Source organism: Solanum lycopersicum, chromosome 3 (genome assembly GCF_036512215.1).
Source record: "Solanum lycopersicum chromosome 3, SLM_r2.1".
Lineage (NCBI taxonomy): Eukaryota > Viridiplantae > Streptophyta > Magnoliopsida > Solanales > Solanaceae > Solanum > Solanum lycopersicum.
In genome coordinates, this window is record NC_090802.1 from 27985482 (window position 1) to 28057570 (window position 72089).

The window sequence follows — 72089 nt, forward strand, 5'->3', positions numbered from 1 at the left end:
ATTATGTTTTATTTCAGCTTTACTCTATCATACATGCTCAGTACCTTCCAAGTACCGACGCATACGTGAGCTACATCTTCTCGTGATGTAGGTTCAGGTTCTCAGCATCCAGATCACGCTTAGATCGATTCCCAATATCCAGTTCAGCAAAATCAGTGGTGAGTCCTCATTCTCAAAAGGCAATAGTCAGGAGTTTATTTAGTATTTCTAATCTTTTAGTTTTAGATTTTTTCTAGACTTAGCAGGGGCCTGTCACAGCATTTCTAGTCACTTAGAGGCTATTTTCAGGCATAGCTAGATTTAGCTTGGTATTGATTTAATATATTCTTGTATCAAACTCATCATTGTTTTCATTTATTTCAAATATAGCATATGGGTATTCCCATCTTTTCATTATAATTATGATTTTGTTTTCACGCCAGTTTATTATCTTTAGTATGCTCATGATCATGACAGCAGGGTTAGCTTGGCATCACTTCTGGTCCTAGATCTTGTGTCTTTGTCTCGAAGGTAACTCGGGTTGTGACAAACTTAGTATCAGAGCACTAGGTTTAAGTGTCCTAGGATGTCTAAAAGGTTTCACTAAGTAGAGTCCTTTTCATAGGTGTGAAGTTCACCACACCTAATAAGAAGGAGGCTATAAAGTGTTTTAGGAAAAACATCACTTTCTTGTTATTCCTATCATGCATAAGGTATGATCTAATTCAATTCTAACTCGACATTCTACATTTCAAATCATGCCTCCTCGTGGAGCTAACTCTAGGAATGTGAATGCCAGGAATGCAAACGCAGCTCCCCATTCATAGGTTATGAAGTCTCCAATGTTTAAAATTCAAGGAATGCCATTCAAATGTTGGCTTAGAGTGTCGCCAACCAGAAAAATCAGTGGGTTCAAGCTCATGTGAATACTAATGGTAGATCAGCAGTAGCAAAGGTTCGTGACTTTGTTAGGATGAATCCGCCAGAGTTATTAGGATCACAGACTAGTGAGAATTCCCAGAATTTCTTAGATGAGATCACAAAGATCTTTGAGGTGATGGAGGTCTATGTGAATGATCACCTGAGTTGGAATCATACTAGTTGAAAAATGTGGCTCATATCTAGTACACTTAGTAGAAGAAAAATAGGGGTACAGATGAAGCTCCTATTACTTGAGACTACTTTAGTGAGACCTTTTTGGACAGGTTTTTTCCAATAGAGTTGAGAGAAGCAAAGGCTCAGGAATTCATGAATTTAAGGCAGTGAAACATGACGGTCCAAGAGAATGGGATCAAGTTTAACAAACTCTCCAGGTATGCTCCTCAGCTGGTTGCTGACTCCAGGGCTCAGATGAATAAGTTCTTGTATGGAGTGTTAGATTGGGTGAAAACTGAGTGCAAAAATGCTATATTACTGGGAGATATGAACATCTCTAGTCTAATGACTCGTGCTCACCAGGTTGAGGGTGATAAGCTTAGGGAACTAGCTAAGGAGAATAAGAAGGCTAGCACTGGGAACTATGACTATTCTCAATATAAATCGGGTGGTGGAAATCGCTCGTAGAGTCAGCAAAAGTTTTTAACCCCAGCCCCTTCGTCAGCTAGTGTTCCATCCTCTAGTAGGTATGACTAGAAGGTTAGACCACCAGGCTCTAAGTCTTATGAAAGTGTTTCAGGCACCAAGACTTACTCACTTGCCCTAAGTGTAGTAAGAACCCTCTAGGCGAGTGCCTCTCAAGAAAAGAAGGATGCTTTGGGTGCGATAAGTATGGTCACAGGTTGAGGGATTGTCCTTCTAGACAGGGTCAAGAAGGTGGTAATGGAAGATCTCAGTCTACAATTTCAACAGCACCAGCAAGTCGCTCGACTCAGCAAGGTTACCCATCTGCTATTGGTGGAGATGAATGCCAGAACAGGTTGTATGCTCTTCAGGCTCACCAGGGTCACAAAGGTTCTCGTGATGTAGTCACTGGTACATATGAGTCTTTGACCTTAATTTTTATGCACTTTTAGATACAGGGGTTACTCTTTCCTTTATAACTCCTTACATAGAAGTCTAATTTAGTATTAGACCAAAAACTCTCTCAGAACCTTTGAGTCTCTACTCCAGTCGGTGACATAGTTATAGAAAGACGGGTATATAGAAATTGACCTGTCACAGTTTCTCAGAAAGTCACCTCAGAGGATCTTGTAGAGTTACAAAAGGTAGACTTTTATGTCATTATAGGCATGGATTGGTTACGTTCCTAATATGCCTCAGTCTATTGTAGAACTAGGATTGTTCATTTTTCAGTTTCCAGATGAATCAATCTTAGAATGGAAGGGTAGTAGTTTAGCACCTATGGGTCGATTCATTTCTTACCTTAAGGTCTGAAAGATGATCTCCAAGTGTTATATCTATCATCTATATTGGGTTAAGGATTATATCTCTGAAACCCCAACTCTTGAGTCAGTTCCAATAGTTAGTGACTTTCCAGAAATATTTCCTGAAGATATTCCTTGAGTCCCTCCTAAAAAGGAAATCGACTTTGGAATTTATCGCCTTCCAAATACCCAATCTATTTATTTTCCTCCTTACAGAATGGTTCCAGTAGAGCTTAAGGAATTGAAATATCAGTTGAAAGACCCTCTAGATATTGGCTTCTCAGACCTAGTATTTCTCCATTGGGTGCACCAGTGTTGTTTGTAAAGAAGAAAGATGGTTCTTTCTGAATGTGCAACGACTATAGACAGTTGAACAAGGTCACAATCAAGAATAAGTATCCCATCCCCCAAATTGATGACTTATTTTACCAACTTCAGGGTGCTAGACAATTTGATAGACCTCACACCAGTTTATCATCAGCTTATAGTCATGGATGGTGATATTCCATAGACAGCCTTTTAGACTCAGTATGGTCATTATGAATTTGTAGTTATATCATTTACACTAACCAATGCTCCTACAACTTTCACTGATTTGATGAACAAAGTGTTGAAACAATACTTGGACTTGTTCGTCATCATCTTTGTTGATGATATCCTCATTTACTTTAGGAATGAGGAAGAATATTTGAATAATTTGAGAGTTCTTATGCATACTCTCAAGGATCACCATTTATTCGCTAAGTTTAGCAAATGTGAGTTATAGTTGGAATTCGTCGCTTTCCTTGGTCACATTGTATATAGTGATGGGATTTGAGTGGATTCATAGAATATAGAAGCAGTGAAACAATGGCCCAAACCAACCTCTGCTATAGATATCAGAAGTTTCTTCGATTTAGCAGGTTATTATAAAAGGTTTCTGGAAGGATTTTCATTCATAGCCTCACCATTGACTAGGTTGACTCAGACAAAGGTCAAGTTTCAATACTGAGATGATTGTGAGAAAAGATTTCTGGAATTGAAAACTAGATTGACTACAACTTCTGTCTTGACTCTACCATAGGGTTCAAATGGTTATGCGATCTATTTTGATGCATCCAGAGTTGGCCTATGTTGTGTGTTGATGCAGCAAGATAAGGTTATAGCCTATGCTTCCAGACAGCTTAAGGTTCATGAGAAGAACTATCTAACTCATGGTCTCGAGCTTGCAAGAATGGTGTTTGCAATCAAGATATGGAGACACTACTTGTACAGTTTTCATGTAGATGTGTTCACTAACCATAATAGCCTTCAATATGTGTTCACCTAGAAAGAGTTGAATCTTCGCCAGAGGACATGGCTTGAGTTCCTTAAGGATTATGATATAAGTGTGCATTACCATGCTGGTAAAGAAAAAGTAGTAGCAGATGCTCTTAGTAGATTTTTTATGGGTAGTGTAGCCTATGTTGAAGAAGAAAGGAAGGAGCTAGAGAAGGATGTTCACAGGATTTCTCGCTTGGGAGTTCACCTTATGAGCATATCAGACATTGGGGTAACTGTTATGAATGGGGAAGAATCTTCGTTGGTAGTGGAGGTTAAGGAAAAGCAAAAGAGTGATCCAATCTTTCTTGCACTTAAGGGTGCAGTCCATAATCAGAGAGTGGATGGAGATTTTCTCCCAAGGAGGAGATGGTGTACTTCTCTACAAGGGTAGATTGTGTGTTCATGGTGTGGGCAAATTGAGACAGCATATTCTTGCATAAGCTCATAACTCTAGATATTCTATTCATCCAGGTGCACTAAAATGTACCGCGACCTACGGAGTGTCTATTGGTGGAATGGCATGAAGAGGGATATAGCGGAGTTTTTGAGTAATTGCCCCAATTGCCAGCATGTTAACGTAGAACATCAAAAACCATGGGGGTATGGCTCAAGAGATTGACATTCCTACTTGGAAGTGGGAAGTGATCAATATGGATTTCATCACACGGTTACCTCATACTCGCAGACAACTTACTTCATTTAGGTGATAGTTGATAGGATGACTAAGTATCCTCACTTTTTGGAGGTTCAAGACCACAGATTCGGCATAGGATTATGCCAAGCTCTACATTAATGAGATAGTAAGGTTGCATTGGTTTCCTTTGTCTATCATCTCAGATAGAGGTCCTCAGTTTACCTCACATTTGTAGAACTCATTTTAGAAGGGTCTTGGTACTCAGGTTAACCTTAGCACATTATTTCATCCGCACACGGATGGATAGGCAGATCGTACCATTCATACCATAGAGAATATGTTGAGAGCTTGTGTGATTGATTTCAAGGGGAGTTTGGATGACCACCTTCCTCTTATTGAGTTTGCCTACAACAATAGCTACCATTTCGGCATTCAGATGGCCCCTTTTGAGGAACTGTGTGGGCGTAGATGTAGATCTCCAGTTGGATAGTTTGAAGTAGGTGACGCATTTTTGATAGGACAATATTCAGTCCTTTATGTTATGGAGAAACTTCAACTTATTAGATAGACTTAAGACAGCTCAGAGTCGTCCAAAATCATATGCAGACATAAGGAAAAAGAGAACTAGAGTTCCAAGTTGATGATTGGGCTTTTCTGTAAGTGTCACCTATGAAAGGGGTGATGAGTTTTGACAAGAAAGAAAGGCTCAGTCCTAGATATGTAGTCCCTTACAAGATCTTGAAAGGGGTTGTCAAGATGGCATATGAGTTAGAGTTACCATCAGAACTAGAAGCAATGCGTCTAGTCTTCCACATCTTGCTCTTGAAGAAGTGTATTGATGACCCAGCCTCGATAGTGCCATATAGAGTATGGCTATGAAAGATAGTCTTTCTTATGAGGATGTACTAGTTGGGATTCTTGATTGTCGGGTTAGAAGGTTGAGGAACAAAGTAGTCGCTTCAGTCAAGGTTTTGTGGAGGAGTCAGGCTGTAAAGGGAGCTACTTGGGAAGAAGAAGCAACCATGAAGGTCAAGTATCCTCACCTCTTTCCGTTTGATTCCACTCCATATTGAGGTAATAGTTCCTCTTTAGTTTTTTAGTCATTCGTATATGAATTCAGCCTTAAAATCATGTTTCCTCAGTCTGTATTTGCATTTTCAGCATATTTGCATGTTGTCAGAACTCAATTCAATCAGAAACTCAGTCCTCAATATTTAGTAGTAGGGGTTGCATCTCTCTCCCTCTATTTAAGTTGATTTAGTCTCCATTCGAGGATGAATATTCTAAAGGGGGAGATAATGTAATGCCTCGTATTAAAAATAGACCAAAAATCAGATTTTTTCAAAAATCTGCAGATGCAATCAACGGTAACTATCGACTGACCGTAGTCTGATCTATGGCCCGTACTGTGCATCCGTCGTTAGCCACCAAAATCTCCTAAAAACTCAGCATAGTAAATTGACTAAGTGTCAATCCACGGACAGATCCACAGTCCTTAAATTAGACTATGGTCCGTGATCTATGTCAGTGGATTAAGACTCAAGTTACCAACTCTCTGGCATGAACTACGGATGACAAGCACAGACCGTCTTTCGATCTACGATACGTAGGACTAACCGTAGGTGAAAGTTAACACTCATTAAGGGGGAAATGTTGTTAGGTCAACTTCAAATAGTCATAACTCTTATCACAAAATAAATTCTGTGCCCATGACCTATGAAATGATAGATAGTTGAATTATCTTTCCATAGCCACAAAGTTTGATAAAATTCAACCTTTGAGTAAAAGGTTATGCCTGCTTTAGAAAAGGAATGTCGAGTAGACCCAAATGATGGACCTTCAATTGAACGATAGCCTATCAGTCTAGGTCATTGTTTGGTCTAGAAACATAATTTCCAAGGGTCTTTTGGTCATTTTCTAGTTCGTTTAACGCCTAAGATACTTCATATAAGCCCTAAATCATCAGATTTTAGTCAGTTTAAGACTAGAAACATAACAAGAACTTACCTAAATAAAAATCATAAATCAAAACTTAGAAAATTAGATGCAAGAAATGATAAAAAGATAAAGAATCCTATTTCAAGAACGCATCAAGATTCCATCAATTCCAGCCCTTATATACAAATACTTCTCCGTGTATTTCATCATTGGGTATATGGGATTACACTAGTGGGTTTCTTTCAATCATTAGATCCCTAGTTTTTATTCAGTTCTTGTTTTTTTTATCATGATTAAACCTAGGGTTTCTACAATTACATCATATCATCACGAATCAGTTAGATATATGTTCCAAATCAGCTTGTAAAGTTAATATTCAGTTTATCACATGAATTTAAAAATCCTAGCTATGTATTTCTTTATTTCTTGAATTATACATGCTAGGTCAGATACTTTGATTACTTCAGATATGCATGCCTCAATTATTAATATATAATTATCAGGTTAATTTTAGCATTCCTGGTTTTCATGTTCAATTTTGAGTGATCTAGTATTTACAAAAATTCTGTCACGATGTCTTAGTCACTTTATTCATTGAGAGTAGCATAATACCGAGTTGGACTAGGTTTTAACGTACCCAAATATTCCAAGAACTACTAGCCAAGTAGGTTGTAAGTCCCATCTTTGGGCATCAGTTTAGTGATCACGCCAGCATGTTTTATACCTGTGGCAGGGTATATTGGGTCCTCTCGATGGGGCATATACATCGGACTCCATATTTATCTCATGTGTTTTATTATCGGTTGTTAGTAGCTCCTACAATTCAGACAGACTATAATGCATTGACCATATTTACAATTATGTTAGTATTCAGTCTCAGTATGTTATAAACTTGGTCATTGCATCAAATTAGGTTAGAATTCGTACATCATGTTCATAATTCTAGACTTGCTTTTGTGCTTGTTCAGTTATGTTTTGTTTCAGCTTTAGTCTATCCTACATGCTCGATACCTTCCAAGTACCAAAGCATATATGCGCTATATCTTCTCGTGATGTAGGTTCAGGTTCTCATCATCCAGATTACGCTTAGATCAATTCCTAATCTCCAGCTCAACAAAATCAGTGGTGATTCCTCATTCTCCAAAGACAATATTCAGGAGTTCATTTTAGTATTTCTAGTCTTTTAGTTTAAGATTTTTCTAGACTTAGTTGGGGCCTGTCACAGCATTTCTAGTTAGTTAGATTCTATGTTCAGACATACTTAGATTCATCTTGAATTGAGTTAATATATTCTTGTATCAAACTCATCAGTGTTTTCATTTACCTCAAATATAGCATATGGTATTCCTATAATTTTCATTCTAATTATGATTTAGCTTCAATTTCAGTTTATTATTTTTAGTCTGCTCATTATCATGCTAGCGGGGCTAGCTTGGAATCATTTATGGTCCTAGGTCCCATTTCTGCGTATCCAATGTAGCTCGGGTTATGACAAACTTAGTATCAGAGTACTAGGTTTAAGTGTCCAAATATGTCTAAAAAGCCGCACTAATTAGAGTCCTTTTCACAGGTGTGAAGTTCACCACATCTAATGAGAGGGAGGCTATAAAGTGTTCTATGAAAAACTTCACTTTCTTGTTACTCTTATCATACATAAGGCATAATCTAATTTAATTTAACTCGACATTCTACGTTTCAGATCATGCCTCCTCATAGAGCTAATGCTAGAACTGCGAATGTCAGGAATGCAAACGCAGCTCCTCCAATCAAAGATCAGGAAGTCTCCAATACTGAAATGAGGAATGTCATTCAGATGTTGGCTCAAAGTGTTTCCAACCAGAACAACCAACGGTCTCAAGCATATATGAATACTAATGGCAGATTAGCAGCAGCAAGGGTTCGTGACTTTGTTAGGATGAAACCGCCTGAGATCTTAGAATCCTGAACTAGTGAGGATACGCAGAATTATTTAGATGATATCACAAAGATCTGAGGTGTGCAGGTCACTGTGAATGATAAAGTTGAGTTGGCATCATACCAGCTGAAAGATGTGGTGCATATCCGGTACACTCAGTTGAAGATAAATAGGGGTAGAGATGCAGGGCCTATTACTTGGGAGTGCTTTAGTGAGCCCTTTTTTGACAAGTTTTTCCCAATAGAGTTAAGAGAAGCAAAGGCTTAGGAATTCATGAATTTAAGGGAAGAAAACATGAAGGCCCAAGCTATCGTCTCAAGTTTAACCAACTCTCCAGGTATGCTCCTCACATGGTTGTTGACTCCAGGGCTCAGATGAATAAGTCTTGTATGGAGTGTGATATTGGTGAAAATTGAGTGCATATTTTCTATGTTATTGGGAGATATGAACATCTTTAGGGTTATGAATCAAGCTCAATAGGTTTAGGGTGATAAGCTTAGGGAACAGGATGAGGAGAATAAGAAGGCTAGCACTGGGAACTATTACTATTCTCAGCAGAAATCGTGTGGTGGAAATCGCTCGTAGAGTCAGCAAAATTTTTCAGCCCAACCTAGGGCGGTTCAAAACCGAACTGAAATCGATAAGCCGAACCGATAAAAAAGTTATTGGTTTATAGAATTGGGTTATTGGTTTAGCGGTTTTGATGACTGTTTTGATTTTTTTTGTATCGGGTTATTGGTTCTTAATGGTTTAAAGTTTTTTCTTAATTAAAGGTTAACTGATAACCCGATAGTAAATTAAATAATTATATTTATACAATTTTTTATATAAAGTCCTCGACTAGGTGTTTAATTTTGTACTTTTATTTTTGGTTGTCTCAAACACCTGATTATTCTACAATGTAAAAGTGTTTGCTTTTGAGCAAGATGTAACTTGTGAACTCAAGTGCATGGTTTATTTGGTTTGTCACCTTATTTCTAAGTGATTTTCAATGTTTTTTCTTTTGTGTCAAATCTTAACAGTTAAACCGATAACGATCAAAAACCGATAAATCAATAATCGATAAGCCAATATCTTAATGGTTCTATAACGGTTTATCATTTCTACAAACCGATAACCAATAAGACAACCCGATAAACTTCAAAACCAAACCGGCCGATACACAGCCCTAGCTCAACCCCTTTGTCATCTAGTGTTCCATCCTCCAAAAGAAGGTATTACCAAAAGGTTAGAGCATCATGATCTATGTCTTATGGAAGTATTTCAGGCACAAAGACTTACCCCACCTTTTCTAAGTGGAGTAAGAACAATCCAGACGATTGCTTCGCAGGAAAGGAAGGATGTTTTGGGTGCGATCAGTCTGGTCAATGGTTGAGGGATTTTCCTTCTAGACAGGGTCAAGGAGGTGGTAATGGCAGAGCTCAGTCTACAACTTAACTAGCACCAGAAAGTCGACTGACTCAGCAGGGTAACTCATCTGGTATTGATGGCAGTCACTGCCAGAACAGGTTTTATGCTCTTTAGGGTCCCAAGGATCAAGAAGGTTCTCCTTATGTAGTCACTAGTACGTTAAGAGTCTTTGACCTTGATGTTTATGCATTGTAACATCCAGGGGCTACTCTTTCCTTTGTAACTCAATGCATTGTTATATCCAAGGGCTACTCTTTCCTTTGTAACTCCTTAAATAGTAGTCCAATTTAGTGTTAGTCCAGAAACTCTCTCGGAAACTTTCTCTGTCTTTACTCCAATCGGTGACCTAGTTATAGCAAAATGAATATACAGAAATTGACATGTCACAGTCTCTCAAAAAGTCACCTCAACAGATCTTGTAGAGTTAGAAATGGTAAACTTCAATGTCATTCTAGGCATAGATTGGTTACATTCCTGTTATGCCTCAAGCGATTGTAGAACTAGGATTGTTCGTTTTCAGTTTTAGAAGGACCGATCTTAGAGTGGAAGGGTAGTATTTTAGTGCCTATGGTTCGATTCATTTCTTACCTTACGGTCATAAAGATGATCTCTAAGGGTTATCTCTATTATCTAGAATCAGGTTAAGGATTCTAGCTTTGAAACTCAAACTCTTTAGTCAGTTCCAGTAGTCAAGGAGTTTCCAGAAGTATTTCCACAAGATCTTCCCAGAATCCCTCCTGAAAGGGAAATCGACTTTGTAATTGATCGCCTTCCAGATACCCATTCTATTTCTATTCCTCCTTACAGAATGTCTCTAGCAAAGCTTAAGTAGTTGAAAGATCAGTTGAAGACCTTCTATATAAGGGCTTCTTTCTATATTGCGTGCACCAGTGTTGTTCATCAGAAAAAAGATGATTCTCTTAGAATGTGCAACGACTATAGACAGTTGAACAAGGTCACAATCAAGAATAAGTATCCCATCCCCCGAATTGATGACTTGTTTGACCAACTTAAGGGTGTCAGCCATTTCTCGAAGATAGACCTCAGATTAGGTTATCATCAGCTTAGAGTCACGGATGGTGACTTTTCGAAGAACTCTTTCAGTACTCGGTATGGTCATTATGAGTTTGTAGTTATGTCTTTTGAACTAATCTATGCTCCTACAACTTTCATGGATTTGATGAACAGGGTGTTCAAACAGTACTTGGACTTATTCGTTATCATATTTATTGATGATATCCTCATTTACTCTAGGAATGAGAAAGAACATGCGAGTCATCTGAGAGTTGTTCTTCAGACAATCAAGCATTGCCAATTATTTGCTAAGTTTAGCAAATATGATTTCTGGTTGCAATATGTTGCTTTTCTTGGTCAAATTATATCTAGCGAGGGGATCCAAGTGGATTCACAGAAGATAGAAGCAGTGAAACAATGGCCCAGTCCTTCCTATGCTACAAATATCAAAAGTTTCTTAGGTCTAGTAGGTTATTACAAAAGGTTTGTGGAAGGATTTTCATTTATAGCCTCACCATTGACTAGGTTGACCCTGAAGATGGTTAAGTGTCAATTGTCGTATGATTGTGAGAAAAGCTTTGCAGAATTAAAAAGTAGATTTACTACAACTCCTGTATTGACTCTGCCAGAGGGTTCAGAGGGTTATGTAATCTATTCTGATACATCCAAAGTTGTCCTAGGTTGTGGTGATGCAGCGAAATAAGGTTATAGCTTATGCTTCTAAACAACTTAAGGTTCATGAGAAGAACTATCCAACTCACGACTTTGATCTTGCAGCAATGGTGTTTGCACTCAAGATATGGAGACACTACTTGCATGGTGTTCATTTAGATGTGTTAACAGACCATAAGAGCCTTCAGTATTTGTTCACCCAGAAAGAGTTGAATTTTCGCTAGAGGAGATAGCTTGAATTCCTTAAGGATTATGTAATGAGTGTGCATTACCATCCTGGCAAAACGAACATAGTAGAAGATGCTTTTAGTAGATTATCTATGGATAGTGTAGCTTATGTTGAGGAATAAATGAACGAGATAGTGAAGGATGTTCAAAGGCTTGCTCGCTTGGGAGTTCAACATATGAGCATATCACATAGTAGTGTAACAGTTAAGAATGGGCAGAATCTTCCTTGGTAGTGGAGGTTAAGGAAAAGTAAGGCAGTGATCTAATATTTTGGTCTTTTCCTAGTTCGTTTAACCCCTAAGATACGTCGCTTAAGCCCTAAATCATCAGATTTTCGTCAGTTTAAGCCTAGACACATAACAAGAACTTACCTAAGTAAAAATTATAAATTAAAACTTGGAACATTAGAAGCAAGAAAGGAGAAAAAGATAAAGAATCCTAGTTCAAGAACGCAGCAAGGTTCAATTAGTTCCAACCCTGAAATCTAGATATTTCTCAGTGCATTTCATCACTACGTAAGTGGGATTACTCTAGTGGGTTCATTCCACCCATTAGATCCCTAGTTTTAGTAAGTTTTTGTTTCTCTTATCATGATTAAACCTAGGGTTTCTATAATTACAGCATATCATCACGAATCAGTTAGATATATGTTCCAAATCAGATTGTAAAGTTATTAGTCAGTTTATCCCATGAATTTTAAAATCCTGGCTCTGTATTTCTTTAGTTCTTGAAATACACATGCTATGTCAGATATTTCAGTTACTTTAGATATACATACCTCAGTTATTAATGTATAATTATTAGATTAATTTTTGCATTCTCAGTTTGCATGTTAAGTTTTGAGCTATATAGTATTTACAGAAATTCAGTCATGATGTCTTAATCACATTATTCATCGAGAGTAGCATAATACCAAGTTGGACTAGGGTTTAGTGTTCCCAAATAGTCTCAAAACTACTAGCCAAGTAGGTTGTATGTCCCATCTGTGGGTATCACTTTAGTGATCACGCCAGCATGATTTATACCTCTGGCATGGTATATTGGTCCTCTGGATGAGGCGTATACATCAGACTCCACATTTATATCATGTGGTTTTATTATTGGTTGTAAGTAGCTCACACAGTTCAGTCAGACTCTATTACATTGACCATATTTATAGTTTATTTAGTATTTAGTCTCAACATGTTATAAATTTGGTTAGTACATCTAGTTAGCACATAATTCATACATCATGTTCATAATACTACACTTGCTTGTGTGCTTGTTTAGTTATATTTTATTTCAGCTTTACTCTATCATATATTCTCAGTAACTTTAAAGTATTGACGCATACGTGTGCTACATCTTCTTGTGATGTAGGTTCAGGTTCTCATTATCCAAATCACATTTAGATCGATTCTCAATCTAAAGTTCAGCAGAATCAGTGGTGAGTCCTTATTTTCCAAGGATAATAGTCATGAGTTTATTTCAGTATTTCTAGTCTTTTAGTTTCAGATTTTGCTAGACTTAGTTGGGGCCAGTCACATTCTTTCTAGTCAGTTAGAGGGTATTTTTAGGCATAGTTAGATTCAGCTTGGTATTAAGTTAATATATTCTTGTATAAAACTCATGATTGTTTTCATTTATCTCAGATATAGCTTATGGGTATTACCCATCTTTTCATTCTAATTATGATTTAACTTCTGCATTAGTTTATTATAGTTAGTATGCTCATGATCAAGCCAGCAGGGTTAACTTGGGATCACTTGAGGGCTTAGGTCTCGTGTCTGTGTCTCGGGGGTAGCTCGGGACGTGACACTTTTGGTTACCATATTAATAATCCTAGGGATGTGACTGGAAACCTTGACAACAATCTTCTCATCAACAGCCGAACAACATTGATAAAACCAAACTTGCATAGAAAGGGGGAAGCTATGAATCCTATAATAGTGTCTATTGGAATCTATCTTGTTATGACTTGTTTTGGCAAGTTCAATAAAGTAACTCTTACCCCAAGGATAATTCATCCCGATTCGGCCAAGTCAAAGTCTATCCTAACAATTACTTTTATATTAGGTTAGGCAGACATGATGAATTTATGTATGTACAAGTATTCCAAATGTAAACGCATCATCCTCATTTTCGCCCCATACTTTGGCTCTATAACTATCAATCAATTGAGCTTTAGTGATAGGAATTTTGCCATGAAAATACGCAATTATAAATCTATTTGGTTTATCAGTACCAAAGAAAAAGTCAGACCATTAGAATGACAGTTTAGATCAGAAATAATTGCAAACTCCCTTATTGTAAATCGAAGCATTGTGTCATTTACGCATATAAGAATTGCATCGGCGAAATTACCTTCCAACTCCCGCAACATGAAACATCTAAATGATTATTCTTTCACCTGACATCATTTCATTGCATATAGTGGAGCAAAATATAATGTTAGACATATATGATTATATTAGTTCAGGGGCAGTCTCTTCTGGAACTTATGAAGTATTCTGACTTATGTATAATTTTGCATGTGGGGGGACTCTATGATTTGTGTTTGCACATAAATCTAACTCATTGTACAAGTATAAAGATAAAAAATATATATTGTAACATTATTTTATACAAAACTAAAAAATTGTATAACTAAAAAATGTTTGTATTGTAATCTCTTTGTGAATATCTATAAACTTTTATATCCTCATATACAATTGTCTCAATCAACTGGCATACAATCCTTAGTATTCAACTAATAATATGTATAGTATATCTTCAAGTAATTTGTATATAACTAATTTGTATATAATCCCTTAATATACAACTAATAATATACTACACATAACTTATACAATTTGCACATAATCTTTGATATACAACTAACAATATACATAATATATATCTTCAAGTAATTTGTATATAATCCCTTAATATACAACTAACAATATACTATACGTAACTTATGCAATTTGTATATAACCCTTAATATAGAACTAACAGTATACGTGATACATAACTTCAAGTCATTTTTATATAACCCTTAATATACAACTAACAATATACATAATACATAACTTCAAGTAATTTGTATATAACTAATGGAATATACAAGTGACATTATACAATTGTGATTGAGGGCAACAAGATGTACTTATACTTCAAGTAACTTTTGTATAACTAACCAAATATACAAATAAATAATACTTTATGGTCTAATCAGAATACTTTATGTATATTTGAACATAAGTAATGACACATACAAATATAAATCTAGAATTTTGTTTTAAGTCAATACATGATGTTCCTGGTATTCTTTAGGTTTGTCCAAATCTGATAAGTAGATTCAATGTCCTATTAATCCCTATTTATACTTTTTTCTTGCTTCCTCCGTCAACAATTTAATGTCGCTAGCCTTCGCCGTGTTAAGGACTTTCTAAATTGCAATTGGGTCATTTTTTTTCTTAGATCTCAATACTTCACTAGATTTTTCAACTTGAACTTGCTTAGATATTGACACAGACCCTGCATTGAACCCTAAAATCCTGAGTTAATCTGAATTAAAATAACTATGGATTGTCAATGACTTTGACATGCAATGGTGTACCTGTAGTAATCCTTATATATGGAGAGCTATTTCAGTAATCTGTTATTATGATAAGAAGAACAATACTTTTAAAAACATTATCAAAAGAAACAAAAAAAAACATAATAAATACAAGTGTGGAAAATGGAAAATATATATTCACCCACGATTTTGACGGCTACCTGCGAAAGTTGAAACACTATTAGAGGGAAAATGTGGAATTACGCCAATTAGAATTCAACTGAGAAGTGAAAGAGTGATTTTAGAAGAAAGATAAGGAATGAGGATTAAGAGATATAAAGATTTCGTATAAAACTATGTACAAAAGCAGCTGAATGGCTTTGCTGATTCGGTATACACAAAGGTGGCGGGTCTCATTAATTATGACAAAAATTTGAAACTATATTTACTGAAAGTAAATAAATCACACTATACCCTTATTAACTAATAACTAAGGCATGTTTACCAACTCATGTAATGTTTCCTTTAATTATAGTCCAAATTAATTGATCTATGCTAAAATATATGAGCTTAATTTGGCAAGAGCAATTTCATCTCATTCTAGAAGCTCATTTTGGTGCCACATGGCAATTAATGTGGCATGCCAAGTCAAACAACAAGTCAATAGGATCATGGTGGCATGCCAAGTCAAACAAGAAGTCAATAGGATCATGGCATATGTCAAAAATGATAAGCCCACTCCATAGTCCATATATCATGTCACTTATAAGTTAAAAGTTAACGACCGAATTCAAATCCGGTCAATAAAAGGTTTTTTAACGACAACGTAAATTCCGATCGTTATATGCCATTTTTAACGACCGGATTTGCTCTTTTATAAAAGCAATTCTAACTACCAAAAAGATTTTCGTCAATTACATTCCACTTGCAATACAAATACTATTAACAACCACATTTCCTGTCGCTAATTGTAGTTTATTCAAATAATTTTAAGAAACCAATTATAAGAGAGTTTAAAGGAACCAATTTCATTCATTATTATACAAAATTCTATAAAGTAAATACAAAAACACTCAAAATAAACTAAATAATTGAATTCATTATAGAAAGTCTCCTGCTTAATACAAAAAAACTAACTAAAGAAAGATATATCTTATTCCAGTAGCATAAAATATCTTTATGAACTCCTAAAAAGGAGAAGAATTACAAAAAAAAAACAAATGATATGACATTGTCCTTAATTTAAACCCCTAACTAAAGTGAAAGTCATCTTGAACTTCTACTTGCTCTGTACGTTGTTGAACGGTATATTCTTCATATTTACATTCAAGATCTGTAAGATAAAAACTTATGTCAATTTAAAACAAGGAATAAAAAAGTATGTACTAAACATACTTTAAAAAATGCAAAATAGAATACTTGTGAATATGCACTTGAGGAAGCAACATTAACAGCAGTAGCAAATGTAACATTCATTTTATTTAGTACTCATATAATGATTGTTCATAATCATTTAATAGGCCGTAGAATCGTTTCGCTTCACGATTTGGTTCCGCCTCAACAAAATCATCACTATTAGTATTCATATTCTCTTCAGTGAAATCGGGGTGTAAATCCCTTAAGAGCTCTTGCATTTCATCCTCATCGTCATCATATTCAATGATATTTTCCTCTACGAATTCAGAATCCGCCTCTTCCTCACCTAACCTCTCCCCATGATGATACCAAAAAGTATAACCCTAAACAATTCCATACACTAATAGATGTGACCTAACCATCTCACGAGTTTTGGAAGATGCATTACAACACCTGATGCAGGGACAACGTATTTCTTGTGTTTCTCCCAATTTTGTAAAAGCATAATCCAAAAAGTTCTCCACCCCAATGATGTAAGCATTATCAAGTCTATCTTGAACAAGTTGCATCCATTCCTTATTAGGTGTCATAATCTTCATTCACCAAAAATATTATAGATACACCAACATAAGTAAGAACTAACCATTTATTGTTCAAAAGTTGAAGAAGACCTTCTGAAAGATTCTAGGTAAGTTTAAGAAAACAAAATTATGTGATTTTTAATTATTTATTTGTATAGTGATTGCTCCGATTATAAATGTATACTTTGTTCATGTATATTCACATAATTAGATAATTATTATGTCTTATTGGGGAAGGGGTGCTTTTTTTCAGCTTAAAAGCTCTTTTAAGTTGACCAAAATATTTTACCTTTTTGCCCTTAATCTTTTATTATTATTATTATTATTATTATTATTATTATTTACTATTATTATAAATATTAGTATTATTAATATTGTATTAGTTTATTATTATTGTTATTGTTATTATTATTTATTTTTTTACTCTTTATTATTATTATTATTATTATATATTATTATAATTATTAATATTTTATTATTATGATTATTAATTATTTTATTATTCTTTATTATTATATATTTATATATTATTAAATATTATTATAATTATTATTTTCATATTATTTTATTATTATTATTTATTATTATTATTTTCATATTATTTAGTATTATTATTTTTATTATTTATTATTATTATTATTATTTATTTATTATTAATACTTTACATATTGTTATTATATTATTATTTTCATATTGTTACATTATTATTATCATTTGTTATTATTATTTATATTTAATTATTTTTATTGTTATTATTATTTTTTATTATTTTATTAATATAATAATTATGTATTATTATTATATGTTATTATTAATATTTTTTTATTATTATTATTATTTATTTATTTTATTATTCTTTATTATTATCATATATTATATATATTATTATTCAAGTTGTCATCTTATATATCCTAGTTTATATGACCGTACATATGATAGGGTCAAACAAAACAAAAACTATTGTTCAGCAATAACGGCAAGAGGCTCTATTTCTTCTTTTAATATGTGTGATTGTTGAATAAATTCTCAACTATTATGAGTTTTCCTATTAAATGCATAATAATTAACAAAAGAAGATTCTGTAAATATTATTTTATTATTATATAGTCGCAACTAAGCACATAAGGACCATGGAATATACTTCATCATCTATTAGCAATAGTAGTAGGTTAGCAAATAACATGTAAAGCAAAAACTTAGCAGGTAAAGCAACAACTTAACACCTAACAAAAGCTGCTAGCAACAATTAAGTCAGCAACAGTCCAGGTGTAACAACACTTTTTTATCATATTCTAGAGCAGGCCAACAACATGCTGTATACTTTATTTTAAAAAACACATAGCACTTTGTAGGCACTAATAGAAGATATCACGCTATGATAATAATACAAGTTTCAATAGTTCATTGGCTCAGACAGAAAGAAACAGATCGAGGATACGCATTATGCAATATACTTATTAACAATTTCATATTCCTTCTATAACAAGGACTCCAACTACAATATCCATAATGGCATTAACCTATGTATACTCATTAACAATTTCATATTCACACTAAAAAGATCCCATTTTGATGTTTCCTCTTAATCCTATGACAACAAGCACCATGATCTCTAAGTTGTCAACCATAGTAGGTGAAAAAACAAGTCAGCAGGTACTAACATGGAAAGGAAAAATCATAAAGGAACACACAGGCCTGCGAAAAAACTTGGTACTTACTCTTTGGTGGAAGAACTCTGGCAGGGATCTCAGACGACAATTTAACAGCCACTACTGCAGTTGATTCGTGAGAAAGACAAGGGGGCCAGCCTTTTAAAACTCTAGGACCCCAATTCTCTCCTAATATTGTTACTTGAACTAAGCAAATCCATATAAGCACTGATGTTGTGATCCGTATCATCCATAACTTCATTCTAGACTTGGATGACATAGAACATTTTAGTTTTTCCAAATGACTTTCTGCTAAAGCTGTTTCTTTTAGCCCCATTATGCCCAAATTCTTTCACCCCTTGGCATTAACTACTTTTTTAGCACATTTCCGCAAAATATTTACACTATTGAACTCAGAAATTGTATTTCTTGTTTGTTTTCCTCACTCACTCATCACAAACAATCAATATAACATACACAACACGCAAGAGCGAAAAAATAATATATGAAACCCATTACTGGGAAAAACAAAAAAGAACGAAAAAACCCCATATGAAACCCATTACTGGAAAAACCTAAAATTGAACAAAACCAAGCATTCCACAAAGCAATTCATAGTTCTAATAATAAAAATTATACCTTTAAGAGATTGAAACACCAAGATAGGGTCTGAATAATGTCAACCGAAGCAAAGCCACAACAAATCGTAGGAAGAGAAAGGTGATTTTTTTGTTTTGCTATCGAACAATAGAGATGCAGATCATCTTTTTATAACGTTTAGCAGAGAAACGTGGATTACGAATATGCTAATTTTCCTCTAACAAACCTTGGAGAGACTCACCTAATTAGATCTCTTCTTAGCTGATTTTCTTCAAAAATAACATGGAGAGAAGGTGGTTGCGGAATTTCCTCCAACACTTCCTGATTTTTCCCTAACCATCGTTCCCGCTCACTGTAGATGTGGAGAAAATTGAGCTTATCTGTTCACTTCTAAGAGAAAAAGATGGGAATGAGGAAAGCTTTTATTTTTTATGAAATGAGAATGAAGAAATACACAATACACGGTGTTTCTTTTTGGAAAAGTGAAAGAGTGGTGACACGTGTGTGGATGAAAAGTAAAGAAATAAAAATTTCTATAATTTTTTATGTATATAAATAATTAATAAGTTGATACAAATTCTTTTAAATTCTGGATGTTAAATATTTAAGTATGTAGATAATTAATAATTTGATATAAATTCTTTTAACGTCTAGATAGTATACTAATACCTATTATATTAAATTAAAAAAAGGACCTTTAACGACTGGAAAAAAATTGTGTCGCTAAAAGTTCACTTTTAACGACCGGATTCATATCCCTTCGTTAAGAATTGGTTGTTAAAATACAGTTTCTTGTAATGTGAGTAATTACGCATCTCTAGTAAAAACACATAACACATAAGCATATTTCATGTAAGTCGTTATAACACATTAGAACCATCATTTAAAGTAATCTAAAGTTATACTTGTGCAATATATGAATGACATCTTATATTACCACTCACACTAAGTAACCCTATGAGGCCACCATAGACAAGGAACATTAATATTTAGTAAGTGAAAACAACTCATAATACAATCCAAGTTAAGCATGTATCATCACATTAAGCCTTTAAGTCAACATTCTCATTAGCATCACCATGAGCACATTTATTTAATTAGACATTACGACATTAGATAAACAGACCATGGCGCTCTCAAAGCCCACTTGTGAATTGCATGAATGGAATCCCATATTACCACCCACACTTCATATAACCTCTTGATCTACCATACAAATAACTCACATGATGGAAAACCGTCATAGACCAGATGAGCTTAACATGGAATCTAGTATGATGTCTCACACTGAAAAGAGTTGGCTAGTTGCCTAAGGTAGAACCGGTAACATTTTAGCTTTGGTGGATTCACCTGGTAATATCCTATGTGCACACAAAGTTATGGGATAAAGAAGGTGTTCATAGGAAACCGACCTAAAATGGGGAGAGCTTCCACCTTACAATATCCACACGGTGCTAAGCTTTAAATTCTCATAGAGGAGTTCATTCTCATTAACATTTTATTATTGTACTTGAGAGGCTATCACCATTCGATCTACCAACCCAAAAATCTAGAGGAATAAATTATTTTATGAAACTTTTAAAAAAAAATTTAAGACATATATTTGATTTTATCTTTAGGCTATTAATGTGCTTGAGCCGTCTTAAGTAGATTTTTCATGTGTTATAAAGTTACTATTGTTATTTTTATAAATTAACTAACAATATTAATTTATATATATATATATATATATAAAAATTTTGATTTGACAGCTAATACTATTTAGAAATGGCTACAACCCCCCCCCCCACCCTCCAAATAAGCGCCGAAAATCGGTGATGTTGTCATGATAAGTGTGGAAATACGATAGTGAACTCGATGATTGAAGGACCTATCGATTTGCATTGATTTTTGGTACCGGCATATAAAGATTTGAATCCTTTTACTCCATATTATGAACACCCGATTAGATTTGTCAAGAACGAACTTCCCCTTTCCTAAGATCCTGAACGTGGTATTGACGCATCATATGATTGTCAACATGTCTACTTATATGTCAAGGATAGTTAGGGTATTTTTAGTATTTAGTTCTAAGTTTTATATATTTTGCTATTTTATAGAAAATAATATAAAAAGTATTATAAATCATAATAATCAAGAAACAAAAAATATCTAAAAACATATAAAGAAAATTGGTTTAGTCTAAAAATTCTATCTATGAATCATAATTTGAGATAAATAGAGTAACATATTTATATAAAGATTACATAAAATATACTATAAATTACAATAATTAACTACTTAAATATCTAAAATCTTTTTAAAAAATGTGAGTGACTTTTGAAATTTCATTTGTATCACATAAACTTGGAGGGAGTAGGGCTGTGAAAAAATCGAACTGAAAAAAGTGTTATTGGATTATTGCTATTGGTACGGTTTTTAATGGTTTTATAAAAAAAAAAAAAACTTCGAATTATCGGTTTGATATTAGTTTTTAATATTGGATAATTGAGTAAATTGATAACATATTAAGAATATAGTAATTTACTAATTACATGTACATAAATATTAAATATTAATCTCAATACCTTAATAGTTACTGTATGTTTATACTTCAAGTGACTTTCAGTTCATAAATTCACATTATACAGAATGTCAAAATCTAAAGTAAGAATCATATTCCTATTAATTTCTTTTTGTGTTACACTTATATAGTTCTTTTCATCTTAATTATTATTGTTTCTATTCATGAGCATTTATAAAATAACATTATTGTCTTATTGCGTCAAATTTGTTAGAGAAGTCATATATTTATTTTATAATTTTTTTTATTGGTTAAATAAAAAATCGAACCGTTAAAGACTACAATAATAAACCAAAACCCCATAAAAATTATATTATTGATTTAACATATTTAAAAATTCAAAATCGAACTGAATGCACAACCCCAGGATGGAGTAATATATATTATGTGAAAAAATTATAATAAAAACATGCTATAAATCATTATAATGAACAATTTAAGATATTTTTTTAAAAAAGAGCATATGATTTTTTTTGTACTCTCGAAATTCATCTATGGCACACAAATTGTTGCAAACAAAGTAATACATATTCGGTCAAAATTACTTTAAAATAGTAAAATAATAATAATAATAAATAACAACTTAAAATACTTTTTGAAAACAAATAATTTTTTTTTAAATCTAAATTCTATCTGTGTCACATAAATTAAAAAAAATACTCCCTTCGCTTTAAAATAATTGAATTATTAAGACTTTTTCATATTTAAATTAAAATTAATTGTTGAATTATTTTACACTATATTTGAATATTCTCTCATTTTGTTTCTTTCTTTTAGATTTTCTATGTAATGAGTCTGAGAAATGTAATTATTCTAAAGATAAATTTAGTAATAACTAATAAATGGAAAAAAGAAAAATAATATTTAAATTATGTCTAATTTTTATCTTAAAAAGATATGGAGCACCTTTAACAATTCAGTTAATCTATGTCGTGAACTTTTTTTGTTAAAAATATATTAACATTAATTATTTTGAAATGAAAAGAACATATATTAAAGGCAAATGTATTAATTATCGCTCGAACTTAAAGCTTTTTATTTGGTGTACACTTAAATTATATTCTATTTTAATTATCCTCAAACTTATTTATTTCACCATTGCGTACATTTTTTTTGTCCACTGCTCCTATTATGACTACACGCGCGTCAACCGGCAAAAGTGGTGATGATGTGGATTTTCACCTAATTAAATAATAGTCACCTAGATAAATCAAAATGACAAAAAATAAATATCATATTCAAACAACTCCTCCACCCCTCCCGCCTCATCTCCGCCTATCACCTCTTGCTCCACTTCGCTGGAACCACCGTCCACCTCCGTCAATCAAAATATCGCATTCATGGCTGGAATTCACTCTCCATCTTCACCGTCAAATTCCATGAATTTCCAATCCCAAATTACGAAACCCCACCTCCAAATCCAAATTCCACCACCAAATTCCATTTCCAATTGATGCCTTATTTCCACGCCACGAGTCATCTTCGTCACCTGATTACTTCTTTTTTGCAAGAACTATATATTAATTATAGAAGAGTAATTGTAATTTACTATTCTTTAATAGTTTGTGTTCTTCAAGATACTCCTTCTATATATAAATGTTGAGTGAATTAGCAACTCGGTTGGAGAAAAATGAGGAAAAAAAATCATATGGGTAATGAGGGAAACTTCAAATTCAGGGGTAATGAATATTTTTGTCAATAATAAAAAAAGGAAGATTTTACGTTTTTTCACTCTTGTAGCTTTATAACGTGGCAAAAAATCACTCTCACTGGCCTAGTAGAGTGCGATTTAAATTTCTACGACAGGTGGCCAGAAAAGGTGCATGTGTTGGATGAATAAACAAGTTCGTGGGGGGGGGAGTGTTTTAAACGAAATAAAGTTATTAAATATACACCGAACAAAAAGCTTCAAGTTTAGGGGGTAATGAATACTTTTGCCTATATTAAGTGCTCGTTTGGCCATAGATTATTTGGGGAAAAACTTGACAAATAGTGTTTGTCTATACACGTTGCCATTATTTGGCAAATATTTTTGGAAAATATTCCGAATTTTTCAAGTACTAGTTTTATTTAATATTTGGGTCAAATCTCATTATTTTAAATTTTTTTAAAATTAAAATTTTACCACAAATTTTTATTTTTTACAAAAACACTCTCTATAATTGGTGTTTACGTTGTACTACATAATTTTTTACATTAATCCCAAAGTGGTGGTGAAATATATATAGTGAATGTTAAATGATGATATGGTTATTAATGAAAATGATGAACAATCGGTTCAAAATAAGAAAGTCATATGTTTTATCTATTTCACGATATATGAAATTATGCTTGTCGCACTTACTTTAATTTATCATACTACTTTAATGTCATGAATATTATTTGTTATTGTTGTAAAAAAGATCTAATAAACTTATAATACAAACTTATGATTAAACAAATGGTAAAATTTTATCTAAATAATATTTATTAAAAATATAAAAAATATATAATCAAACGCTAGTCGCATGTGTATTTAATTGAGTGTATGTATTACTATTTTTTACTGTGGTCCATATTGATGAGGGGGAGGTAGATGCATTTATTGTGCGGCATGGTATCCATTTTTTTAAATTTATTTACCAAAGTATGTACTCCGACCCCACACTCTTTCTATGTAAGAAAATGCTAGTAATCAAAATTGAAAATAATTTCAGTTGAGCAAAAGAATTAATGGAAAATGTACGTACAAAAAAGAGACAAATTCATAGAAATTGAAAAAAACAGCAGCAACGCGTTTTCTCTCTCTTAAGTCTTCTTCTCTCTCCTCTTCTTGACTCTCTCTGTCTCTCTCTGTTCGCAGCCCCAAAAAGTAGGGTTAGGGCTAGGGTTTTTGAGTTTCAAAACCCCATTTCTGGTTCCTATAATCTTCACATACAAGGGGAGTTTGTCTCTGTTGCATTCTTTGAAGACCCTTTTGGGGTTTTACTAATGGGTCGTTGTTGTTTTGTCATCAAATGGTACTATCATGACATACCCTTGAAAGTTTTTCTCATCCTTTGTGTTTTCTTCTTAGTTCATGGCTATGCACTTTCCTCGGATTCGGATAAATCAGCGCTCTTGGAGTTAAAGGCCTCATTTTCAGATTCCTCTGGAGTGATTTCTAGCTGGAGCTCCAGAAATAATGATCACTGTTCATGGTTTGGTGTCTCCTGTGATTCCGATTCACGTGTTGTGGCTTTGAACATCACTGGAGGTAATTTGGGTTCTTTATCTTGTGCTAAAATTGCTCAATTTCCTTTGTATGGCTTTGGAATTACAAGGGTTTGTGCTAATAATAGTGTCAAGCTTGTTGGTAAAGTACCTCTCGCAATATCAAAATTAACTGAACTAAGGGTTTTATCCTTGCCTTTTAATGAATTGCGTGGTGATATTCCATTGGGAATTTGGGATATGGACAAACTTGAAGTTTTGGATCTGCAAGGGAATTTAATTACTGGGTCTTTGCCATTGGAGTTTAAGGGGTTGAGGAAATTGAGGGTTTTAAACTTGGGTTTTAATCAGATTGTGGGTGCCATACCGAATTCCTTGTCAAATTGCCTTGCTCTACAAATCTTTAATCTTGCTGGAAATAGGGTAAATGGGACCATTCCAGCATTCATTGGTGGATTTGAAGATCTGAGGGGAATCTACCTGTCTTTTAATGAGCTTAGCGGGTCTATTCCTGGTGAAATTGGGCGTTCTTGTGAGAAACTTCAAAGTCTAGAGATGGCAGGTAATATCTTAGGTGGTGTTATTCCAAAAAGTTTAGGGAACTGCACACGGTTGCAGTCACTTGTCTTATATTCAAATTTGTTGGAAGAGGCTATTCCAGCTGAATTTGGTCAACTAACTGAGCTCGAGATTCTTGATTTGTCTAGGAACAGCCTAAGTGGTCGACTACCATCTGAGCTGGGAAACTGCTCGAAACTATCCATTCTTGTACTGTCAAGTTTGTGGGATCCCCTTCCAAATGTGTCTGATTCAGCTCATACTACTGATGAGTTTAACTTTTTTGAAGGCACAATCCCATCAGAGATCACCAGGCTTCCTAGTTTGAGAATGATATGGGCTCCCAGGTCAACTCTTTCAGGAAAATTTCCTGGCAGTTGGGGTGCTTGTGACAATTTGGAGATCGTGAACTTGGCTCAAAATTATTATACTGGAGTGATTTCTGAGGAATTGGGTAGCTGCCAGAAGTTGCATTTTCTTGACTTGAGCTCAAATAGGCTGACTGGACAGCTTGTTGAGAAACTGCCAGTTCCTTGCATGTTTGTGTTCGATGTGAGTGGGAATTATCTCTCTGGTTCAATTCCCAGGTTTTCCAATTACAGTTGTGCTCATGTTGTTTCCAGCGGTGGAGATCCATTTGGGCCCTATGATACATCATCTGCATATCTAGCACATTTCACCAGTAGAAGTGTTCTAGACACTACATTATTTGCAGGTGATGGTAACCATGCAGTATTTCATAATTTCGGTGTTAACAACTTCACGGGAAATTTACCGCCTTCCATGCTAATTGCACCTGAAATGTTAGGCAAACAAATTGTATACGCATTTCTTGCTGGTAGTAACAGGTTTACTGGACCTTTTGCTGGTAACTTGTTCGAGAAATGTCATGAATTGAATGGAATGATTGTTAATGTAAGCAATAATGCGTTGTCAGGTCAAATCCCAGAGGATATTGGTGCAATTTGTGGGTCTCTTAGGCTGTTGGATGGATCCAAAAATCAGATTGTTGGGACAGTCCCTCCGAGTTTAGGGAGTCTGGTTTCATTAGTTGCTCTCAATTTAAGTTGGAACCACCTGCGAGGTCAGATTCCTAGCAGACTTGGCCAGATAAAGGATCTCAGTTACCTCTCTTTGGCTGGCAATAATCTGGTTGGCCCAATCCCCTCAAGTTTTGGCCAATTGCACTCTTTAGAAACGCTTGAACTTTCTTCGAATTCTTTGTCTGGTGAAATTCCAAATAATCTGGTAAATTTGAGGAATTTGACTTCCCTTCTTCTGAACAACAACAATTTATCAGGGAAAATACCTTCAGGCTTGGCCAATGTGACCACACTGGCAGCATTTAACGTTTCTTTCAATAATCTGTCTGGGCCACTGCCTCTTAACAAAGATTTGATGAAGTGTAATAGTGTTCAGGGAAACCCCTTTCTGCAATCGTGCCATGTATTTTCTCTATCAACACCTTCTACAGATCAGCAGGGAAGAATAGGGGACTCACAAGATTCTGCTGCGTCTCCTTCAGGTTCAACCCAGAAAGGAGGGAGCAGCGGTTTCAACTCCATAGAGATTGCATCCATAACATCTGCGGCAGCTATTGTGTCAGTTCTTCTTGCTCTGATAGTCCTGTTCTTTTACACCAGAAAATGGAATCCAAGATCTAGAGTTGCTGGATCTACCAGGAAAGAAGTCACAGTGTTTACAGAAGTTCCGGTTCCTTTAACATTTGAAAATGTAGTGCGGGCCACAGGGAGCTTCAATGCTAGCAATTGCATAGGCAGTGGAGGTTTTGGAGCAACATACAAAGCGGAGATTGCACCAGGGTTCCTAGTGGCAGTAAAGCGACTTGCTGTAGGACGTTTTCAGGGGATTCAACAGTTTGATGCAGAAATCAGAACTCTGGGGAGGCTTCGACATCCAAACCTCGTAACTCTGATAGGATATCATAATAGTGAAACAGAAATGTTTCTGATCTATAACTATTTGCCAGGTGGTAATTTGGAAAAGTTTATTCAGGAGAGGTCTACAAGGGCTGTGGACTGGAGGGTTCTTCACAAGATTGCTTTGGATGTAGCCCGTGCACTTGCTTACCTGCATGATCAGTGTGTACCACGTGTGCTTCATCGTGATGTGAAGCCGAGCAACATTTTATTGGATGAGGAGTATAATGCATATTTATCTGATTTTGGTTTGGCTAGATTACTGGGAACTTCAGAGACCCATGCAACTACTGGTGTGGCGGGAACTTTTGGATATGTTGCTCCTGAATATGCCATGACTTGCCGCGTCTCGGACAAGGCTGATGTCTACAGTTATGGGGTTGTGTTGCTTGAGTTAATATCAGATAAGAAAGCACTTGATCCGTCTTTCTCTTCTTATGGAAATGGATTCAATATTGTTGCTTGGGCATGCATGCTTTTACGGCAGGGCCGTGCTAAGGAGTTCTTTACGGCTGGTCTATGGGATTCAGGTCCACATGATGATTTGGTTGAGGTCCTACACTTGGCTGTGGTCTGCACGGTTGACTCTCTTTCTACTAGACCTACAATGAAGCAAGTAGTAAGACGGTTGAAGCAACTTCAACCCCCGTCGTGTTAGCTGCTGCATGTGTTTTGGATAGGATATGGTTTAGCCCAATTGTAATTTTAAAACTTGCCCTTGATAGTAAGGTGTATTTGGGTGTCTCGTATTAGGTTCAGATTTGTATTTGTAGCCTGCTTGTGAATTGTAGTATATAGCCAGCCCCCATTTTTCCATGTCATGTCCCTAATTAGGGGGTGTGCAGATTCATCTGCAGAAGAGTGCAGATACTTGTCTTCAACATGTACCACATTTTTATTTGTTTGTTAAATAAGAGCAAAAAATAGGAACCATTTCTATTACACCATTCCTTTAATTTTCGGTTTTTTTATGGAGGGTTGATCTCGATCGACTTAAACAAAAGAGTAGCTTTTAAGTTGAACCTATTTAAAGTCGATCCAAACACCCTCTTAGTCGAACGTTGACACCTTTTTTTGGTACATACAGTGGCAAGAACAGTAAAAAGAATGTCTGATGTATGTTCCTAATTTTTCTGGTGAATACACCTTTGACATAAGAGGATTTCACTGCTGCAAATAAAATTTGGCTACTTCGGTAGAGGATTTTCACTTTTCTGTGATTTTTGGGTTAGAACTACTCATATTACTATGTTGATATTTAAATCTATTAAAAACATCCAATACACTGAAAATGGGCCTCATCGCTCTTTTAACTCTCTAATGCTTGCTTTATTACTTACTATAGCCATCCATGTATTATTCATTGTTCTTTCTTTTTTCCACTTCCTCCTCTGTTTTATACAGTCAAACTCTGCTAATTTTCATCCTATGACTTTAATAAATACTTGTAGCAAAACAAAATCCATTTATTGTTCTTGTCCAGTGTCCCCAATATTAATATTTAACGTCAATGGTAACGCAGATATCTTAAATTTGAATTGTTTTGAGGTCATATCTATCCATTAAAATTTAAAGAGCTTTTGAAGCTTTACTTCTTAATTTGATCTGCTGCGAATGTGAATCATTTCGAAAGAATAATATATCAGAAGATGAGTAACTCATATATAAGATTTGAGATTGTTCATATGAGATTTGAGCCCTCGGAATTGAAAAATAATTCAGTTAGTTGAAGTAGATAAACTCCTACAATATATAAATAGGAACTCATATAGTGATGTATATACACTATTTATACAATATCGATACATTACATATACATATGGTCATTTAGTTGGCGGATTGTATATTTACGTAAGAAGCTCAAATTAAAATTTCTTTTCAATTAAAATAAAATCAATCAAAATAATTTAAACTATATTTTGTTATGAAATTATATAAAATAATGAGAAGAAAGTAGGGAGAAGAGGGAGACTTATAATTTCTCTTGAGAGATATTTAGGAATTCACAGATCTAATTTACAATGAATGAATTCAAAGGGAAACCTAAGAGCCCGCTTGGACAGGTTTAAAAAAAATAGCTTTTAAAATGTACTTTTGAAAGTGCTGGAGCTTATTTTTAAAATAAGTAGTTATTTGTTTGGATAAAAGTGCTGAAGTTAAAAAAAAAGTTATTGATGTGTTTGACAAATAAGTGCCGGTAAATAATTTTTTTAAATCAAAATGTCTGAAAACCCCTTAAAAGCTGTTAACATGATAAAAAATGATTAATTTATGTTTTTTATACTTAAAAAAATGAAACAAAATTAATTTATGTTTTACATCCATAAGTAATTATATTTTGCAATCATTAACATATTTCTTTAGTATCACAAATTATTTTTAAATAATAATAATACTATATATAATAATAATAACAATAATGATAATAATAATAATAATAATAAAAATATTATTAATAATATATAATAATAATAATAAAGAATAATAAAATAAATAATAGTAATAATACAAAATGATAAAATATTAGTAATAGTAATAATTATTATAATAATAATAATATAATAATAATAATAATAAAATAATAATATTAATAATTAATTGTAAATAATAATAATAATAAAAAAGAATTAAGGGTAAAAAGTTAATATACATGGTCAACATAAAATGAATTTTAAGTTGAAAAAAAAGCACCCCTCATCAAGCTTTATCTTTTGGTTTAAAATAAGTTATTTTTGACTTAAAATAAGTCACTTTGATAATCGTCAAACACTCTAATAAGTCAAAAACTGACTTTTAAGTCAGTTTGATCAACTTTTAAGCTCACTCAAACGGGCTCTAACTTGACTCCCAAGTAAAATTCCTAACTTTTCATCAAAAAGGACTCCACCTAATAGTCACGCTATAATACAAATATGGTTATAACACTCTCATTGAGTGTCTATTTGATAGACTATATGCCGTTAAAATCTTATTAGATAAAACATAATGGAAAAAGATTATAGTGAAAGAAAAAGAGTATACATATCTAATAATACGCATTATGGATGCCTCATTAAACTTTACAAGGAAAATTCAATGGGATGATATCTTGTGAGATCAAGGAAAAAGAGTACATCGCGTATTAACTCCCTCTAGTTTGATTATCAATCCAAAGACTTGAATCTTCACATTCCAAGCTTATACACCATTTTCTCAAAAGTTATAATTGGTAAAAACATGATGAACAGATCACTTATATCATTACTTGAAAAAATCTGTTGCATGTTAAGATCATCATTCTTGAAAGGTCATGTGTGTAGAAAATCTTTGATGAAATGTTCTTTCTTCTTTCTCCTTTTATGAATCATCCTTTAGGATAAAAAAAAATTCAGCAAGTTCCTCACTTTTAACTTCTTTAAGAAAATAATTTATTGCCTTTGAAAAACTCTTCAAGAGTTTTAATTCAAGTTATTAACTTCTATAATATTACAAAAGATTATTAATTGATTTAATCCATGTGAGGATTATAAAACTTACATATATTCATGTAGTTTGAGTCAATCTGATATTTTTATATCAATTTGTCAAGTAACAACATTCAACACTAAATGTATGATACTTGAGTGTCTAGATTTCAAGTCAAATAAGCTATGCTCTTATTAAGAAGCATCATTTCACTTTCTTGATAATTATTTCTATACAAACATACTTTTATAGACATAGAATTCACATCATCGTTATTGTATCAAATATATTTTCAACGAGATGTCACATTGTATCGATTTACAATACGACATAACTAATTGAGATCTCATCACTTTGTTATTTTCAAGTACATACCCCTCTCATGAGATTTCATGAAGCATTATGTTATAGACTATTTAAGAGCACATTATCTCCTCAGTATGATTATTTTGACTATTTGTTCCTTCTCTTTTCAAAAATCATTGTATTTAGAACCGATTAGCCTATCATGCTTTATGCATATCATAAACTTTATCATTTATGGACATTCAATAGGACCATTTGCAACATTTGTGTTACTTCTTATCTCCCCTTATAAAAGACAAACAAACATATATCTCAACCTATTTTGGTGAATCCATCTTTATACATCATGTATATTCATTAATTATATACTACACATCACAAATATCAGATGAATAATATTTAGTCCCTGATCATAAATTAATTGAGACATATTGATCACAATTTATTGGTCTTGTCCATTCAATTACTTTGGTATGCAATACATTATATTTCAAATCATGAAACTTTTTTCTTATAAGCAATGATTAACTATTTATCTAAAGAATTTAATGTCATATCAATTTGAATATTCATTAGTATTATTAAGATGAATTTTCTTGACTACATATTCTGAAAGTTGTGCTCTTGACTCAATTTTTATACAAATAATTTTGCGAATTTAAACTACGGATTGACAACAAAAGCAATTATGGTAATCTAATAGATGCATTTACTTATTATCTCACATGATAAGTGAATAGGCTCATATTCATCTTTAATACTTTTCAAAATTTAGGAATTTAGTCCCAACATTAGTTGATATAATCAAGAATAAGCAACATAAGAAATTCTTGAAGAACTTTTAATTCTTAAATATATGTGTATTATTCAGTATGCACATGTTCAAGGATTGACAAATCATTCATGTTAACTAATAAAATTATTAGCATCAGTAACTCCAAGTTTATTATGACATGTACCTTTTGTTACATGTACAAATTTCATATCTGTTTCTTCTTATTTACTTTATCTCTTCTGAAGGTGAAACGTAATTTCATCATTATAAAATGTATATCTGTATTGATAAGATTAAGTTTTCACTATCACATTCACTTTAATATTGAATTTATTCAATCTCAATTGATATGAATTAATCATTAAATGATGGGGCTGAAAACTCTAAATTGTAGCCAAGGCGAATGGATTTAACATGATTTTTAGAAAACTGCGCCAGTAATCATATTACTTGTGGCAATCGCAACCCCAAGTTTCGAGATTACAATAGGCATACATGAGACCATCTAAAAGAAATATTTATTAGGACCATGAAGTATCTAAACAACGCACTAGATTGTTGAATAAGTCGACAGATTCAATCTTAGTTTTAACTAATGATAGACTTAAAATTAACTTGCCTTGATAACAAACAATACAATAAAATCTACAATTCAAAAGAGTACTTAGGTTCTTTAATCAATGTCTATTCGAATTTTCTATAATTCTTCTCATCATTATAGACCCAAGATGTCTAACACGATCTAAGTATTGAAATTAATAAACTTCTGATATACTATTGGATATGCCTTAATTGCACCAATTCTTGTCCAATACAAGCCAGAAGATGAAATGAGGAAATTTTCTATAACATGTCCAAGACCAAAGATCATGATCTTTTTCACACCTAGCATGGCGGGCTACACCTCACTTACTTCAGAAAATAGAACTGTATTTTTAGCATTTAGCAAAAATTCTTATTTTTCATGAATGAAAAACACTCATCTAAGTACATCAAATTATGATAACTTATTATCTCATTTCACATTCATGTGCATTATTCAATAACTTATCTTTTATCAGACATATTCTGCACTACTGCCACATTTACTTTAAGGGAATGTAGCTATCTCAAAGGGACATATTCATGACTAATTTCTTCCAAAAGATATTATTTTACCTTAGTCATTATTATATCATCAATATGGAACATTAATGTTCAAACCCAATGAATTATCCATATAAAGGCTTGTCATGCCATATATAAATCGATGAGACTTAAATTCAACATCTTTGCATCATTATGCACCTAAATTCAAAAATGATATCTTACCCCCTTGGTGAGATTGGACACGAATCCATCATTCTTTTAATATGATGAAACTTGAATCCATCTTACTCTCCATCAAAATCATAATAGATTAACAAAGTGCAAATTAAGGAATACTAATACATATACATATAATGTAGAAACTTTAACAAACATATCTTCCGAGGTATATGACGTTGCAATACATAAAATATATTATTAACAAAATAATTGTCACGACCCAAATCGGGTCGCGACTGGCACCCACACTTACCCTCCTATGTGAGCGAACCAACCAATCTAAACCTTAACATTTCAATATAATATCAACAGAAAGTAATGCGGAAGACTTAAACTCATTAATAAAAACCAATTCAATAACTTCTAAAAACTCAATAACTATTATTATCCCCAAAATCTGGAAGTCATCATCACAAGAACATCTACTTCAAATTACTAAATCTAAGAAGCTAAAATACATAAACAGCTAGTCCATGCCGGAACTTCAAGGCATCAAGACATGAAGAAGAAGATCCAGTCCAAGCTAGAAGCGTTAGCTCACCCTGAAATCCGGTGTAATGAAGACTGGCTAGAGTTGCGGTTGAGTTGAAGACGACGGTACGTTTGCTGTACTCCACAAATAACAAAGAAAGAAACAACAAGTAGGGGTCAGTACAAACACAAGTACTGAGTAGGTATCATCGGCCAACTCAAAATAGAAAATAGTATATATCAGATAACATCATAAAATCAACTAATATTCTTAGCATGCAGCATTTACAATTACCATAACCCTTGGTTACAACACCAAGCACATCAATGAGGACTCACGCCTCCTCATCATACTCATTTGGGAATCAGGTTCATTAGATTGAGTATATTAACATCTTTCAAGATTTATTATCTTTATTCCTCTCGTGTCGGTACGTGACACTCCGCTCCTCATATACTATCCTGGTGTCGGAACGTGACACCCGATCCATATTCTATCCTGGTACCGGAACGTGGCACCCGATCCATATACTATCCTGGTGCCGGAACGTGACACTCGATCCATATACTATCCCTGGTGTCGGAACGTGACACTCCGATCCTCATATACTATCCTGGTACCGGAATGTGGCACCCGATCCCCTAATCTCACTACTTTCGTTCATCAAGCCTTCTTTTACACTAAGGCATCATCATTAACAAAGTAGATTAGGGTTTCTCAAGATTTAGGATTTAATAGCTTCATCATGATTATTTTATCACAATTACATAATCACATTCGTGCAAGCATACAATTAAGCATATAGAAGGGTTTACGAAACTACCCATACATATCATTCGCTATTAAGAGTTTACTACGAATAGTATAAAAACCATAACCTACCTCCACCGAAGATTCGTGATCAAGCAAGCAATTTTCTCAAGGCTTTGTTTTCTCTTCGTTTCCCTCTTGTCTCGATCGATCCTCTTTCCTTTACCCTAATTAGCATATAATTAAGTATAAAGAATGATGAATTAACCCACTAATTAACTCAAGGTTACCTCTTTTTGCCCCCAAATAATTGAGTTATTAATATTAAACCACTAACTTCATAATTATAAGCCGGAATAGTCCAAAACGCCCCTTAAAATAATTACAGAAATCCGACCCTGCCTGGGATTAAGCAGCTTGTGACGGCCCGTCGTGCCTGCGACGGTCCGTCCTGCTGCTCCGTCACAGAGTTCAGAGACTCAATTCCCTTAAAGAGTCTGTGACGGTCTGTCACGCCTGTGACGGTCCGTCTTGTTTTTCCGTTACGAAGTTCAGAGAGTCGATTTCAGTACCCATTTTTTAGAATTTTTAAGTAATTTGAAACGAGACCCCCTCGACGGTCCGTCGTGCCCATGACGGTCCGTCGTGGGATCCGTCGACTCAGCCAGTTTTTCCAGAAATAAAATCTCCTGCTCAAAACGACTAAACAGGTCGTTACAATAGATACCAATTTACCCATCGTTTGTCCTCGAACGATCATAAGAAGAAAAACAAGGGCGAAAAGGAGTACCTGAATCTGTAGACAGGTGTGGGTATCTTTCTTGCATATCTGCCTCCTTCTCCCAAGTGGCTTCTTTGACTGGTCGATTCTTCCATTGAACTTTGATGGATGCAAACTCCCTTGACCTCAGCTTGCGGACTTCCCTATCCAGAATAGCAACAGGTTCCTCCTCATAAGACAAATTATCATCAAGCAAAACTGAATCCCAACGGATAATGTAGTTTCCATCCCCATGGTATCTTTTCAACATGGACACATGAAATACCGGATGCACTCCGGACAGCCCTGGAGGCAAGGCTAACTCATAAGCCACCTCCCCTACTCGCTTAAGTACTTCAAAGGGACCAATATACCTTGGGCTTAGCTTACCCCTTTTACCAAACCGCATCACCCCTTTCATGGGTGAAACCTTCAGCAGGCTTGCTCACCCTCCATAAACTCCAAGTCTCTAACCTTGCGATCCGCATATTCCTTTTGCTTACTTTGCGCCGCTAGAAGCTTTTCTTGAATAGATTTCACTTTATCTAACGATTCCCTCAGAAGGTCAGTACCCCAAGGTCTAACCTCAAATGCATCAAACCACCCAATGGGAGACCTACATCTTCTCCCATACAATGCCTCGAATGGGGCCATATCAATACTTGAGTGATAGCTATTGTTGTATGAGAACTCTGCTAAGGGTAAGAAGTTATCCCAATGACCACCAAAGTCTATCACACATGCACGAAGCATATCCTCCAACACTTGAATCGTTCGCTCAGACTGACCATCGGTCTGAGGATGGAACGCAGTACTAAGGTCCAACCTAGTACCCAATTCCGCATGCAATGTTTTCCAAAACTTAGAAGTAAACTGCGTACCTCTATATGATATAATGGAAAGTGGAACTCCATGCAATCGCACAACTTCCGAAATGTAAAGTTTGGCTAACTTCTCTGCATTGTAAGTCACCTTGACCGGGATGAAGTGAGTCAAACTTCCCCAATGTCTTTGGAAGACCAACCACGAAGTCCATTGCAATTCTCTCCCACTTCCATTCAGGAATGGGCATTCTCTGAAGTGTTCCTCCGGGCCTCTGGTGTTCATACTTTACTTGCTGACAATTTGTACATTTGGCAATGAAATCAACAATGTCGCGCTTCATTCTACTCCACCAAAAGTGTTGCTTTAGGTCACGGTACATCTTGGTTGAACCAGGATGTATAGAATATCCGGAACTATGAGCCTCTGTGAGAATAGTGTGGATCAAATCATCAACACGGGGCACACATACCCTTCCCTTAATTCTCAAAACACCTTCTTCATCCATTATTGATTCTTTAGCCTCTCCTCGCAACACCATATCCCGAATTCGGCTTAATTTCTCATCGTCAAACTGTTTTCCCTTGATCTTGTCAAGAAAAGAAGATCTCGCCTCCACACTGGCCAGAAATCCTCCCTTCTCATTTACTTCTAACCTCATAAAGTCGTTAGCCAGAGTCTGAATCTCTCTAGCCAATGGGCGTCTAGAAACTTGTAAGTGGGCTAAACTACCCATGCTCCCTGCTTTTCTACTTAAGGCGTCTGCCACAACATTAGCCTTTCCCGAATGATACAAAATAGTGATGTCGTAGTCCTTCAGTAGTTCCATCCATCTCCTCTGTCTCAAATTCAAATCTTTTTGAGTAAAGACATACTGTAGGCTACGATGATCTGTATAGACCTCACACTTAACCCCATATAAATAATGTCTCCATTGCTTTAATGCAAACACTACTGCAGCCAATTTCAAATCATGGGTCAGGTAATTGCGTTCGTGCACCTTCAATTGCCTTGAAGCATAAGCAATTACATTCTTCTCTTGCATTAGTACTGCACCCAAACCAGAATAGGATGCATCACAATAAACAATGAAGTTCTTACCTTCCACGGGCAAGGTGAGAATTGGTGCAGTGGTCAACAAAGTCTTGAGCTTCTAAAAGCTTTCTTCACACTCGTCCGACCATACAAATGGAACATTCTGCTTAGTCAAGTTCGTCAATTGGGAAGCAATGGAAGAGAATCCCTTGACAAATCGATGGTAATAGCTAGCTAAACCAACAAAGCTCCTTATTTCTGACACATTAGTAGGTCTTACCCAATTCTTCACTGTTTCAATCTTAGAAGGATCCACCATCACGCCCTCCTTAGACACCACGTGCCCCAAGAAGGACACTGAATCTAGCCAAAACTCACACTTGGAGAATTTGGCATAGAGCTTCTTCTCTCTCAGCATTTCCAGTACCATTCTCAAATGCTCCTCATGTTCTTTCTTGCTCTTTGAGTATATCAGTATATCATCAATAAATACGATCACAAAGAGATCCAAATATGGCTTAAAAATCCCGTTCATCAAGCTCATGAAAGCAGCAGGGGCATTCGTAAGACCAAAAGACATCACTACAAACTCGTAATGCCCATACCTGGTCCGAAAAGCAGTCTTTGGCACATCCGTTGCTCGTATTTTCAATTGATGATAACCGGATCTCAAGTCAATCTTAGAGAAGACACAAGCACCTTGTAACTGATCGAACAAGTCATCAATGCGAGGAATGGGATACTTGTTCTTAATATTTACCTTGTTCAACTGTCTGTAGTCTATGCACATCCGAAAACTCCCATCCTTTTTCTTCACAAATAATACCGGAGCACCCCAAGGAGATGCACTTGGTCTAATAAAGTCTTTGCTTAGCAACTCTTGAAGTTGTGACTTTAACTCTCTTAACTCCACAGGAGCCATTCTATAAGGGGGTATAGAAATGGGGCGAGTACCAGGTTCAAGATCGATGCAGAAGTCAATATCTCTATCCGGTGGCATACCAGGAAGGTCTGCAGGAAACATATCTAAAAATTCGCGGACTATCGAAACCGACTCAATTGAAGGTACTTGGGTAGTGTCATTCCTGAGATGTGCCAAGAAAGCTAGACAACCCTTACTAACCATTTTCTTATCACGAAGAAAGGAGACGATACGAACCGGATTGGAAGTGTAGTCGCCCTCCCACACTAACGGATCTGTCCCAGGCTTGGCTAACGTCACTGTTTTAGCATTACAATCCAAGATCAAAAAATTCGGAGAAAGCCAAGTCATACCCAGAATTACATCAAAATCAACAATTTCTAAGATAACCAAGTCTAAATAAGTATTGTTCCCCACAAAATTCACCAAACAAGACCTATATATCCTTTCAACTATTACAGACTCACCCACCGGAGTAGACACACGAATAGGTATGCCAAGCAATTCATAATGTAAATTAAGACCATTAGCAAATGAGGAAGATACATATGAAAATGTGGAGCCAAGATCAAATAATACAGAATCCATGCAATCACAAATCAAAAGATTACCTGTGATAACAACATCCGATGTCTCCGCTTCAGACCGCCCAGGGAAGGCGTAACAATGGGCCCTGTCACCTGTTTGTCCGTTGCCCCTACCATGTTGTGCTGTAGTGGCTACAGTTTGCCCATCACCCCGGCCGTTTTGGTGACCACCATTACCTCGACCACCACGTCCTCCAGAATGACGGCCTCTTCCATGACCACCTCTACCTCTGACTATGGGAGGTCTGTAATTCTGTTTTGGACAATACCTCTTGATGTGTCCAGTCTCCCCACATCCATAACATTCTCTGGATTCAAGCATTGGTCTCTGTGAGAATGACGAAGTCTGGGAATAACCTCCAACCTCAGAGAAATGTTGACCGGTCTGAGGTGGACCCCCAACTACAGTCTGTAGTGAGGACTGAATTGGTCGGACTGAGTAACCTCCTGAACACTGTCCTCTGGAGTAAGAACCATTAAACTCACCTCCCTTTCGAAACCTTTTTGATGTCAATGCCATGGTGAAGTCATCTGGCTTCACTCCTTCCACCTCTATCACGAAGTCCACCACTTCTTGAAAGGATTTTGCCGTAGCCGCTACCTGTAAGGCTGAAATCCGCAATTCTGACCTCAACCCCTTCACAAAACGGCGAATCCGCTCTTGTGGACTGAAACAAAGTTGGGTGGCATACCTGGATAATGCACGAAACTTAGCCTCATATGCCGTAACCGACATCCTACCTTGCTCTAGGCTCAAGAACTCATCTCTTTTCTTATCCCTCAAAGTCCGGGGGATATACTTCTCCATAAACAAGCTAGAGAATGATGCCCAAGTCATAGGTGGTGCCTCTGTTGGTTGACACTCAACATGCGACCGCCACCATATTTTGGCGTTCCCTTGAAACTGATAAGTCATAAACTCAACACCAAACCGTTCTACTATACCCATCTTGTGTAGTAGCTCATGACAGTCAACTAGAAAATCGTAGGCATCCTCAGATTCAGCACCCTTGAAGACTGGAGGTTTCAATTTCAAGAACTTACTGAAAAGTTCATGCTGATCATTTGTCATTATCGACCTTGTAGTCAGACGAGGAAACGTGCCTATTTCCAATGAGGCATCCATGCGGGGAGCCATAGTAGCCGCATGTTGTACCTCCGAAACCTGAGGTGCTGGTGCAGAAAACAGTGGAGGTGTCTGACCTTGATCAGATAACCCGCTAAGATAAGAAAGAACCTGATTGATCATCTCTGGGGTAGGTTGGGGTGGAAATTTCTCATTCTGTACTTGCTCATTTTCCCCATCCTTACCCTCTCTTACTACTTCCTCAGTCGGTGGAGGAGTCACCACCCTAGTACCAGATGGGCCAGGCGTTCGTCCTCTTCCTCTAGAGGACGTCCTCCCGCGACCTCTACCGCGGTCTCTTGCCACTGCTCCTCTTTGAGCTACAGTCTCAGTGGCTGGCTCAGATGCATCTTGTCTTGCTGATGTTGATGTTGGCGCGGTTGTTGTTGCTCTAGTTCTAACCATCTGCGAAATAGAGTGAAGATGGTCAGATACCAATTTGTATCACCTAGATACCAATTGGATCCAAGTAATAGCACGAAAGAAAGAAAGAATGAATGAAATTTTCCTAAAGTCTTATAGCCTCTCAAAGAAAAGTAAAGGCATCCCCCTACCGTTCCTTAAGACTCTACTAGACTCGTTCTTGTGTGATGAGACCAACGAACCTAATGCTCTGATACCAAGTTTGTCACGACCCAAATCGGGTCGCGACTGGCACCCACACTTACCCTCCTATGTGAGCGAACCAACCAATCTAAACCTTAACATTTCAACATAATATCAACAGAAAGTAATGCGGAAGACTTAAACTCATAAATAAAAACCAATTCAATAACTTCTAAAAACTCAACAACTATTATTATCCCCAAAATCTGGAAGTCATCATCACAAGAACATCTACTTCAAATTACTAAATCTAAGAGTATCTAAGAAGCTAAAATACATAAATAGCTAGTCCATGCCGGAACTTCAAGGCATCAAGACATGAAGAAGAAGATCCAGTCCAAGCTAGAAGCGTTAGCTCACCCTGAAATCCGATGTAATGAAGACTGGCTAGAGTTGCGGTTGAGTTGAAGACGACGGTACGTTTGCTGTACTCCACAAATAACAAAGAAAGAAACAACAAGTAGGGGTCAGTACAAACACAAGTACTGAGTAGGTATCATCGGCCAACTCAAAATAGAAAACAGTATATATCAGATAACATCATAAAATCAACTAATATCCTTAGCATGCAACATTTACAATTACCATAACCCTTGGTTACAACACCAAGCACATCAATGAGGACTCACGCCTCCTCATCATACTAATTTGGGAATTAGGTTTATTAGATTGAGTATATTAACATCTTTCAAGATTCATTATCTTTATTCCTCTCGTGTCGGTACGTGACACTCCGCTCCTCATATACTATCCTGGTGTCGGAACGTGACACCCGATCCATATTTTATCCTGGTACCGGAACGTGGCACCCGATCCATATACTATCCTGGTGCCGAAACGTGACACTCGATCCATATACTATCCTAGTGTCGGAACGTGATACTCCGATCCTCATATACTATCCTGGTACCGGAACGTGGCACCGGATCCCCTAATCTCACTACTTTCATTCATCAAGCCTTCTTTTACACTAAGGCATCATCATTAACAAAGTAGATTAGGGTTTCTCAAGATTTAGGATTCAATAGTTTTATCATGCTTATTTTATCACAATTACATAATCACATTCGTGCAAGCATACAATTAAGCATATAGAAGGGTTTACAATTCTACCCATACATATCATTCGCTATTAAGAGTTTACTACGAATAGTATAAAAACCATAACCTACCTCCACCGAAGATTCGTGATCAAGCAAGCAATTTTCTCAAGGCTTTGTTTTCTCTTCGTTTCCCTCTTGTCTCGATCGATCCTCTCTCTCTCTCTTCTTGTTCTTTCTATTTTTCTTATTCAAACCCTCTTTCCTTTACCCTAATTAGCATATAATTAAGTATAAAAGAATGATGAATTAACCCACTAATTAACTCAAGGTTACCTCTTTTTGCCCCCAAGTAATTGAGTTATTAATATTAAACCACTAACTTCATAATTATAAGCCGGAATAGTCCAAAACGCCCCTTAAAATAATTACAGAAATCCGACCCAGCCTGGGATTACGCAGCTTGTGACGGCCCGTCGTGCCTGCGACGGTCCGTCCTGCTGCTCCGTCACAGAGTTCAGAGACTCAATTCCCTTAAAGAGTCTGTGACGGTCCGTCCTGCCATTCCGTTACGAAGTTCAGAGAGTCAATTTCAGTACCCATTTTTCAGAATTTCTAAGTGTTTTGAAATGAGACCCCCTCGACGGTCCGTCGTGCCCATGACGGTCCGTCGTGGGATCCGTCGACTCAGCCAGTTTTTCCAGAAATAAAATCTGCTGCTCAAAACGACTAAACAGGTCGTTACAATAATTATCTAACTGTAAAAAAAATATGAAAGGTTGTTTTTGCAAACCTTATCATTAGTAATATACTACTGCCATAAAACTATATGCTTTATATATACTAGATAAGTATTGCCCAGGCGGAGAACATGCCAAATATGATATATAATTTGACCTGGTAATCCTCTATTATAGAAAGAAATTTCATTCACTTTAAGATAACTTGAATCCTAAATAATTATAGAAAGAAATTTCAGTCACTTTAAGATAACTTGAATCCTAAATAACAATTGTTACTTACAAATAATCATAATTTTAGAAACTATTTACAGTATGCTCAATTCCATAGCTACGTCGTAATTTAACATAAAATCATAACACACAATTTTATAACACGTACATTCAAGTTTAGTAAATATTGCTCCTTTCTAGAAATTATTTTGAGATGTGTACTTTAACATAAAAGCAACACACAATTTTATAACACTTGGTAAATTTTGCTACTTTCTAGACATTATTTTTAGGATGACAACATCTTTAGTATAATAATTTATTGATGAGACATTTTTGACAAAAGATGATATAGAATGATATGAAAAATTTGATAAGACCTAATCCAATCCGACCATCAGAGAGTTGTTTCATTATGTGTATTTTTTTTATTTCAGTTATGCAAGTCGAACCATGATATAATCTGAAATTTAAAACCTCAAGGACATTATATGAATACACATAAATATATAAAATATTTAATGAGTTAATGCATATTAAAAATAAAAAAAGCAAAGACAAAATTTGATGTTAGAAATAAAATATAAGAAAGCCATTATATAATGGGATCAGATACATATTGAAAATTCAAGGACAAGATCAAAGAAAGCAGACAGGAAAAAGCTAAAGAAATTATATAAGGTTTTTCAATGGACCAAAACACTGCACTTCTTTTAGCATGATATATTTATTCAAAGGGAAAATGCACAATACCCCCTCAATCTATGCCGAAATTTCAGAGACATATTCATACTATACTAAGATCCTATAATCCCCCTGAAATTATTTTACAAATAATTTTTTACCCTTTTTCGGCCTACGTGATACTAGCTTGAAAGAAAAAGTCAACCAGCGTTGGCCTCACAAGACAATGCCACGTAGACCGAAAAGGGGTAGAAAATTATTAATAAAATAAGTTCAGAGGGGTAATAGATTGAGGGGGTATTTGTGCATTATCCCTTATTTAAATTACTATTTTATTAAGTTGGACAACCCAACAACAAAACAATAGAAAATGCAAAACCGTGACGATTAATCACGTCCAGGCATTGGTGACAAAATTAGTAAGTAAGAGAGGGAAAAAACATAGGATGTTCCAATAAAATTTACAACGCTTAAAGTTGAACTATTAGTGCTAAAGCAAAGTATAATTGAAATGTTATCCTTAAACAAAGTATAATTGAAATATTATCCTTAAACATAGAAAATTCTACTTAACTTAAAAGCAAATTGATACCTGCATTCTTCATGAGGAGGAGTAAAATTATCAACTGAAATGGAGAATTGACTTGTCCTAGTCTATTATTTCAACGATTGCTGATATGTTGATTGTCAAGAGATATTCAATGAGAAGAACATAAGAGAAGAAAGATCAATAACTAGTTCTATAGTTCAAATGACAGTAAGTTTCTTTATCGAGAAGATATTACAATCTATCCTTAACAAATGAACTTAAAATCAATCACATTTACAAATATGTGTATTTTCTTTGGCAGACACGTTCTTAAGAACCATCAACGGGTCAAAGTTTAGAATTATTCCCTCTTGTTATTCCTCACTTATCGAAAAGATAGAAAATATTAAAGTCGAATTGATGAATTTATAGTAGCTTGGATTCTCAAATAACACGAGTGGCTTTGTTTATATTAACAATATATATTTCCTTAACACGAGTTTTACACATATGTTATTACCATTGACCCAATATGCAAAGAAAGTGTTGTTCAAAAACATCCCTAAATGATGTCTTAAACATAAATTTCATCATTCATTATCCTTGTTAAGGACAAACATCTCGGAAATAAGCAAATTACATCCAACAACCTATCTAATGCTAATATCAACAATTTGCCCAACCATACTTTGCACGTAGAGCCTATCAAACTCCATTAGAAAGGAAAACATCCATTGAAACCTATTAATCAAGTTTTCATATGATTTTTCTCATTGAGAAAGCAAATGAAAAAGTTAGGCCTTTTATGTTTTTCTTTTGTTCTGTTAAATTGTCGTCTCTCGACCTTTAGAATTTGATATATTATGTAAATAGCCAAATAATAGAATCATCAACATATAACTGTAAAGACAAGTAATAAGCTTGATTAGGCATTTCTAGCAAAAAATTTCAAAAGTAAAATCATGAAAGAAAACGAATACATTATAGGCATTTCAAAACTAAATCAAAGAGTCTATTCAAGCATTTTACTAAAACATATAGTAGGAATTTCTTAGTCGTACTTGATGAGTAAAGCATAACAATAACATGGCCATTGGAACACAGAGTGAGCAAGATTGAAAAAAAGAGGAACATATAAGCAATATTCAGAGAATTTTAGGGAAAGAAAAATCACATTGTGATTTAACTTTCAAATTTCATCAACACAATTGTTTTTCTTAAAGCTCATAAGAAAATCAAGGAGAAAACATATAAAGGAGAAAACCTAAGGAATGAATTTAAAATAATTGAAGAGGAAGACCCAATTGTTTTTCTTAAAGCTCATAAGAAAATCAAGGACAAAACATATAAAGGAGAAAACCTAAGGAATGAAAAATCATTGAAGAGGAAGACTAGAGACAATAAAGAATTACCCAAAATTACGACAGTATTTGGACAAGCTAGAAGAGGAAAAGTTATGACGCAAAATACCATTGTTTTCCTCTTCAATAGTGATTATAGATGAGAGATATCTATTTGGAAGCACCCATTGATGCCACACACACTAAATCTTCTAGCCACACAACCACGTAAAATAAGATAGAGATAGGATGAAAGTATGGCAACAAATTGAAATGACCAGAATGTCCTGATCCAACAAAAAGTTTTACCTCCAAGCATACGAAGCCTATCAAACTCCATTAGAATTGAAAACATCCATTGAAACCTATTAATCAAGTTTTGATATGATTTCTCTCATTGACAAAGCAAATGAAAAAGTTAGGCCTTTTATGTTTTTCTTTTGTTCTGTTAAATTGTCGTCTCTCGACCTTTAGAATTTGATATATTATCTACATAGCGAAATAATAGAATCATCAACATGTAACTGTAAAGACAATTAATAAGCTTGATTAGGCATTTCTAGCAAGAAATTTCAAAAGTAAGATCACGAAAGAAAACGAATACATTATAGGCATTTCAAAACTAAATCAAAGAGTCTATTCATGCATTTTACTAAAACAGGTAGTAGGCATTTCTTAGTCATACTTGATGAGTAAAGCATAACAAGAACATGGCCATTGGAACACAGAGTGAACAAGATTGAAACAAAGAGGAACATATAAGCAATAATTAGAGAATTTTAGGGAAAGAAAAATCACATTGTGATTTAACTTTCAAACTTCATCAACCCAATTGTTTTTCTTAAATCTCATAAGAAAATCAAGGAGAAAACATACAAAGGAGAAAACCTAAGGAATGAATTTAAAATAATTGAAGAGGAAGACCCAATTGTTTTTCTTAAAGCTCATAAGAAAATCAAGGACAAAACATATAAAGGAGAAAACCTAAGGAATGAAAAATAATTGAAGAGGAAGACTAGAGATAATAAAGAATTACCGCAAAATTGCGACAATATTTGAAGAAGCTTGAAGAGGAAAAGTTATGGAGGCAAAATACCATTGTTTTCCTCTTCAATAGTGATAATGGATGAGAGATATCTGATTGGAAGCACCTATTGATGCCACACACAATAAACCTTTTAGCCACACAACCACATAAAATAAGATGGAAATAGGATAAAACTAAAATTGAAAAGCACCAACAATGGTGTATGAACTGAAAAACAGTAAGCTAAGAAGAGAAGAAGAATGTAGCTTCTATTTGATTTTCATGAATGCAGTACACTTACAATAATACCTATACTCACTATATAAAGATGTGAATCAACTAACTAACTAGACTAGTTAAGATACCTAACCACAATTTACCATAACAAACTTTTGTAACTGATTTTTAACCAACTAATAACTAACTTTTGATCTATACACTTTAGCTCAACACCCCTCCTCAAGCTGATGGCTGAAAGATGTCTTTCACTCCCAGCTTGGCCATTAAATGCAGATGTGGAGCTTTCCAAAGTCCTTTAATAAGTAAATCTGATAGTTGATCTCTTGTTGATACATGTTGTGTCTTGATCATATGTTGTAATATCTTTTCTCTAACAAAATAGCAATCTATATCAAAATGCTTAGTTCGTTCATGAAAGATAGGATTAGATGCAATTTGAATTGCTGCTTTACTATCACAAAATAGATTGACTGCTTGTTTAATGTTGACTCCTAACTCCTTGTATAATCCAATAAGCCATGTAATTTCAGCTATTGCTGATGCCATGCTCCTAAACTCAACTTCTGCAGAACTTCTAGCAACAGTCTCTTGTTTCTTCGACTTCCAAGAAATGATAGCATCACCAAATTTTACAAGATAGCTTGTGACAGATTTCCTTGTTTGCATACAAGTACCCCAATCTGAGTCATAGTAGGTTGTGAGTAATTCTGAGCTTTGTGAAGTCATAAAAAGACCTAACCTGGAGATGTTTTAATATATCTGACTACCCAGAGAGCTGCTTCCGCGTGAAATTCTTTTGGAGCATGCATATACTGACTCAGAACTTGGACAACAAATGATATGTCTATCCTGGTCATAGTGAGATATAATAATCTACCTACCAACCTTTGATATCTTCTAATATCCTTCAAAGGTTTATCTCCTTGTATAATTCTTGAATCACCTTGCACGTGTAAATCATATTCAATAGAAGTCAACCTTACATTAGGATCTATTGGAGTGTGAAATGGTTTTATAGCACTTAATCCCATCTCATAAATAAGTTCCAAAGCATATTTGCGCTGGTTCATAACATACCCTCCTTGGACCTAGCAAATTCAATGCCAAGAAAGAAAGTTAACTCTCCCAGATCATTCATGTTGAACTTGAGCTGAAGATCATTCCTTGTTTGCACAATCAAAGACTTACAACTCCCAGTAGCAAGAAGATCATCCACATACAAAAGTACCACAATTAAAGAAGAACCAGTATGCTTAGTAAACAGAGAGTAGTCATAGTGACTCTAAACAAAACCAAGCTGAAGTAATGCCTCAGTTAACTTCAGATTCCAATGTCTAGGAGCCTGCTTGAGACCATACAGTGATTTATGAAGCTTACACACTTTAGTAGATGTCTCAGACTTACTAAAACCAGGAGGAATCACCGTGTATACATCCTCAAGGAGATCACCCTGTAAGAAAGCATTATGAACATCCATCTGAAAAATAGTCCAATGTTTAGCAACAGCAACAACCAAAACTGATCGAACAGTAACCATCTTCGCAACAGGAGAAAAAATTTCAGTATAGTCTATGCCCTCCTTCTTACTGAACCCCTTGGCAACTATTCTAGCCTTGTACCTCTCAGCAGCTCCTGAGGCCAAATATTTGACCTTAAACACCCATTTACAACCAATAGGATGCTTGCCAGGAGGAAGATCAACAATGCTACATGTGTGATTGGCCTCTAAAGCACTTTCAACCTTCATGGCATCAACTCATTGAGGATGAGAAGAAGCCTCAGTAAATGATGTACGCTCAGATACAAAAGAGTAAGCAGTAAGTGCAACATCATAGGAAGTAGAGAGAAGATTATATGACACATGATTGGAGACAGGATATAAGCAAGCAGACTTAGACTTAGGAGTAATAAAATCATTCATCCATATAGGAGGTTTAGTTAGTCTAGAAGATTTTCTAAGACTAATAGATTCTGGTGGAGGAATGGGTAGTGGAGATATTGATACAGAAGAATTAGAGTCATGATCTATAGAGGAATCAAAAGGCACAGTGAGACGCTGATCACAAGGCAAATTTGTAGAAGTACAAGTATCATCTGTGAATTGAAACACAGAAAAAAATGAAGAACTAGAAGAACTCAGATGTTGAAAAGGAAAAATGAATTCTTGAAACACAACATCTCTACTAACAAAGAAAGTTTTTTATATAAACCATAAAGTTTGTAGCCTTTTGAAGACTAGAATAACCAAGAAATACAACTGGAACAGCTCTAGAAGAAAATTTGTCAGTCTTCTTTACCTCAGAAGCAAATGCAAGACAACCAAACACTCTAATAACAAATCATGAGGAGCTTTACCCTTAAGAATCTCAGAGGGTATCCTATTGATTAAGTACACACTTGTAAGAACACACTCTCCCCAAATTTTAAGAGGAAGATAAGACTGAAATCTCAAAGATCTGGCTATCTCAAGAATATGTCTATGTTTTCGCTCTACAATCCCATTTTGCTGCGGAGTATAAGTACAAGAACTCTGGTGCAATATACCCAATGTTGTAAGCAAATCAGAAACTTGAGAGTTGAAAAACTCAAAACCATTATTAGATCTCAACACTTTGATAGTGTTAGAAAAAACATTGCCAAGCATTTTAAAGAAGTTCTGTAAGGCTACAATAACCTCTGACTTAGAGTTCAACAGAAACACCCAAGTATATCTAGAGTAATCATCTACCACAGTAAGAAAATATCTCTTATTGCCATGAGTAGGAACTCGATAGGGACCCCACACATTAGCATGTAACGTATGAAAACAAGCTGATGTAGTAGTAGTACTTAAAGAAAAAGGTAATCTGACTTGCTTAGCAAGAGGACAAACAATACATATATCAGTAAAGGAAGAAAACATATGCTTGCAACAACTAAGTGTTCTTAGTATAGTAACAGGTAAGTGACCCAATCTTTGATTCCACAAAGTCAAATTGGAAGTTCTATGACAAAAAACCACATTAGCAGTCGTAGCTTGAGTTTGCTGAGACTTTATTTGAGCTCCCTGAGTCTTCAACTGAGTATCAACATGAATCACATATAGATCATTCTCCAGAGTACTAGTTCTTTGCATGAAAACTCTTCATGTTTCCAAGCAAAGAGGGGCATACTGTGAACACCTAATTTTTTTACCAAAATATAAAGATTTACCAAAAAAAAGTTATATTTAGAATAAATATAAATAAATAAATTGTAAATTACTTTAATAATAAAAATTATGAATTTATGGTATTTGTTTTAAATATTCAACTTTTAATTAGTTTAAAAAATAATGGTAGAAAAAAAAAGAGTTCTAAATATTCAAATTACCTTCCCCTTATCTTAAATAACCTCAAACTCCCATAAACTAATTTTCCTATTATTGTTATTTAGTAGGATAATTATTTAATTATTTCTCAATCATAATTCCCTCAACAATATTTCAAATTAAATCCTAATCCCACTCTATTACCTTCCTTTTAATTAGCACCAGACTCTCAGTCAAAATTATTATAAAAAAACACGTTGAGTTGAAAAAAAGAGAACAGACAGATACAGAGAAACACAGAGAAGAAAAGTGAGTCATTCTTTTGAGAATTAGGTCAGAGTTAGAGATTTTTTGTCGTGGTTCCAAATTCGTGGCTCAAATCAGTAGATTATAGAAGTTATTTTTCGTGATATCCATCTTCGCAGCGAGGTAATTCTAAACTCTCGCATTATTTAAATGTAATGTTGTATGAAAATTTTAATCTAATAATATGAAGTTCTTTGAATCGTATGTTATTATTATGCAATATCAATATGTGATGCATGTTAAGATTTTTTTTTATTTTTTTTCTCGATCTGAAAAATGAAAAAAAAAGAAAATGTTTCTTGCTAACAAAAATAATATAAAATAAAAGATGTATCATACATTTTTTTTGCATTATTATTAGTGTCTGTTATTTTTTTTAGATGCAATTTATATTAGAATTTATTTTGTGATATTTAATAGCTAATGTTTTTTTGAGCCTAATTTTTCACTAAAAAATAAATAAATAAAATTTATAAACTTGTTAGATTAGGATGTAAACTAAAATTTTTAATTGATTAAGTAATTTAAAAAACTTATGTGTAATATATTTGAATTTTTAACACGTTATTTGAATTAAAATTTTTCTTTAAATTAAGTATAAGATGGTTATCTAATTCGAATTATTAAAAAGTTTATCATTGAGAGAATATGTAAATATTAATCAGAGTCATAACTAAAATTAAAAATAATGAGAAAGAGTAATAAAAAAAACTATAATAGAAAAAAAAAACAGAAACCATGTGCAGAAAATAATAAGAAAAAGCAAAAAAAATAAAATGATTACAATAAAATTGAAAATAAAGTGTAACAAAAAAAAGTAATAAAAAAACAGAATGTTACAATTAAAAAAAATAAAAAAAATAAGTAAAGATAATAAGACAAAAATAAAGCATAAAAGAAATAGAAATAATAATAATAATAATAATAATAATTAAAAAAAATAACGTGAACCTACCAAAAATAATAATAAAAAATAATAGCAAAAAATAAAATAAAAAGAAAAGAGGAAAAGAGAGAGAAACAGACTTACAGAAGAATATATATATATATATATATGTCTCTAAAATAAAATAAAAACAAAAAAAAAAGAAGAAGAGAGAAGCAGAATAAAAAAAAACAAGAAAAGAAATGAATGAAAAATAAAAGAACGTAACAAAAAAGGTAACAAAAATTATTTTTAAAAAAACGAAGAAGAAGACAAACTTTATAAAATAGTAATAAAATAAAAAATAATGATAAAATAAATTTAAAAAAAAAAGAGAGACAAATTTTACAGAAAATTATAATATATATATATAAAATTTAAAATAAAACATTCCTAATTTATTTAGAATTTCTTTATAAAAACTAACTTCAAATCTTATAAAATTTATTTATTTTTCTTATTTTTTTATCTAGTAAAAAAATAAATATATATTCCTAAATTATTTTGAACTCAAAAATCTCTTTCCCACACGAACTTTAATTTGTAAAAAAATTCTATAATAACATTACAAAAATAAAAAAAAAACAAATATAAACAATATATATATATATATAGATGTTTCATGTTTAAAATTAATAGACGCATAGTAAAAAAAATAAAAAATTACAACCATTTAAAATAAATAAGTCAATTTCAAATAAGTTTAAAATAAATTTAAGGTCAAATAACAATTTTGTTGTTAATTAAATAATATAATGTCCAAAAATTAAGTTAAGTCATACTAAAGTCAATAAAGCGACTGTGCAAGAACCACAGGATTCGAAGGGTGCCTAACACCTATCCCTCGGTCAACAGAATTCCTTACCCATATTTCTAGTTCGCAGACCAATAAAATAGAGTCAAATTTCCTTTTGATTAGGGATTCAAATAAGGTGACTTGGAACACCAAAACTCAATTCCAAGTGGCGACTCTAAATAATAATTATCCCTTTTCAAAACGTCACTTTAATTGGAAAAAACTCTTTTTCTTTCAAAAAAACAATAAAAAATTCAAAATATTGAGAGAGAGAAAAAGGGGCGTGACACCAGTCCCCCTCACATTCTCATTTGAGAGGTCCTGGAAAACACAATGATCATGATAAAACACAGCACAACAATTCAGTTCCCTTGTAAGCATGGATACATGTAAAAAATTATAGTGAAATTCAGGAATGTGTAGCACATTTGAGATCTTAGCTCCTTCTAGCACTTGAGAAGACCCTATCTGACTAACTTGTGCAAGATGACCAGTAGGTAGATGTACCTTGTTACACATATTCTTATCTAAGGAGCTGCACTGTGTTAACATATTTAAATTGTGTACCATGTGTTTGGATGCACCTGTATCAATGATCCATTTGTCAGCATCAGGAATAAGCGAAGTACCTATACCTGAAGCATGTGCAGTAGCAGTAGTATCACAATTAATCTTGGCATTCTCTGGCTCAATCAGTTTCAAGAGCTGCATATACTGTTGTGGAGAGAAATGAGGGTGAAACTGCTGTTGGTGAGAGTGCAACTGCTGCTGTTGACAAAAAACACCAGAATATACAGTAGGTGGAAATTTAGAGGAACTAGACTCATTAGTTGTATTTTGATCATGCATAGGCAATCCAGGAGTATTGTTGAATCCTACATGATTAGCTGAAATATGAGCAGTATTGTTTCTCCTTTTACTTTTCCAATCAGCAGGATATCCATGTAATTTATAATAATTAGCTCGAACATGACCCATCCAGTTACAATAATCACAGTAAAGAGTGTTATTACTGTTAAATTATTTCTGATTAGATCTAAAACCAGCTCCCATAGGAGGATTAGACACTGTCTGTGAAGTAGATCCTGATCTTAGCATGTGTCCTTTATCATTTCTAAAAAATGCCATAGTATTATTTATTCCACCAACATTAGCTGAAACAGAGTGATCACTTCCTGTTGTGTTCGATTTACCAAGAATTCTCTGACTTTCTTCAGCCATTATAAGAGAATAAGCTTTGTTTACACCTGGTGCTGGATCAAGCATCATAATCTGACTTCTATATTGATTATAAGATTCATTTAGTCCAAAGAGAAATTGCATCTGTCATTGATACTCAAAATGCTATACATAGGTCTTAGAACTCTCGTAGGCACAACCAGGACAAGGCATCAATGAGTCATACTCCATCCATAACTCCTTAAGCCTAGAAAAATAGCTAGAAACAGACATAAGTCCTTATTGCAGTGTAACACCTAAAGCTCTGATACCATGAAAAGCACCAACAATGGTGTATGAACTGAAAAACAGTAAGCTAAGAAGACAAGAAAAATGAAGTTTCTATTTGATTTTCATGAATGCAGTACACTTACAATGATACCTATACATCACTATATATAGATGTGAATCAACTAACTAACTAGACTAGTTAAGATACCTAACAACACTTAACCATAACAAACTTTTGTAACTGATTTTTAACCAACTAATAACTAACTTTTGATCTATACACTTTAGCTCAACAGAAATAAAAAATAAGCGGCTTGACAAGCACCTCTCATGTATCTTTCTAGCTTGCCGACCAAGGAGCATGTCGGTCATTTCTCGCAAAACATTCAAACTACGTGTTCAAACCCTTATTGGGCATTTCATTTTTGTTTATTCCATGTGAAACACTGAAATATTTTCATTTTTGCTCTATGATTTAATCCTTTATAGTTTTCTGCAAATATGTTGGTCCACATTTTCTAGTTTGGTTTTGTGACAGAGCTTTTACTTATCCTTGCTTCCATTTATATCAGCTTTTTGAAGAGTCAATTCCCTAAATGGTCACCCAAGTTAAGGGAATTACCTTGAAATATTATTTATGTTTCATAGGATCAAAATATCACTCAACTATCACTATTTTCCTTCAAATATACTTGACACTTCAAAAGATTCACTCTCGCCTAATTGTCATGACATGTCATTAAACTCTTTTTTAATAATAGACCATTTTAATTCATTAAATTCATTTAACTAAAATAATGATCAATTTTGTTTTAAAAATAACAAATTAGTTTATTTAGAATACATTTTATACTTAAGAATTTATTTTATCATAATTAAACTTTTATTTTTTATGTTATGAAGAATAGGTTCTTAAAACGTATTATAATATCATCAATTTTGAATATTTATAAACAAATGCATTCAAAAAAAATATTGATGTACAAATCAATTAATCATAACTTGTACGATGAATCAATAATATTAAAGGTTAGTTAACTATTACAATAATATAAATTGTGTATTTTGAAATTCATGCTCAATATATTTTTTTGAAAAAATAAAAAGTGAATAATATTATATTTTTCTCCAAAAAGAAAAAAACTAAATATCTCAAAAGTCTCCTTCTATTCTAGGGATATGTCATATCATTAAATCACCATTTTAATATTAATAGACCTATTTAATTCATTAAATTTATGTCTCTACAAAACAAATATATAAATTACATCTGAATTTATAAAGATTATAAAAAAATTAATTCCTTTATTTAGTTTTACCAAACAAAATTCAATGAAAAAACTCTATCCACAATTATAACCTGATAATTTTTTAAATTCATAAGTTAACCATTTGAAAATTTAAAGTGATTTCTTATAAAAATATTCAAATAAATTTGTAAAGTTGACAAAAGAAGTTGGTAAGAAAGATAAAATTATTATTTAACTTTTTTAATTTATTTTTTAGTTTTATTGTCTTATTCTATAGTATATTATATTTTAACTTCTCATACAATTAGACACAAATATATATATTCGTATCCCATCTCAAATTTATAAAATACAAGTAATAAATAATTGAATTGCCTATACATATTATATGAGATTAATATACTGATAAATAAAGATCAAAAATATATTTTTTAATATAAATATTATTCACTTTCTATTTTCTTATATATATAAAAAAGACATTGTAAGCATATACCACTACAAAAATAAACTGTCAATTACTTGGGGATTATCCTAGGGGTTAGTATAAAAAACTTATTTTTCATACTAATTCTTAGGAAAATCTCCATGTATTTCACAATTTTTTGTACTGAATAAATTTCAAAGTGTCTAATTAATTATTTTAATAGTCAACTGACCTTTAATATTATTAAATTATAATATAATATATGATTAATTGATGCAAGTTGACATTCATAAGCGATTTGTATATCAATATTATTCAAAATTGATAACATTATGGTAAATTTAAAATAAACTATTCTTCATAGCATAAAAAATAAAAAATTAATTATGATAAAAGATTCTTAAGTATGAGAATTTCTTCTTGATAAACTAATATATATTTTTTAGAAAATGATAAGTTCATTTTTTAGTTAAATGAGTTTGATGAATTAAATAAGTTATTATCTAAAAAGAATTTTCTAATGACATGACATGCCAACTAGGAGAGAGTAAATACTTTTGAAATGTCAAGAATATTTGGAGGAAAATAGTGATAGTTAAGAGATATTTTGATTCTAAATAAAACATAAATGATATTTCAAAATAAATCTCTAAACTTGATTAGCAAATATTAAAACTTGGAGAAGGATGTAAATACGGGGAACTGATAAAATATTGGATGTACCAAGTTACCCCTTGCAAGTCATTACTCAACAGAAAGAGCTGCTAAAGTCACGATGAGAAGACATGATTTGTATACTCAATTGTCATTAGAGAGTAGTATAACATCTTAAACTTAACAATAATTTTTTTGAGAATTATACCATTCTCATTCAAGCCTTTCTTTTCTTTGACCACAATATTTTTCTTTTACTTTTGATGATAACGTGTTATTACACTATATAAAATAATGAAGATCTAAGTGTAAAAAACACACCTAAACTATTCACTTTTTTGAGTTTCATACCTAAACTATTGAAAGTGTGAGTTTCATACCTAAACTATCATTTTTTTGTTTGAGAAACACACCTCAGTGATGTGTGTAATGCACTGTCTCTTTTATTTAAAAAAAAAACATTAATACATGACATTCCACATAGATAAAATATTTTACCTAGATATAAATTAAATAGTAAAATATTAATATTAATTAAAAATTAAAGATTAAAGTTTTACTTTCCATATAAAAAATTAAATTATTTTTCTTACCCCACTCCACCATCTCCTCCACGTATCCCCTCCCTCCCCCCTCCGACAAACCCCATCCTTTTTTTTTTAAAAAAAAAGTCATTTATAAAATATTTTTAAAAATTTCATACTTCATCCTTTCCTCCCCCTCCAAAAAAAAAAAATCACCCATTCATCCCCCCCCCCTCCCATAAAAATTGATATTATTTTATTTTTAAAAAATAAAAATCTACCCATCCTATTTAATCCTCCGGCCCTAATTTTAATTTTTTTTTTACGTTTTTCTCATTTTGTGCACGTATTATATTTTTAGAAAAAAATTTTCACTAGTGTACCGAATATAACATAAATAACTAAAAAAATTTAAAAGTCCTGTGGCGGCAAGTAAAAATATTTTCGATATGTATATCAAAATACTAAAAAAATTTTGAAAGCAGAGAGTTAAGTGGGATGTGTAGAATTATTTTTTTTAAATAAATAAATAATATATAAATTAGTATTTGAGGAGGGGGAGGAGATGAAGTAAAAAAAAAGGATACTTTTATCAAAAAAATTTAAACAAAATAAAAAACTTAAAAAAATGGTGGGTGGGGGGGGGGTGGGGGGGGGGGGGGGTGAGAGGAAGTGATGGTGTGGGGTAAGAAATATATTTTACATTTTATTTTATAAAAAAATTAAATAATTTTTTATAATAGTTTTTTAGTTTTTAATTTTAAGTAATAGTAATAATTTATTTATTTTTTGTTAAGATTAAATTGTTTTGTCTATGTGGAGTGTGATGTGGAAATTTTTTTAAAATAAAAGAGAGAGTGTATCACACATATCATGATGAGAGTGATATAAAAGAGAGAGGTGTGTTTCTCAAATTAAAAAGTGATAGTTTAGGTACGAAAATTAAATTTTCAATAGTTTCGATCTGAAACAAAAAAAATGTATAATTTAGGTGTGTTTTTGACACATATCTCAATAATGAAAAGAAATTATGGACAAGAGCTCTCTCCAGACATTTAGGGAATCACAAATGTAATTTACAAAGAAAGAAATCATTTATTCACAGGAAAAATCTAACTTGATCTCTAAGTAAAATTTCTAACTTGACCCCTAAGTAGAATTTCTATAATAAAAATATATTTCAAACGTATCAAAAAAAATAAAAATTAATCAGAGGTCCTCTCATTAGAAAAGTTTTATACTAGAGAAGCACAACATTGTATAATAAGTACCCGTTTGGTAGGACGTATTAATCAAAACAATCCATGGATTAAAATATAGTCCAACAAAAACATTGTTTAGTTACTTTATTTAATCTAATCCATGGATTAGTTATACCTCACACAATGTCTTATTTTATCCCTAGGAAAAGAGGGATAGCTATTCCAAGGTTTAGCAATCCTTGGATAAGACCCCTTAAATGACTAAATTATCCCCCAATCTTTTTTCCTATTTTTTTTTGTAATTCATGTTCTTTTTTTATTTATATGAGAATATTTGTAAATGTTCGTTTAATTCTCCAAATTTATTCCATGTAATTTGATGATTTCACAAAGTAATAGTTTTTTCTCCATGTTTGAGTTGTTGTATTGGGTTGATTTTTTGTTTTTAAATGTAGTTCGTCAATTGACCATGTGAACTATTTTTTTTATTTTTAAAATCAGCTAAGCGTATTTGAATAATTTAAGTTGCCTTAAATTCATGTTAAGGTCAAGGTATATTTGACCAACAAAAAATTAGAAATATACCATGTGACATATCACATCTCCAAATTAATAATATTTTTATATTTTTTTAATAGTTAACTTGACTAATTATATGAAACATAATCTCACAATAACTAAAGGGTATAATAGGCAATAAACTTTTTCTAAAGTTTTAAACCAAACATTAGACTAGGTAGGAAATAATGAACCAAACACTTGCTAAAAAATAATCTATGCACTACTAAACCCTGCATTACTAATTCATACATTACTAATCCCTGCATTATGCATCTTTGTACTCACTTACTTACTTTACATGTCATACCCCACCCCCTTTCTTCTTTTATTTTCTTGTTGTTTTTACTTTAAGGGTGTGTTTGGTATGAAGGAAAACATCTTTTGGAAAATATTTTTTAATTTTCTCATATTTAATTTGGATAAAAGTCATTGAAAATATTTTTCAAATCAATTCATTTTTCTCAAAATTAAGAAAAATGACTTCCCTTCAAAAATTAAAGAAAACATTTTTCAAAACTCTCCTCCAACTTCAAATTACATTTTTTTGGGCAAAAACATCAATTCTTAAAAATTATTTTCAATTTCAAAATTTTATTTTTTACCTGATCCATGACCCCCACCGGCCAGTCCCTGTAATGACCTGTTTAGTCGTTTTGAGTAGTAGAGTATTTGTGGTAATAATTGCCTGAGTCGACGGATCCCACGACGGACCGTCATGGGCACGACGGGCCGTCGCGGGTGTCTCGTTCCAAAACACTTAGAATTCTGAAAAATTGGGTACTGAGAACAACTCTCTGAACTTCGCGACGACATGGCAGGACGGACTGTCGTGGGCACGACGGACCGTCACAGGGTTTTAACTAAAAATTGAGTCTCTGAACTCTGTGACGACTCAGCAGGACGGACCGTCGCAGTCACGATGGCCCGTCATAGACTGCGTAACCCTGACTAGGCCGGATTTCTGTTAAATATTTTAAGGGGCGTTTTGGACTATTCCTGCTTATAATTATAAAGTTAGTGGTTGAATGTTAATAATTCAATTACTTGAGGGTTAAAGGAGATAACCTTGAATTAATTAGTGGGTTACTTTTGTCATCCTTTATACTTAATTATATGCTAATTAGGGTAAAAGAAAAGGGTTTGAATAAGAAAAATAGAAAGAACAGAGAGAGGGAGAAACGATCGATCAAGAGGAGAGAACGAAGAGGAAAGCAAAGCATTGAAAAGTAGATTCTTGATCACGAATTCTTCGGTGGAGGTAGGTTATGATTTTTATGCTATTTCATAGTAAACTCTTAATAGCGAATGATATGTGTTGGGTATTATTGTAAACCCTTCTACATGCTTGATTGTGTGCTTGCATGGCGTGATTATATACTTGTGATAAAATAAGCATGATGAGGCTGTTGAATCTTAAATCTTAAAACCTCTTTGTTAATGATGATGCCTTGGTATAAAAGAAGGCTTGATGAACTAAAAGAATGAGGTTAATGGATCGGGTGTCACGAACCGACACGTAGTATTAGGGGATCAGGTGTCACGAATCGACACGTAGTATTAGGGGATCGGGTATCACGAACCGACACGTAGTATTAGGGGATCGGGTGTCACGAACCGACACGTAGTATTAGGGGATCGGGTGTCACAAACCGACACGTAGTATTAGGGGATCGGGTGTCACGAACCGACACATAATATTAGGGGATCGGGTGTCACGAACTGACACGTAGTATTAGGGGATCGGGTGTCACGAACCGATACGTAGTATTAGGGGATCGGGTGTCACGAACCGACACGTAGTATTAGGGGATCGGGTGTCACGAACCGACACGTAGTATTAGGGGATCGGGTGTCACGAACCGACATGTATTATTAGGGGATCGGGTGTCACGAACCGACACGTAGTATTAGGGGATCGGAGTGTCACGTTTCGACACAAGAGGAATAAAGAGAATGAATCTTGAATTATCTTAATATACTCAAAAATTAATGAACCTATTTCCCAAATGAGTATGGTATGGAGGCTTGAGTCCTCATGGGTGTACTTGGTGTTATTATCAATGATCCTTGTACTTGTTGTTGCTACCTGTTGAGTATTGTAGTGGATTGTATGATATTATCTGATATATATATTACTTTCTATTTTGAGTTGGCCGATGATATCTACTCAGTACTCGTGTTTTGTACTGACCCCTACTTGTATGCTTTCCTTTTGTTCATTGTGGAGTGCAGCAAACGTACCGTCGTCTTCAATTCAACCGCAACTCTAGCCAGTCTTCATCACGTCAGATTTCAGGGTGAGCTATTGTTTCTAGCTTGGACTGGATCTTCTCCTTCACGTCTTGATGCCTTGAAGTTCTGGCATGGACTGTCTGTTTAGTTATTTTAGCTTCTTAGATACTCTTAGACTTAGTAATTTGAGGATAGATGTTCTTGTGATGATGACTTCCAGATTTTGGGGATGATAATAAGTGTTTGAGTTTTTAGAAGTTATTAATCTACTTTCAGTAATGAGTTTTAAGTCTTCCGCATTATTTTCTGTTTATTATTGGTAAATGATTGGGGTTTAGATTGGTTGGTTCACTCACATAGGAGGATAAGTGTGGGTGCCACTCACGACACGTTTTGGGTCGTGACAGTCCCCCACCCCCTCTCAAAAAAATTTGAGTTCGTTTTTTAAAATATTTTTATTTTAAAACTCCTACCTCCCTCCCCCTGTCAGCCCCCCTACCCACCCCCTCCAACCCCCCAACCCCAAATAAAATAATTTTATTTTTAAAAAATATTTCCAACTTCAAAATTTTATTTTTTCACCTACCCCCTGCCCACCCCCCGCCAGCCCCCTACCATCCCCCCCCCCCCCCCCCCCACAACCCCCCAAAAAATTAATTTTGTGTTTAAAAAATATTTTTAACTTCAATTTTTTATTTTTTCACCTACCCTTGCCCCCTACCCCCATACACACATACCCTCCCACAACCCCCCCTCCCCTCCCTAATAAAAAAAATATTTTTAATTTCATAAATTATTTTCTACTCTAGTAAAAATAAAAGATGTTTCTCAAACAATATTTTTCATTCATAAATCAAACACTAAAAATCATTTCCAGAAAATATTTTCTACTCACTAACCAAACATAAGATAATAAGTCAAAAAACTTGTTGTTTTCTAGAAAAACATTTTCTAGGAAAACATATTTCTTTCATACCAAACACACCCTAAAAGTATTCAACTCTCATGTACATAATTACATAATTAATACATTTGAAAAAAATACGGATAAAATATGTAATATGTTAAAATACTGAATCATCTTAGAACTATTAATATTAAAAATAAGGTTATTATTCAATACTTTTAGTAGTATAAAATTAACTCAAGATACAAATTATTTTTGTGTTCGCATTGACTTTAGCATATAAACTTATTAGATAAAATTATTTTTAATAAATGCAAATTATTTATTTAGATAACATGTAATGATTAATAAACTGATCATGATAAAACAAAATTGGTAGGATATATAAAAATTGACAAAATGAATTTGATAAATTACAGTTACGAAACAATCAACATCCTACTGACCTACTCAAGTTTTATTTATTTGTTTCTTGATCTTGTTTTAAAGTTACAAAAACCTCTGTTTTTAATTTACAAGTATATTTCAAAACAAGAATGAAACTGAGGCATAATTGGATAGCGTATGAAATATTCATAAACTTTGTTTCAAAAATACGCTTTTTATTAAATTATACTACCGTTTTATGGACTACATATTGTATTACTATCGAAAAAGCTTGTTATTGTTATTGTTATTGTTAATGCTGTCGTTATTGGTATTGGTATTGTTATTGTTGTTATTTTCATTGTTACTGTGTCACGACCTAAAATGAGTTATGAGTGACTCCCACACTTAACCTCCTAGGTGGGCGAACCAACAAATTCAATTCTCGACTTATATTAGTTATTCAACTTAGAAATACAACTATAATGCAGAAACTCAAAATTTAATAAGGTGAGAAACAAAATCCTCTAGTCTATAAAAAATTATACCCAAAACCTAAAAGTCATCACATCAATGACATTCAGAATACCAAATCTAAGAGTATAAAAAACACCAACATAAATAAATCAAATATTCTTTGTCCGAAATATAAAGACACCATATGTCATGACCGAGACAATCCAACAGGAGCTAGAATGAATAACTCACCCTAAAATATGCTGGTGACTGCTAGAGTTGAGAGCTAGTCGAAGTTGATGGTACACTCAATGCACTTCACAAAAGAAAAATGAAGAAAACACAAGTAGGAGTTGTTGACATCCTAAAGGATACAACGTCGAGGTGACTAAAAAATAATCAATTTTAAAAGAATAAAAAAATTTATAAAAAGAAAAGAGGGAAAAGACAGTCATCACCTAATTTTGAGAAAAATAGAAAATTAATTAATTAATTAATAAAGTAAAGTCTATGAAACCAATACATTTTAGGCAAAGAGTTCAAGTTATTCTGAAGGAAAAACATTACACATCCTTAGATATCCTCAAGTATGGGTCCCGATTGATTTTTTTTTTCAAATTGAGAAGAAAATAAAAATAATGTACAAAAATAATAAATTGGGTAATATACAAAAATGATAAAATAAAACAATAATATGGTACATGACTTAAAGTTTGCCTAACGTCAATAACATACACAATGATAAATAAAAATACAATTAGAACTCCATACAAAAAGCTTCACAAGTATGTAAAAACACTTAGTAAAAATGTTAGTAACATATAAATATGGATAAAATGAATGAATCAAATAATAACTTAAACATAAAATTCACTCATACGAACATGAGAAGCCTTGAAAATGGACAGTAACTTCTTCATCGGTACAAATTAAGTATGAGCCTAAATCAAATTTTCGTCTTTTAAAATAGGAAGATGATGTTGAAATTTTGCCAAAGGGGAAAATTGAATTCAATGCCTTAGATCCAGGCATAGCTTCAATATGTATGGAGTTTTTGGCTCAATGAAATGCCTCTAAAGCCAAAGAATCAAACCCAAGTTCAGGTCAAGTACCGCACTAATCAATGACCATCCACCACAAATCTCTGTCACCTTCTAAACCCGCACAGAACAATATCCGTATTATGATTCTTGAAAAGGGTCAGTACCTTGAGACTGAACAGATGTTTCGTGAAGCTGGTGAGAAATGGTCTGTTAATATTCCTAATGAAGAGCTTAAACAGCCATTTCTTGGAACAAAGTAGAAGAGAAGAAGCAATAATCAAAGCTTCTCGTCGGGGCATTTTCTAAGCTATATGACATTCCAGAGAGATGAATCTTCAAATAGCTAGCATTTATGTTAAAAAGAATATAAGATTATGAATTTGCCATCCTATTGTATCGTGAGACTTTGAAATGCCTTCCTAATCCTTATTTCTCCTACCCTTGCAAAAGAATAATATTCCCTTCCAAAACGTTTCATCTCATTTTGGAAATCACTCTAATACTCTGTATTTGAAGTAAACAATGGTATGTGTTTTTTCTGGCTAAGCTATATTTGTTTCAAATCAATTGATCATATTCTGGAAAATAAATACTAACAGAGACGTCACAAGCACCTTAAATCCATAAGTAAACAAGATAAAAGAATGGTAGTGAAAAAAAAACAAGATTGATTAAATTTAGGTTAGAGTTGTTGAAATCATTGCTTCTGAGAGTTATCTTTCACTGAAAATGTCGTTTGAGTTTGGATGGTCATTTGCTGGCATTTTTGTGACTCTGCTTCTTTCGCACTCCACAAGACATTCTTATTGATTATTTGGACACTCAAAATGAATATTAACAAATAAAATGAATATTGAAAGAAACGTACCCATTGAGCTCTAAAAAAATTTAATCTAATAAAAGTAATGATTTAATTAAAAATGAATAAATATTTGAACATATTTAATCTATTGTGACAAAAATATATAAATAGAATTAACTGATAAAATTCCTAATATGTAAAATTTGAATGACGACTCTATTGGGATTTAGAGTTTCTAACCATTTTGAGTTCATTTTTTCAAATTGAGGGAATTGTTTTTTATTGTGTTATTCATTACATATTGTATGTTTTGTTGATTATTTGTATATTTCACTTGTTATTTATTTAATTTTATGAAAGGTTTGTATTGCATCATGCCATAATTTTTGGCATCCGACATTTTTTATTTCTTACTTAAATGACGATTATGTGGGTTGCAGATATTCGCTATCCAAATTGTTAATCGGGGTACCCTGGAAAATGAAGTTGACCAGTGGATAGTTAAAGTTCTCTATCTTCCCCACCCCGAGTAGGTTGCTTGGGTCACCATTCCACTTTCAAATAAAGGCAACTATTAGTCTCACCTCTAATTAGAGCATTTATTATTTGAGCTCAATATTCATTGAAGTCATAATCTATTGGAACTATATTTGACCTAATTTTTACTTCAACGACATACAAATGTGCCACAACGGCTCGATCATGTTTGTCATAAGCTTTCCATTATTTCAAAATGAAAATTGGGACAATTTTTTTGAGAAGGTCTCAAAATTAAACAAAGGGGACTGTTTCTATAAAAATGAAAGTCGGAGGTTGTTAAAGTTGAAACAGGGTAAAACTTTTGAGAAATGCCCTAAAATTTTTTCACTACGGTTGTACTCAGACACCGAATTGATGAGGCATGGCTCTGAGTTAATGTATTCTTTTGCATTGAATTTTTTGTAATGATGTTATATTCATTTTATTTCTTTGATTTTATTTTTCTTACATTTCAAAAAATAAGATTTTTGTTTGACAGTTCTAAAGTTTCGTTGATTTGCCCGTCAATGTAACTCATTGATATTTTCAATTTTGTTAACGTTTCCTTAAGTAATAAAAATTATTTTTTTATTAAATTTGGATTGTCCGCCCTTCAATATGGCTCGTTGGTTTTTCATTTCTATCACACTTCTTTCAAAAATTAATTTGTTGTTTATAAAATGTTTGTAATCTTAACGAACCACACAAACCTAATCCTTACCAATCAAATATGTAGGCAACCCTTCTAGGGTTCAAAATTCTTTATTCAAAAGTTCCTTTTTTTGTTTTTTATTCTTTTAAAATGTTTATATTTTTTAAAATCAATTCGTAACATCATTTGTGCCAACACAGTTTAGGTGTGCATATGAAAATATTTTGTACAATAAAGAAGATTAACTTTTTGTTAAACCATATATTCTTTTTGTACCGCTCATCAGTACTTTTTTTTGCACTTGAAAATATTATCTTACATACATTCAAGATTAGAATAAAACCAAATTTATTGTTTCATGTGCATTGTGTGGTTATTTTTGATCAAATTCACTTATGTTACTTTGTTGAACTAGAACTTGCCCGAAATGTTTGTTGAGGTAAAATCTTGAGTAATGTTTGATTTGAGAAAAATTAGTAGACATTTTTTTGATCCGTTTAAACCTTTCAAACCCTACAAAATGACATTAATCCTTAGTATATCTCCATTTTGAGCATTAAGTCTTTCTTTATAGCCTTTGTGAGTGCTTATGCACACGATCCCTCTTTTGGCCTGACTTTCTTGAGTACACCGAAGATGTGAAAGTTACAAAAGAAGATTCAAAGTTCATATTTGTCAAAGACAAAAGTTCCAAAGTCCTTTAAAGTCACGAATACAAAAATGACTTCAAAAAAGAAGAAGAAAGAGTTTAAATTCCACAATTTCAAGTATGCAAAATTTTAATAAAAGAAAAAGATAACACCAAACAAACATGAGAAACTTCAAAAGATTATGAGAAGGGAAAAATCTCAGACAACCTAAGTTTAAAAATAAGTCAAAAAGTACGAGTGAAAAGGATAACAAAGAGGATAAAAGTCTAAAAGCATAACAAACATTGAAAACACAACTTTAGTGTAATGCTCAATAAGAGATTAAGTCACTGTTTTTCCAAATGAATATCCTACCCTTTCCAAAGCCTACTTTATGATTTATTAACAAGCCCTGATTTATTTCAGATGTTTTAATATTAGTGTAGATTTATATGAAAGTCATGTCTATTTTATCACAATTGCATGTGTTGAACATTTTTTCTGAGTGTGAGTGAATTTAGCAAACTGTTCTCAAATCAAGACACATTAACAACGTGCAAATAAGAACTTTCTTTATGGCGAGAGCACTTGAAACATTATGCTAGGTCTAGTTCAAAGCATTTGGTTGTAACAAGATGAACAAATCTTGTCGTTACTTAAGTACATTTGAGGTACCACTTGAATTTGAGGTAATTACCTCAAAGTCAATCTCATTTGAAAGATGAAAAATTGTGATAAAATTTTGTACAATATTAATTGTTGGTGTCAATCAAGTTAAACTATGTTTCATTGTTTGAAAAATAAAACTGGTTTGACAACCACTTTTAAATAGTTGTCCGAACCAACTTTGTGGATTGTTTCATTGTTGATACTTGTCCAAACCAACTTTGTGGACTGTTTCATTGTTGATACTTGTTCAAAATAACTTTGTGGACCACTTTATTGTTTAATCATATTTTGGGGTCTCATACCGTTCGAAATGACATCATTTTAAATAAAGATCACCATAACTTTCAAAATAGTATATTTTGAAAATTAACTTGTTATCTCAAATAAAGTGATATATTTTTTTAATTTGGTTTGTTATTTCATTCGAAATGACACTTTTGAATTTGTTATTACATTGCGATTGACATTGTTTTTTCATATTTATGATATTATTAAGTTCAAATTGTTACATTCGTAAATTTGCTTGTTCATAAGATGCCAAGTTGGCAAAATTTATGTTCCTTTATGTTATATTTGTTACTAACATTGTTCTTTCACATTTTTTTAGTACACAATTCATGTTATTTAAAGTTGGGTCGCTCACCTCTAAATAGACATATTGGGTTGTCACCTCGTCCAAAATGACATGTTATGTTTAAGTTGCGTCTTCCGCTTTAAAAGAGACATGTTAGGTCATCACCTCCCTCTGGATTACACGATAAGCTCAAGATTGGGTCGTCCTCTTTTAAAGAGACACGTTGTATTGTCACCTCCTTTTAAGTGACATGTTAAGATCAAGATTTGGTCGTCCTCCCTTAAAGAGACAAGTTGAGTGGTCACCTCCCTCTAAGTCGCACATTAATTTCAAGATTGAATTGTCTGCCTTTAAAGAGACACATTGGGTTGTCACTTCCTTATAATGACACGTTAAGTTCAAGCTTGGGTCATCCAACTTTATAAAGACACAATTTAGTTGTCATCTCCCTCTAAGAGTCACGTTAATTTCAAGTTGGGTGATCTGCCTTTAAAGAGACACATTGGATTTGTCACCTTATTCAAAGTGACATATCATATTCAAGTTGGGTAGTCCACCTTTCATGAAACACGTTAGGTTGTCACCTCTTTCAAAGTGACATGTTATTCAATTTGGGTTATTCTCCTATAAAGAGACACGTTGGATTGTCACCTTCGTTCTAAGTGGCAAGTTAAGTTCAAGTTGGGTCATCCATAATGAATATGCCTAAGTGATTTGGTATAGTCTTGTTGAATGTGAATAAAGGTTTTCAAAGTAAATTGCATACTTAATGAAATGTCCCTGTTAGCATGTTTTCATGATATGTGTGCATATGGTCTCACAACTTAGTATAAATGTTGTACAACCCCATTTCTTCCTTTTCCCCAATATTTTAGGTTTAAGTCATTGAAGGGCTTTTGGAGACGACTTGAAGAAGTCTTAGATTTATTAATCATCCAAGTAGGATAGGTCCTCACTTTTCGAGGGCGATGCCACTATCAAGCCTATGATGTTGATTTAGTGTTCAAGAATCTTATGTTTCTTCCCTTTTCATTTGAATATTATATGTTGTATGACCTATATGTGGTCGTGTTTCATTGATGTATGGACTAGGCCCAATTCGATATACTCTTATCAGATGGTTATGAGATGAGACGACTATTTTGAGACTATGTTATATATATCTATGTGCAATAAAAGTAGAAGACTAGGTAATCTTCCTATACGAAGGGTCTATATATACTTGATATACATACACTATTTGTTTGTAGAGGTCTATGTAAACCTTGAGTCGAAGTAATGAAAAGTTTTAAATTATCCGCTAAATTTGACCTATGAATGTAATGATGTAAGCTAAGAGGCAAGTCTTAGCCCTCAAATAGGACGCCGATGCCGGTTACATCTAGGGGGTATTCCCGGATGTGACAATAATAGAGACTGAGTTTCTACAAGCAATCAATTGAGATGGAAGCTCTCGCATAGTAGAGACCGAGTTTATGGTAACAATCTTCTTATCCCATAAACAACGAGCCCTCATAGGATATTTAGCTAGTGGATCCACTTCCTATATCAAAATTGATTATTAGTGGCAATTAATTCTTAGTTGCCGCTCAATATGTATTTTTAGCGGCAATTAGCACTCTTTGTATATGTCTCTAAAGCCATTAGACAAATTGGTTCTAATGACGCTTAACTAATGTTGATAAAAACTTTAGCACTCTATATTAATCTCAATACTTTTTTCTGCGAAAAGTTATTTTTGTTGTATGATACATCTAGGGGGAACCCTTGGGCCGTGACACATGTTTTGCAATTTTAGTGCAATTTGTTGATAATTATCCTTATTTCTCAAGATATTAAAACTTTTATCGGTTTATTCTGTATATTATTTTTTGGTCACATTAGATTGTATACATTCAAATATTTGTTCATTTTATTTATTAAATCATTAATTTTTTTCAAATTGCATTTCTTAGATGACATTGGTTATGTTCGGTACATTTCTTGTAATATTCATTTTATTTGGTTAAAATTGATTATTATTTAAGTCAACCCGATGTTGCACCGTTAGGGATGTCAGTAGAGGTCAGTACAAGACAACATGTATTGAGTACATATCATCGGTCAACTCAAAATAGGAACTAATATGTAATAAGTAATAGTATAAAATAAACTATGACACTTAGCAAGAGGCAAATAATAAATAACATGAACAAGTGATAAAAACACTAAAGTAATTAATAATCAATTAACAATATCAATAACACACATGAGGACTCATGCCTCCACACCAAGCTCTTTTGGGAATTGAGTTCTTTATGATTAAGTACATTAAGTTGTTTTAATATGTTGTCCTTTAATGTTATCATGTCAGAATGTGACACCCAATCCAGTACTGTCATGCCGACTCGTGCTACCCAATCCAAACACATAGTTAATTCACCATCAATTTTCATCACTTTCAAGTACATCTTCAACATATCACTAAACCTTCTTTATTCAAGGCATCACTTTAATACAAGAAGTTGAGATTAAGGATTTCGAGGTCTTGGGATTTAGGACCAATCACAAACATCATATGAATTACCCAAACCAAAATAACCAAGTAAATAGAACATTTCACCATATCACTTAATGACTATCATTATTAAGGGTCTCTCTATCACATAAAATAAACCATAAATTACATCGACTGAAGAACCAAGTGAAGCAAGATATTTTCCCAATGCTTTTCTTTTCCTTAATGCCTCAAGTTTCCAATAATATATCAAGTATACAATATTTATAAAAAGAAAGAGTCCATAGACATTCATATTGATATACTTTTGGACTAAATCACAAAAATATCAAGCACAAATCTATATTCAAATGTCTTGTTTTGACATCAATTAATATGTCAACTCTCATATTTCTTAAATTCAAGGCTATGAGTAAGTCTTAATTCATCCAAGTCACATAACCTTAGTTATATTTAAAGAGATAATGTACAAGTACCCCCTCAACCATTGCCCGAAATCTCAGAGACACACTTATACTATACAACGGTCCTATTACCCCCCTAAACTTATTTTATTAATAATTTTCTATCCCTTTTTTGTCTACCTGGCACAATTTTTTGGCCCAATGCTGGTTGACTTTTTTTTCAACCATGTAGGCCGAAAAGGGATAGAAATTTACTTGTAACAATTTCAGGGGGGGGGGTAATAGAACCTTAGTATAGTATAAGTGTGTCTCTAGGATTTCGGGTATAGATTGAGGGAATACTTGTGCATTTTCCCATATTTAAATAATATAATCCACATAATATTTAATTACCTATCTAAAAATATAAAAAATCTGATTCATAAAGAGATAACTACAGAAATATCAAAAAATTTAACTTAAAATCGACCACTAGGAGCCTCGAATACGAAAAAGAAGACAAAATATAAAACAATAATCCAATCCCAATTTTGACATATAGATATTAAATTTTATTAACCTATCACTACTCTCTTACTGGTTAGCAATGTTTGGCCTAAATTTTCACGGGTCAACAGTTACTATATTTATGACCACTGAAGCTTCCACCTCATAATATAACTCTAATTAAAATTCCGAGTCTACCATTTAGATAATTACAACATTGACAACAAGAATAACTCAATTCAAATTCAACATTAAAATATAAAGATTTACATTCTAAAATGTTTCAAATTTCCTACATTATCATCTACTCAACTTTATAGCAAACTGAGAAAATTTTCATGAAATACCTGAAACTATTGTTACAACGTTTTCTATAATCGCGCGATACTTTTATTTTCCTTTCTTCTATAGATTATTACTACCCTAATTATTATCTATGACTAATTATAAAAGTGGGGGATGATACTCAAATACCACCCCAGCCTATACCCAAAATCCATGAGACACAGTTAACCTTTGATAAGGTCCTATTACCCTCCCCCAAACCTTTTTTTACTTAATTGTTTTCCACTTTTGTACGTACGTGGAAATATACGTGAATTCACCCATGAAAGGCGCGTGAGTGAAGTTTTAAGATAACAATGACCAATAAAAGTTGGCGACGTGTTAAAATAATTTGAAAAAAACTCAAAAATAAATATTAACGTTTATAAAAAATAACGCAATTGTCTTCTTCTCTTTCAATTAGTGTTCTTCATATTTGAAAAAAAAAATCCATTATCATTGTTCTTCATCATTGAAAAAATCCATTATCATTCAATTTAAATAGCCTCCTTGATTTGAAAAGGCCAAGTAAATTTTAACATATTCTTTACACCTTGTTATGTCGATTATTAATTCTGATTTTTTCCCACAATGTTTATGTATAAATGTTAGGGTTAATGACAAAATACGAGTTTAATAAGTTGTGTATGGATGAGAATGATTCAATTATTAATGTAGAAGTGCGATGTAAGCATGGAATCTTATTGCAAATGTAGACGTCTTGGTGAGATCGCAATCCCGAAATATGATTTTGGTCTTGTCCTCACTATGAGGCTACAAACTGTAATTTCTTTAGATGGATATACAAGGAGAGAGTCGATGAAAGATCTCATTTTATTCTTCCGAAATTGGTGATAGGATTAAGGAGTTAAAAAAAAATTATTAGCGTGTGAAGATGCAACTGGAACAGATTGATAATTCCAACATTGAACACTCAAAACTAGAGAAAGTTCCTCTGGATGAAGGTGAAAGTATTCAAAATCGTTATGAAAATCTCAACATCAATTCAAAGGAGAAGGGTGACAATGTCAAAGAAATGGGTGAATTAAAAAGGAAGAAGATGAAAGGGATGAAAATGAAGAAAACATATAAAGGCTGTTGTTTTGGGAAATTCCTTTGTTGTTTGATGATTTATTTTGTTGTTATATTTGTTTGTTTTCTAATCCAAGTATGAATGTTTAAGAATCATATGACATTGTCATAATTTTGTGTGGTATTGAAACCTTTATTTGCTCTATCGTAATGAAAATTTGATTTTTTTGTGTTTGAAACTGTCTTAATTCTCTATTGGCCATGTTCATTTGTTTGTGTTAGAAGTTATAAAATGAAGTAAATCAAGAGTTATTAATCATTCGTGAGAGAATTATACAAGCCACAATGCATACATGCCCAAAATTTCATTGCTTAAGGGCAATGTTTTGGTTCAAAGTCTAAAAGTGCCCAAAAATATCCATGTCACAACGCATACGCAAAACAAAGTTTCCTTATTGCGTAAGTACCCATAATTTCAGTACTATTTCATGCATACATATAATAAAGAATAGGAAATAGTTGTTTTTCCTTCAAACATGAAACAAAATAGTACTTATAGTAGACACCAAAACAGTACTAATAAAACACCATTGATATCAACATTATAGTTTCCATGGGTATCGAGGCTGTCGAGAGAAGGAAGCATTTGGGTTTAAAAGCCTTGACTGATCTCTAATCTGCTGGAGCCTTCTAGTTGTGATTGCCTTATTTCCTTTCACTTCAATCCACTTGTTGGTTTGAAACCAACATCCCCAGTTACAATACTTGATCTCAAAACTCTCTTTCGTCTGGCTAATATTCTGCTACTTGGCAGTCCAGGATACAAAATTTTTAGAGAACGAAGGTTATTAGAGAACAATTATGTAAGTTAGTGGAGAAAAAACAATATGAATGCATCACAGTACTTACATTGAATGTTTTTAAAACAATTTCAGCTTGAAACACACCCATTCCAGTTACTCTTGACCTTTTAA

The 72089-nt window shown here is 33.4% G+C and overlaps 2 protein-coding genes and 1 long non-coding RNA gene across 12 annotated transcripts; 1 reads left to right on the top strand and 2 right to left on the bottom strand.

Moving 5' to 3' along the window:
- Positions 1 to 16054: 16054 nt before the first annotated feature.
- On the bottom strand, positions 16055 to 19617 carry LOC101259515 (uncharacterized). Its single transcript, XR_182545.5, has 2 exons — positions 19403 to 19617; positions 16055 to 16308 (listed from the first exon to the last, which is right to left on the bottom strand). It is a non-coding gene; the product is annotated as an uncharacterized lncRNA (long non-coding RNA).
- A 4860-nt stretch (positions 19618 to 24477) lies between these two features.
- Positions 24478 to 28348, top strand: LOC101259816 (LRR receptor-like serine/threonine-protein kinase RPK2-like). Its single transcript, NM_001279045.2, has one exon. The coding sequence runs from the start codon at positions 24695 to 24697 to the stop codon at positions 28070 to 28072; it is 3378 nt and encodes a 1125-aa protein (NP_001265974.1). The 5' UTR covers positions 24478 to 24694; the 3' UTR covers positions 28073 to 28348.
- A 5234-nt stretch (positions 28349 to 33582) lies between these two features.
- Positions 33583 to 46206, bottom strand: LOC104646292 (uncharacterized). 10 transcript variants are annotated; one of them, XM_069294913.1, is made up of 5 exons: positions 45910 to 46206; positions 43597 to 43676; positions 40688 to 40752; positions 38620 to 40126; positions 33583 to 33853 (listed from the first exon to the last, which is right to left on the bottom strand). In XM_069294913.1, the coding sequence occupies exons 4-5, from the start codon at positions 40124 to 40126 to the stop codon at positions 33816 to 33818; spliced, it is 1545 nt and encodes a 514-aa protein (XP_069151014.1). In that variant the 5' UTR covers positions 40688 to 40752; positions 43597 to 43676; positions 45910 to 46206; the 3' UTR covers positions 33583 to 33815. The 10 variants fall into 10 exon arrangements, with proteins under 10 accessions (XP_069151014.1, XP_069151015.1, XP_069151011.1 ...); XM_069294914.1 differs by lacking the exon at positions 45910 to 46206 and adding an exon at positions 45183 to 45855; XM_069294910.1 differs by lacking the exon at positions 45910 to 46206 and adding an exon at positions 44946 to 45168.
- Between the last annotated feature and the right edge of the window lie 25883 nt (positions 46207 to 72089).

What these genes read in the sequence shown, in the direction of transcription:
- LOC104646292 (XM_069294918.1), bottom strand. Translation starts at nt 40,126, where the DNA reads ATGGTTAGAACTAGAGCAACAACAACCGCGCCAACATCAACATCAGCA. An exon ending in ATCGGATGTTGTTATCACAG is followed by an intron (nt 33,854 to 38,619) that starts GTAATCTTTTGA and finishes TGTGGAGTACAG; the next exon opens with CAAACGTACCGTCGTCTTCA.
- LOC101259816 (NM_001279045.2), top strand. Translation starts at nt 24,695, where the DNA reads ATGGGTCGTTGTTGTTTTGTCATCAAATGGTACTATCATGACATACCC.